This window comes from Paralichthys olivaceus, chromosome 12, assembly GCF_024713975.1.
Source record: "Paralichthys olivaceus isolate ysfri-2021 chromosome 12, ASM2471397v2, whole genome shotgun sequence".
Taxonomy (NCBI): Eukaryota; Metazoa; Chordata; class Actinopteri; order Pleuronectiformes; family Paralichthyidae; genus Paralichthys; species Paralichthys olivaceus.
The window spans coordinates 1,998,730-2,070,818 of NC_091104.1; the positions used below are offsets into that span (position 1 = coordinate 1,998,730).

At 42.3% G+C, this 72,089-nt stretch overlaps 5 protein-coding genes and 1 pseudogene across 5 annotated transcripts in view; all 6 read left to right on the plus strand.

Moving 5' to 3' along the window:
• Positions 1-16,787: 16,787 nt before the first annotated feature.
• LOC138412387 (retrovirus-related Pol polyprotein from transposon 297) lies at positions 16,788-22,611 on the plus strand. Its single transcript, XM_069536139.1, has one exon. It carries the CDS (start codon positions 16,788-16,790, stop codon positions 19,491-19,493), a length of 2,706 nt encoding a protein of 901 aa, XP_069392240.1. The 3' UTR covers positions 19,494-22,611.
• Positions 19,875-35,587, plus strand: LOC138412250 (uncharacterized; annotated as a pseudogene).
• Positions 35,588-45,221: 9,634 nt separating this feature from the next.
• On the plus strand, positions 45,222-46,779 carry LOC138412242 (golgin subfamily A member 6-like protein 25). Its single transcript, XM_069535679.1, has 2 exons — positions 45,222-45,830; positions 45,948-46,779. Exons 1-2 carry the CDS (start codon positions 45,225-45,227, stop codon positions 46,227-46,229), a joined length of 888 nt encoding a protein of 295 aa, XP_069391780.1. The 5' UTR covers positions 45,222-45,224; the 3' UTR covers positions 46,230-46,779.
• A 4,849-nt stretch (positions 46,780-51,628) lies between these two features.
• On the plus strand, positions 51,629-53,145 carry LOC138412287 (golgin subfamily A member 6-like protein 25). The gene is made up of 2 exons (XM_069535826.1): positions 51,629-52,237; positions 52,343-53,145. The coding sequence occupies exons 1-2, from the start codon at positions 51,632-51,634 to the stop codon at positions 52,622-52,624; spliced, it is 888 nt and encodes a 295-aa protein (XP_069391927.1). The 5' UTR covers positions 51,629-51,631; the 3' UTR covers positions 52,625-53,145.
• Positions 53,146-58,003: 4,858 nt separating this feature from the next.
• Positions 58,004-59,532, plus strand: LOC138412286 (golgin subfamily A member 6-like protein 25). The gene is made up of 2 exons (XM_069535824.1): positions 58,004-58,612; positions 58,730-59,532. Exons 1-2 carry the CDS (start codon positions 58,007-58,009, stop codon positions 59,009-59,011), a joined length of 888 nt encoding a protein of 295 aa, XP_069391925.1. The 5' UTR covers positions 58,004-58,006; the 3' UTR covers positions 59,012-59,532.
• An 11,136-nt stretch (positions 59,533-70,668) lies between these two features.
• The window catches only part of LOC138412288 (golgin subfamily A member 6-like protein 25), a 1,466-nt gene continuing 45 nt past the window's right edge, over positions 70,669-72,089 (plus strand). The window contains exons 1-2 of the mRNA XM_069535827.1: positions 70,669-70,817; positions 70,896-72,089. The exon at positions 70,896-72,089 is cut by the window's right edge and continues 45 nt beyond it. Coding sequence (XP_069391928.1) covers positions 70,993-71,940 — 948 coding nt within the window. The 5' untranslated portion in view covers positions 70,669-70,817; positions 70,896-70,992 and the 3' untranslated portion in view covers positions 71,941-72,089. The remainder of the gene's footprint in view (positions 70,818-70,895) is intronic.

A 72,089-nucleotide genomic window follows, 5' to 3' on the forward strand; every position in this document is an offset into this window, starting at 1 on the left:
CCAGTGTGCGTGACAATTTCATTATTGAATTCAGATTATAAATTGATTTCCAAAGCCCTGGCAAACAGGCTCGGCCAACATTTGCCAAAATTAATAAACCCAGACCAGAGTGGCTTTATTCTAAAACGCTCATCAGCCAATAATCTGTGCAGACTCTTTAATATTATCCATCTAACGAAATCTAAACCTGAACCTAGTGTAGCTGTAGCATTAGATGCTGAAAAGGCCTTTGATAGGCTTGAGTGGCCGTATTTATTCAAAGTTTTGGACAAGTTTGGATTTGGCCATTTGTTTATCAATTGGGTGAAAACACTTTACCATAAACCCAGAGCCAAAATTACCACAAATGGACAGACTTCGACAGCATTTCCCTTGAGTAGATCGAGTCGACAGGGCTGCCCTCTGTCTCCAGGACTCTTTGTCCTGGCTATTGAACCACTTGCTGAAGCAATTAGACGAGATCCAGAAATAAAGGGGTTCAGAGTGGACCAAATAAATCATAAAATCAATCTCCTGGCAGATGATGTAATTCTGTATCTAACAGACCCGGTTAACTCTCTCACGAAATTACAGACGCTGCTAAACACATATGGTGCTATTTCAGGATACAAGGTCAATTTGGAAAAGAGTGAAATTATTCCGCTCACGAACTTTGATCTCATCGAATACCAACAAACAACCCCATTTAAGTGGCTCCAGAATATTAAATATTTAGGAATAATTATAGACAATGATCTTAAAAATTTGTACAAACTTAATTACCTCCCATTGCTGAGTAAAATCGAGGAGGACCTCAACAGATGGAGGAACCTACCCATAACTCTTATTGGTCGAATAAACTGTGTGAAAATGAATATTCTCCCGAGGTTGCAGTATCTTTTCCAGTCCTTACCCGTTCCATTACCTGAAACCTTTTTTAAAACACTCAACAATCACGTTAGACAGTTTTTGTGGAACGGTAAAATCTCAAGGGTGTCAATGGAAAAACTAACATGGGATTATAGCCTGGGAGGTTTCCGATTGCCCAATTTTAAAAAATATTATTTAGCGGCCCAGATGCGATATATTTCGTCACTTTTCGACGGCGATGTTGCCCCCTCTTGGATACAAATTGGACTTCATCCTCTGAAAGAAGGAGCTTCCAGTGATTTCATTTATAAATGGAACTCCAAAACCATATCCAAAAGGACAGATAACCCTATTCTGAAACATTTTATTAAAATATGGTATGAAGTTCAAAAAAATCTTGGGCTGGATTTGAGACTGTCCCCAAAAACACCTCTAAGACAAAATGAACTTGTACCCATGACTCTAAATAATAAAATTCTGGAGACTTGGCATGATAGGGGAATCCAGCATCTGGAAGATTGCTTTGATAAAGGACGTCTCATGTCTTTTGAAGAACTGAAGAGGAAGTATGACTTGTCCAGTAGAACTTTCTTTTGTTACCTCCAGTTAAGAGCTTTTTTGAGAACTAACCTGGGCCCTGAAATGATTCTACCTGTGTTAACTAATCTGGAAAGAATGCTTCATGAGGGACATGTATGCAAATTTATTTCTAAAATGTACTCCATGTTTGTGAATGAGTGCCCAAAACCAGGATTACACAGATCCAGGATGAGATGGGAATCAGACTTGAATATAGCAATTGATGAACAACTCTGGTCAGATTTGTGCCAGAACAGTCTGTCAGCAACGGTTAATGCCCGGTACAGACTTGTGCATTATAATTTTCTTCATCAACTGTACCTCACCCCACAGAAGCTACATAAATCCAAACCTGAATTGTCAGAAATGTGTTTCAGATGTGGTATAGAGGTTGGCTCCTTCCTACACTGTACCTGGCTTTGCACAAAGGTGAGGTCCTTTTGGTATGACTTTTGTAATGTCTTAACTGAGATCACGGGAGTTACCTTTCCATTGGATCCTGAGCTATGTTTACTGGGAAACTTCACAACTTTCAACGGGTCTTTGACGAAGCTCCAAATTAAATTTGCAGAAATTGCATTATGTGTGGCCAGGAAATGTATAGCAATGACTTGGAAGTCTGATTCCCCGACTCTCATAGACAGATGGTCTGTGGAAATGAACAGTTGTATTACTCTTGAAAAAATTACATATAGTCTCAGAAAGAAATATAAGTTATTTTTGAAAATCTGGCAGCCTTATTTGGAGTACATGGATACACCACCAACGGTACCGTAGGACTAAATATTTGGAGCTCTGAACTACTGAATTACATTATGTACTGTGTCATTGCTGTATTTCTCTGTGATGTGTCATCCTATGCACCAACTCTTTTTTACTTTTAATTTCTCTTTGGGTGGGGGGGATTATTTATTTATTTACCTTACTTGTTTAATTTGTTTTATTTCATCTGTGTGAATTTTTTTAATTTTGTTATGTAATTTTCTGTAATGTTTAATGTAGTATGTTCTGCAAGTTTTCATGCATCGTGAAAATATTTGAAAAATAAAATATTCCAAAAAAAAAAGAAATATTTTCGTACGTTGGAGTGAAAGATTCTTCCTACTGGATTAAGTGCCTGTTATGCCTACAGAGAGTGACTGAAATATTGGCATTCAAAAACTCCCTGTCCAACCTAAAGAAGCACATCGAGATAGGTTAAATACATTTTCATTCAATGAAGCCATAATGTCATGTTGGGACCTGGTATCTGTGAACCATAGTTGGGCCTACATGTGTAGTCAAAAGCCTGACCGCATGTCTCCTTTGCTCTGGAGACAAAGGAGAGCTTCCAGAACTCAGTCTCCCAGGGTGCTTCCTCTTCACATATAGGTGGTAAAACTGCTCCAGAAGACAACTCTCAACCACTATTGGTCACTGTGTCCCCCATGACCCATGAGGTCACAAGGCCAATATAAGCCGAGTTTCCCAGCTCTCTTCTCTCTTCTGCCTCTTCCCCTGCTGACCGCTCCTGGTGGAGTAGGTTCTGGCCCTGCTCTCCCAGCCAGGGAGACTTCCTCCCTACACAAGCTCCTCAACTTCCAGCAGGCCTGCCTGGAGCAGACTGCTAAAACCTTCCAAAGGCAGCGACGCGAGAGCCTGCCTAAGAACTTCAGCACAATTGGCCATGACACAAGGTCTGACCAGCAGATGCACAACAGGAGCCACAAACCAACAAGACCACTTCACTCGACTTCAAACAGCACATCCAAAAAGGACCTTTCCCTCTTTTTCGTGGACGGGTAACACAACTGGGCTCTATTATTACGCTAGGCTAAGCAAAGGACTGTTTAGTCCTATTTCTATTTCATGTGATGTTTATAAGATTGAATTGTGTTGTTCTGATATTTGGTAATATGTTATTTGAAAGTTAATGTTAGTTCTGTTATACTGATCAGTTTCTTTGCATGCATCTAACTACTTTCTTTAACCTGGCACCAACACCTCACAAACTCATTTCCACAAACTTAACACATACATGTGATCTCAGCCACATGGTCTCAAAACTCCATCTTCATTAATGTTGCATAAGTGTGAATTTTGCCAACCTCTACACTGTCAAGAATTCCATATCCTTCAACTTTGCTAGCTATTGATGTGGTAATTTTGGTTATAGTTATTTATTTAATTATTAATCAGAGCTCCAAATTTGTAGTCAGTAAGACTTATTTCTTAAATTGGCTATCTTTTCCCTTCCTTTGAAGGGTGGTGCCCCGATTTATCCTTTATCAGTTTAATATTAATATTTTTAATATTAATATTTAATATTTCTCTGATAGCCACATTTATTGAATGCCCAAAAGCACACCATTTAATGGTGCCCTGCATGAAGGAAAGTACATAATCATACCCTGCGCAAGGGAAAGTACATAATTACAACATTTTTGGTGCTCTGTATGAGGCAAAGTCATTAATACTAACATTATTTTGACTCCACGTGGAGCAGAGCACAACAGTCAACGTTATTTAAGTGATCGCTGCTGATGAGGGGCTCTCCATCTCCTCTTTAGTCGCATCCATTTTCTTCGCCTAAATATGGATTTATCCTCACCCAAAAGGCAGAGCATATTCTCCAGTCCCTGCAAAGGCTTTGTTCTCACATGTGAACTGGTCCACGCACCCCTCCAGCCAGCCACGTCAAATGAAGATTCAGAGAGACTGCATGGAGAAGACACTGTGATGGGAGAATCTCCAAGAGTAGTCACACCACTGGGGCTGTGAGATGGCCACCTTTTGTGTTTGCCTCCTGTGGATGACTGCTCTTCAGGGTAGGACAGTGTCTCTTCCAGGAGTCTTTGGAGCTATTATATATGGATTGTTGGACAGAGCTGGAATTAGTGATACTGTGGCTTAATTGTTCATTTCTTCTTTGTTCCACAGGCACAGCAGCAGTGCAGCATGGCTAATCTCCAATTGGGACATGATGTTACAACTTATCACCTAACTAATACTATTTCCAATAATGTGACTATGCCACGGAAATAATTCAGAAAAGAAAGGAGTACGCAGGAATTAAAAAAGTTTTAAAAGAGAGAGGAATCCATTTCCAGACACCCATGGCCAGAATGAGGATAGACTGGGACACCGGCCCGTGGCCATGGCAACAGGTAGGAAACAAAGAGGACACCGCAACACAAGCAAAACATAAACTACAGAAATACCGAGGAATGGACAAATAAAGTATGTAAGTGCATCTAAATGAATAAGTAAGTGAAAAATAACACATGTTAGACACTGAAGACAAATAGTCTAAGAGATTGTATATAGGTCTTCAGTCTTCACTGTTAGGACTGATCGGACGCTGTATGTGTGAGCTATAATGATCACTTTGTTCCCAAAACACAGGCTCTCTAGTGGTTCCAAAAGTCTGTAAGAGTAGAGCAGGAGGTAGAACTTTTAGCTATCAGGCTCCTCTCTGATGGAACCAGCTCCCACTCAGGGTTCGGGAGGCAGACACTGTCCCAGCATTTAAAGTAAAACTAAAAACCTTCCTCTTTGACAAAGCCTATAGTTAGGGCTGGATCAGGTGAGTCCTGAACCATCCCTTAGTTGTGCTGCTATAGGTTTAAACTGCTGGGGGAACTCCCATTATGCACTGAGCACTTCGTCACTTCCCTCTGTCTCTCTGTCTCTCTGCCCCCCCACACCTGTTTATTTATTTATTTATTAGTTTTAACATGTCATCATGTCAAAGTGTCACTTTGTCCTCCCATAGTCCCTCTGGCTCTTCTCTCTCTCTCGTTTCAGATAACTCTGGCTCCGGGACTGCAGGACAACAACGACTACCATCACCATTGTTATCATTAATTACAATAACTCAGTAATTCATTAATATATATAATCCTGTTGTAGATCACTACATTGTTATTGTTATAGTCAGCCCTGATACTGATGGTGCCCATTTGTTCCCGGTCTCTCTCTCTCCACCTCATCTCTCTCTTCTCTCCCCCACTTTCCACCCATCTCTCCTTTCCTCCCCCCTTACTTTTCTTTCCTCACCCCAACTGGTCGAGGCAGATGACCGCCCACATTAAGCCTGGTTCTGCCAGAGGTTTCTCCCTGTTAATGAGGGAGTTTTTCCTCCCCACAGTGCTTGCTCATTGTGGGAACTGTTGGGTTTCTCTACGTTAATATTGTTTTAAGGTCTTGACTTTTAAATGTAAAGTGCCTTGAGATAATGTAAATTATGAATTGGCACTATATAAAAAAAATTGAATTGAATTGAATTAATGAGACAGATGCTCAAGAGAATCTGGATAACAAGAATGGACCTCACTAAGGATGGGCCCCCATATTTCATCTGAATTTCCCCTCAACCCACGGGGGAAACGTGGGGGGCAAGTGCCTACTGTTGTATTCTTAGTTCGATTTTTTTTTTATTGCTGAGTTGCTCAATGTTCTTTGGGCTATTGTTTGTTCTCATGGTATATAATATATATATATATATATATATATATCATGGAGTATAATGCCATTTTCCAAAGCTATAAATGAACAGCATATCGTTAGTGTCGTTAAATGTTAATGGGTTAAATAATCCAATTAAAAGGACTAAGATAATTTTGAAAATGAGAAAACTTAAGGCTCAAGTTATCTTCATGCAGGAAACACACCTTTCCCAGGAAGAGCATGAAAAGCTGAAGAAATTTCGTTTTAGAAACACCTATTACAGTACTTGTAAACAAAGCAACAAAAGAGGTGTGGCAATACTTATACAAAACTCAACTAAATGTGAATGTCTAAAAGAAATCAAGGATACAGAAGGACAATATATTATAGTGAAGGGGAAACTAGAGGAAGAGATGGTTACGTTAATTAATGTATATGCCCCTCCAGAGAGTACTAAACAATTCTTTAAATCATTATTCCCAGTCATGGCCTTAAAATCTGAAGGTATAGTGATATGTGCTGGTGATTTTAATATGATAATGGATCATAGGGTAGACACAACAAGTATAAAAAGAAATAAGACACATATATCTAAATTTGTAAACATGTCGTTGAAGGAACATGGACTGGTTGATGTATGGCATGAACTGCATCCGAAGGAAAAAGACTATACACATTACTCTACTTAATATAACACCCCTCGCCCGGGGAGTAACTCAATGTAGAACCGCCACTGCCCTTAAGGAAGGTAGATTGCCACCCTCATGTAATGAAGCAATCATATCTGGAGGGTAAAGATGCAGAATATTGTCACAATTACAGACCCATTTCTATGCTCAATGTAGATTACAACATATACACATCCATTATAGCAAGGAGAGATCAGAATTTCATGACAGAATTAATTGACGAGGACCAAACTGGATTTACTACAGGACGACAAACATTAGATAACATAAGAAGGACCCTGCAAATAGTAAACTCGATACAAATGAAGGAAACTAAGGCTATATTGCTGAGTCTTGATGGCGAAAAGGCTTTTGATGGCGTAAATTGGATATTGGTATATTTAACATTAGAATGTTTTGGATTTAACAAAGAAGCCATTAAATGCATCAATGCAATATACCAGAATGCTATAGCTAGAATAAAAATGAATGGTAGTCTAACAAAAAGCATAAAGCTACAGAGGGGAACACGCCAAGGATGTTGCCTGTCCCCTCTCCTCTTTGACTTATACATTGAACCTCTGGCGCAGGCTATAAGACAGTGTGAGGAAATAAAGGGAATACATATTAAAAAACAAAAACATGTAATAAGTCTGTTTGCAGATGATGTAATAATATATTTAGAAAGACCTGATACAAGCCTAACACATTTAAGTATATAAGGATATACAGAGACCACTCATTATATAAAACAAATGTGAATAAAACACAGATTCTGGCTTTTAATTATACCCCTTCCCAAGAAATTACAAATGCTTATAAATGGAAATGGAAGTCAGAAAGCATAAAATATCTTGGGGTAACCCTAACAAAACAGATAAGCCATCTTCAGAAGATAATTCCAGCCATGTTTTCATTGTGATCAGATTCATATACAAATTAAGAGGATATTGAGAAATGGTCGACCATATCACTGGAGTTCAGTTCAAAGATTGACATTATTAAAATGAACATTTTCCTGAGGCTGTTGTATTTCTTCCAATCCCTTACTGTCAAGATACAGTTAGAAAGATTTAAAACCTGGGACAAATTGATATCGAGGTTCATTTGGAGTGGTAAAAAAACAAGAATAAAATATAGCATGCTCCAACTGGCTAAGAATCGGGGGGGTATGGCACTCCCAAATTTAAAGGATTATTATGAGGCAGCACAACTTGGTCAAGTGGTGTGACAAGCATTATAACTCCAAATGGAAAGAGATTGAGATGAGGGTGGCTAACAAACCAGTGCAATCCCTTTTGGGCAACATTACATTGATAAAAACTACTCAAAGGTTCAATAGATCCAATAACCTCCCACACACTGACTATCTGGGCTGATTTCAATAAAAGGCATAGATTGGAAAAGAAAGTGAGATTGTTGAGCTGGATTGCATATGATGAAAGATTCAAGCCAGACTTGAGTGACCTGACATACAGGAACTGGGAGAGGAAGGGAATCACTGCCATGTGTACAATACTAAAGAATGGAAACAACATGTCTTTTCAGGACCTTAGAGAAATGTATGGATTAAAAAATTAGGATATTTTTTTAGATAACTACAGCTAAGGGATTATATCATAAGGGAAATAGGGAGTGCAAAAATATTAAACGGAGTGATAGATGTACTAATGAGAGTATATAATGGGTCAAAAATCAAGGTGGTATCTGTGTTATATGAAAACCTCAGAGACTGTACGAGTGCTTCAACTGATTACATTAGGGCTAGATGGGAGACGGAGCTGGTCCTGCAGTCAGGCCCCGTGTTCAGCCAGGCAGGGCCTCACAACCAGACACAGGTTAGGTACTAACTATAGGTTAGAGAGCGATTCAGAGGAACTTTATCAATACCTGTATCAAGAAAGATACTTATTAATGGAGGAGGTCGTAATTCATGATTACTCAGAGTAGTGAACCTGACTGAGTATAGAGACGTTTACATTGGTAGAAACCTCCCGTTTGGCACGAAGAAATTCTTCTTTCATTAAATTGTAAAAACTGTGCATGATTGATTTCTTCTGTGGTTGTTTAAAGAATCAGTGGTGTCAGTGATAGTGCTGTGCTTTAGAGTTCTGGGAAACACCACAGAGCAACTACAGGTTACAGATATTATTCATCTTTGGTTCATCATGTTCAGGAGGACAATATTAAGATCAGGACAGAGATTATACAAGGCTGGGTTAGGTATAAATGTGTGTGGTAAAGTATATGAGTTGCTTATGGACGAGGCAGTTATGTGATCCTGTAAGATAACTATAGAATAGATTTTTTTATTTGTATCTGAAAGAACATAGTTCCAAAGAAATCAGGTGTAATCATGACAGTGGATGTATAGTATATAGTATATAGAAGCATAGGAAGTGTCCATATCTCCATTTAGCTCAAAATCACAGTGAAAAAATATCACAACAAAACAGCTTCTAAATAAAAGTATTAGATTCTTGTGTAACCCAGGTTAAAAATCTGTATTAAAAACAATAAATTAGTTGATTGAATGAAGACAAGTGAAATTCATGGTGGAAAAATCGATTCATTAATACTACGTTTTGGTTAATAATAAAAAACTGATGTTTATCTAAAAGGAGAGATAGAACCATAATAAAATAATTTATAGAGAGTTTTAGTTTGAAGGAGACGGGTTGGAGACGGTCTGTCACCCAATCAGAAAAGAAGCCCCGCCCATTGAGCTGATCGGAGCAGGTTCACTTCCTCTGAAGTTGCCAGGAAGAGAGAGAGGAAGGCGCATTAAACAGACACTCACCATAGGAAGATAAAACAAGAGAAGTGGATCAGACTCGGAAAAGCTGCCGAAGAAATCTCCCGGGACGACCAGGACCTGTGTGAGCACCGTCGGAGGAACCTCTCGGGAAGAGAAACGCATCGGTGAGCGGCCGTCTTGATGTGCTAGGCTAATAGCTAATGCAACGAGTTAAACCGTTAGCATAGGAGCTAACATCAGAGCACTAGCTCCGGTGCTGATTGGCGCGAGAGAGACACACTACGACACACCACACATTAATGCTGAAGCCCTGATCCGACATTTTAAAGGTGCATTGTGAGACATTTGTTTGCTCCTTTGTTGCACATAGAGCTGTATTATGTGTGTGTTTAGCACCTTATTTGTGCATTCTAAGCTCATCCAGCCATATTTTATTAGCTGTGCACATTACATATTTTTCTTTCTAGATGATTGATATTGTTTTATGTGCTAATTACGATGTAAAGAGCACAGGATATTTTGATACTGTTGATTTGGAGTGAGGAAGATTATTTCAATAACATAATCTGATATTTTGAGTGTTGCTTATTTTATTACTGAACATTGTGATAGCATGTTGCAACAGTAATTGAGTAAAATTGTTATTCTCTAGTAGGCCTGGGACGATAACAAATTTTGCTGGACGATATATTGTCCCACGAATTATTGCCGATAAACGATATTATTGTCAACATGATAATATATCATAATAATGCACACCCTTTCAAATACAATAAACTTTTATTTTTCAGTAATTTTTTACCATCGTAATTGTAATTTCAGGAACGTTGAAATATCCTTAATAAATAAAACAAACAAAAAATAAAATGGACTCTCAGTCTCTGTTAGCAAAAACAGCACTCAAATATAAAACCACACACAACCAAGACAATAAATAAAATGGCTTATCAAGTCTTGATTAACAAAATTGCACTTCAATAAATATTGAACATTTAGGCCGTTTGTGACATGTATTTTCTCGCAGGCAATTCGTTCTGTCTGTCAAACGTTTGCAGCATCTCTCTCAATGCTGGCTTTTCAACTGTACTAAAGGGCAGCATTTCTTTTGCGATGCAGCGAACTACACTTTCTGTGACCGCACACCATTTATGCTCCATTTATATTTACTTTGTCGACCAAACACCTCAGTGAGTGTTGACTTTCGGGACGAAGGCTCTGCATCTTGAGGTGCACTTTTTTTTCCCCAGCTGGGAACACTGGGTTGGGTGGTTGTGCTTTAGGTGGGCATGCAAGTTTGTTGTGTTGCTTTTTTTTGTTGCCACCACTTTTGAACTGGCTCGTCCGTGTTGATGGGCTCACCTTGCTCATTCAGTTTGAAGCCGAAATATTCCCACACCGGGCTGTGGCATAAGGCTTTGCAATCATCTTTTTTCCTCGCATTGCTCCGCACAACGCTCACTTGCTGCACTCTGTGTGTGAAGTTTATCAAATCAGAAAGTAAAAGATGAACATTGTTGTGATAACAGTGTTCATTTTACCAACCATAATGGATATAGAAATTGACTCAATATTATCATGTTGACAAGCCTGAAGCTGCCGATCTCCACCTTGTTGCTGCTGCCACAGTGGATTCAGAGGACATCAGGTGTTGCAGTGCTTCATGTAATGAAATGAAAAAAGTCACGTTAAAGGATGTTTTATGCTGAAATCATTGTCATATCTGTAGATATTAAGGAACAGAGGAGAAACACAATTATTTACAGATACTGTACAATACAATAGCCTACAATAATTTTTACACATGTAATATCAGCTGTGTTAAGCAGCCAAGACTGGTACTTATAGTTTATTCTGTGTTCAGCAGGTGGAAGCTCCACAGATTTCAGCCAAACTGATGTACTAAAAAAAATAAACATTGTACAAAAAAAGTGTTTCGACCACATCTGTAATATTCAAGGTGATAATCTCTCACAGTGCTGTTGATAACAGTCCACATCAAGTCCGTCAACTTCTCTCAGTGTGAAAACAGATACATATATAATAAATATGGTGTGTGGAGATTATAATCACATCTAAACTGTTATATAATTACACATCTGCACTGGGTCTAATTCACTGTAAACAGGTTTAATTCCGCTCTAAAGTCTGGCGTGTTAACATGGGAGTCAATGGGAACTGACTCCCTCTTGGAGCCAGCCTCAAGTGGCCACCCAGTGAACTGCAGTTTTTTGCACTTCCGCAGTGGCCTCAGCACTCAGCCCGGGATGTTGCCGCTTGGTGTGGAGCCAATGCTAGCGGCCCTGCCTCCCCCCACAGAGACAAAGAGACTGGATGACTGACAAGAGGGTTCACTCCGTTCATTCCGCTATGGAACAAACGCCCCCAGGTGCTGAGACCGAGCACAGAGTGAACCCTCTTGTCATCCAGCCTGCTTGGAGGCGAGAGAAGAGGAAAACAAACGCGCATGCACATGGCAATATATCGAGGCCGGAAAAATTATCGAGTTCATTTTAATTTATCGTGCGATTAATTGATTTACTGATTATCGGCCCAGGCCTATTCTCTATTGATAAAGAGTTTATGTAGATTTAACATGATTAATGTTCTATAATTCATTTTTTGAGATTTGAGAAAATTAAGATGAATGCTCTGATCCAACTTATCGTAGGTCAGGTTTTTTGATGGACCCATTGAGAGTTTGACCTACCTGGATGTTGGAGCCAGTCAAAGTTTGATGGCGAGCCAGACCCCGGAGGATACTTAGAGATACTACGCCGTGGAACCTGAATCCTTTTACACTTCACATACACACACACACCATCCACGCAACAGTGCGGTGGGACTGATTTTCCACCTTCACGGTGTTGACTGAACAGTGACTGAAAACAGGTGAACTGAACTTTAGAAAAAACGCAGCTGTAAAACTTTATTTTATTTTTTATTTTCTATACTTACCTGGGTAAGAGTTATGATAATTTGTCTGATTGATGTTTTTATTCATCCTTCCCATCCTGTAATAAATAGGGAAGCGTTATTGTTTCTTAAGGAGTATACTGAGTTTGTCTCATTCCTGCGTCATCGTTTGATCAATCCTGGGCTCCATAGTTGATCTTAGAACTTCTGATTTCACTGGTTATTGAACCTAGTTACTATTTTTCAGTACTATTCTCTTTTCCTCTCAGAAGGGTTACACTTGTGTAGTTTTATTTCATAATACATTGGTTCATTCATTTGTATTTATCAGCATGTAAGCTTGTTGCAGTGTCTCAAACCCAGTTTCTCATCAATGTCACAGAAGAACAACAATGAAATGGACGGCTACACACCAGAATTTTAGGGACCTGAGGGCAGAAAGTGACCTTACTTTGGAGGAGATGGACGACAAGGAGGTTGTTGGACATGATCTGGGCAGTGGTCAACAAACTGTCAGAGGACACAAATAACCATCCACTTCCTCAAGATGTCCCTGCTCAGGAATGGCATGACTTGTTCAACTGGACTGGTTCTGATGAGGACCCCCCCCCAATAGCATCACCTCTCAGCTTGGAGCAGCATCCTCCTGAAACCCAATGGTGAACTGTCTGCTGCCATAAACCACCAGCAGCTCAGTGTCCTGCAGTCAGGCCCCGTGTTCAGCCAGGCAGGGCCTCACATCCAGACACAGGTAAGGTACTAACTATAGGTTAGAGAGCGATTCAGAGGAACTTTATCAATACCTGTATCAAGAAATATACTTATTAATGGAGGAGGGGGTAATTCATGAGTACTCAGAGTAGTGAACCTGACTGAGTATAGAGACGTTTACATTGGTAGAAACCTCCCGTTAGGCACGAAGAAATTCTTCTTTCATTAAATTGTAAAAACTGTGCATGATTGATTTCTTCTGTGGTTGTTTAAAGAATCAGTGGTGTCAGTGATAGTGCTGTGCTTTAGAGTTCTGGGAAACACCACAGAGCAACTACAGGTTACAGATATTATTCATCTTTGGTTCATCATGTTCAGGAGGACAATATTAAGATCAGGACAGAGATTATACAAGGCTGGGTTAGGTATAAATGTGTGTGGTGGTGGTTTTAACTCTGACACCAAGGGGACAGATGACACAGAGGATGCAGGTTGTCTTATCTCTTATTTTGTGTCTGTTCTTGTCTCCAGTTCAACAATGTGCCATCATGGAAGCTGACCAAACACCTGGAGGTGAGGCTGGCTCCTGTTGGATTATTGTAAGTATCACACACATTAATGCAAACACACACAAACACACCTCTGAGCTTCTGTTTCTATTTGTCTTCTTATGTGTCTGATTGTGTTTATGTAGCAAAGGAAAGGGGGTTTACGGGGCTCCAGGAGACAGACTTCCTTTTCCCGTGAACAACCGCCACTCACAGTAAGTCTGCCTGACTAGTTCACAGTCACCTTGTCTGTCATGAATTTATATTTCTTTGATTGAGATGCTTTCATGTTCTTTTCTTTCCTCACAGTTTTAAACATTGGTAATTCATGCTTTCTGTGTTTTTTCTGTTTTTCCACAGAAAGAGAAAATGTGAGAGCTAGCAGGATGATGACATGCCGTATGTCAAGCTTTCGAAGACGGAACAGACACTAAACACTGTTGCTGAGCTCGAAACTCCTGACTGTGCAGTCGTTGACCCCAACGTTGAAAAGAGAGTATGTGTCTTTGCTTTGTAGGTTTGAGACTCTGTGTCACACAAACCTCATCCAGCTGTGTCTATGACCACACTTCTAAAACTGTTCTCTAACTATAATTCTTGACATCATGACACATCTATATATCCAGATTTAACTTGTGCAAAACAAGAAAGACACCAGTTCATTGTTGATAAATGCATTATGATACATACCAAATAGATAATAGAAATATAATAAAACAAATGATTTACCAAAATAAAATTAAAATCGCATTTATAAAAATACTATATATATATATATGTAACGGAGTTAAAGTGTAGTATGATTCCACTTGCCATACAAACTCATCTCACAACACTGACACTTAAATATCCTGGGGTTCTTAAATGCAGCACCCCTGTAGATTAGGGTCGTGCACCCCTGTAGATTAGGGTCGTGCCCCCCCCCCCCGTAGATTAGGGTGTGCCCCCCTGGAGATAGCAGCAGTTGGACCTTGCTGTTTATCTGGTAGGTGCACGAATATGAGCTCCGCTAATGTTTTATATTAATAACTGTAACTTAATACTAAAACATGGTTTAAGTTGCACTGCATTAACATACACTTCCTAAACAGTTGAGCCGATCCTTGTTTTGTTTTTCTTTGTTTATAAAATGGCTAGTGTGGCATGTGTTAGCTAACCCGCACTTCCTTTCCATTTTACATTTTTCAGATGATCAAATGTATGTGTGTGTGTGTGAGGAAACCCGGACTAACTGTGCGATCCTTCTGCCAGGTACATTACGCTGTGTTAGCTCAGTTATGTTCATTTTAATATTAGAGCAGTTGGACCTTGCTGTTTATCTGATGATCAAATGTATGTGTGTGTGTGTGTGAGGAAACCCGGACTAACTGTGCGATCCTTCTGCCAGATGTTAAGAATAAAAGACATGTTTGCCAAAGTTGACGGTCGTCTTCTGTGAAATACACAACGCAACGGAGGAGTACAAAGCCGCTACAATGGTGCCGTGACCCTTTCTCAACTACGAGGGTTCGTGGCCGTGGTGACCTCTCAAGCTCTACTCTTCACCTGACTGCTTCACCGGTGCTTTATTCACTCCCTTGGTATCGTGAGTCTGGTTTTAGCACCCGGTTTGGACTGTTTTCTGTGTTATAGAGTGGCCTGTCTGTGTCACAGTAAAAAGAAAAAAAAAAAGAAAAGAAAAAAAAATATATACATACTTTTTTTGTGTGGATAGTAATATATAATGTGATGTGTTTTAATGTGTGAATCCGACAAGTTTAAAAAGAAAGAAAAAAAAATTATATTCTCTCTCCGTTTGGAATAACTGAAAACATTTTTTTTTAAAGCTGCATAGGGTAACAGACTCTGTATATTTGTATATTTTCAGTTTTGTTTTTGTTTTTTTGTTTTTTTGTTTTTTTTTATGAAAATGGATGAACATAATGTCTCAAGTGTTGGTAGGGGTTCTAAGCTGTGGTTTAATCAGTTTCCTACTCTGGGTGGGCTTAGTGAAGACAGGCATGTTACATCTACTCCTCACAGTCGTCCTGGGAGGGATAGTGCCACTGCAGGTGCTGGGGTGGATGGTGAGTCTGCACTTTCGGGTCGAGATGTCCATGTTCTCAGTGAACTTGTGAAACAGATAGGGACCAGTATAGGTGAGAACATTGTTTCATGTCTTAAGTCCATTCCAGCTGATGATGCTAACATGACCCAGTCAACCACAGCTGACTTTTCTAAGGTTAACTTGACAATCAACCATGATAGTTATGAGCCACATCCTTTCAGGGGAGATGACACTGATAGGATTCCAGTTTCTGAGTGGGAGGAAGCTATGAGGCTTTACCTGTGTAAGAGGGGCATTGAGCTTTGTAACCAGGTGGATGAAGTTTTGGGCAAGCTTAGGGGGAGGGCACGTGATGTGGTGACCATTGGGCTTCGCAGTCGACCCTCCTTAGACTTAAAGTCAGGCCCTCAACCTGTGTTTGACATACTTAAGCAGCACTTCAGTGACTCTGTGACCTCTTTTATGCCTCTTGCTGACTTTTATGACACAAAGCCTCAACCTACTGAGACTGCTGTTGACTATTGGATTCGACTTAACAAATCCATTGACACTGCTGTAGACGGATTAAAGAGACAGGGAAAGACCCTCGACAATCCTTCTCGTGAAGTGACAGTCATGTTTCTCACTCACTGTCCGGACACAGAGCTGTCTCTAATCTTTGGCTGCAAGCCGCTGGAGGAGTGGACTGCCACTGATGTTCAGGTGAGGTTGGATGAACACCACCGGAAGAAGCGCCTCCAGCAGCGTCAATCTTCCCACCCAGCTGGAAGCCTGCAAACCAGCCAGGCTGTGAACGTTTTGCAGTGCCATGCCCAGTCTGCAGGAGAGGCCCCGGCCCCTCAACCGGTTGCAGCCGGCAGGATGTCGCAGTCTGAGGGGCAGTCGCTTGACCATGTTATCACTCTTCTTGAGCGGCTGCTGCAACGAGAGGCCTCCTGGCACTCCAGGATGCCGAGGTCGGGTGCTGGCGGCCGTGGCAGGTCTCGGGGTCCGTGTTCTGTTTGTGGGGGTGACGACCATGACACCATGTCTCACTGCAGGAGAGAACGGCTTTGTTTTCGCTGCTATGCTACTGGACATCAGGCTGTGACCTGTCATAGTGCTCCTCCTTCTGGCTTGCCTGCCGTTCAGCCTGGAGGTTCCAACCAGCAGGGAAACTAGTTGGCCCACATGAGCAGGGGAGTAGTGTAGGGCCAGATGACAATTCCCCACAAGGTACAGATAATGTTGATCTTGAGTCAGTATACTCACAGTTCTGCTCCGTAGCAGGTGATAACTCGACTGTAATGATTCAAAATACACAAAGACTGTCTGCAACTGATGACCTTTTTCACACTGATGTGCTGATCCAAGATACTGTCAAACTTCGAGCTATGCTTGACAGCGGCTCTATGGCCTGTTCCTTGAGCTCTCGTGTTCTCCCTCTACTGAAGCAGAACAATGTTGTTTCGCCTGACTCTATTTCCCCCACTTCAGTTGTCCTTGTTGGGTGTGGAGGTTCAAGAACAAATCCTGTTGGTGTGTGTGAGTTGCAGATGAGGGTGTTTGGCTGTGGGTTCTCCGTTCCAACGCTCATTGTGGAGGGACAAAGTGATGACCTCATACTTGGCAGCAATGTCATGAAACACCTTATTCGGGTGCTGATGCACTCTAGAGGCTTCGGGGAGAAAGTGTCTCCTTCCAATCAGGTTCCGGGGGAGGAGGGGAGCCTGCTGCAGCTGTTGACCACAGTGGAGACATGGAGAGGGGATGTGTGTCCCGATAAGGTGGGGACTGTTAAAATCAAACATGCAGTGACCCTGGAGCCTTTGACAGAACATTTGGTTTGGGGTCGCCTACCTGCTCATCTATGTCTTTCAGCCGGCAGCACGGTGGTTGTGGAGCCAAGTGAGTCAAGAACAGTGCCGCGTTCAGTGATGGTGGGCCGTGTTGTGACACCGCTGTGGGGCGATGGATGGGTTCCAGTGAGGGTCATTAACCCCTCCCCTAGACCAGTGACTTTGAGACGCAACTGCAAGATTGCTGACGTGTCAACATGTGTAGCACTGGAAGACTTTGACACTGACTACTTTTATGTGACTGACTCACCTGATGAAGTGAAATGTTCTGTGACAAAGATAGCTGACAAATCTGACACAGCCAGTGAAAAGAGCTTGACTGTTGACTCGGACTGTACTGCTCAACCGACTCTGAGTCCCACTCTCTCTGACCTGGGACTGCAAGACATTGACATTGACACGACTCACCTGTCCCCCTTCTGGAAGGCAAAGTTGGTTGACCTGTTGGCTAAATATGAGTCCATCTTCTCTCGCCACAGACTGGACTGTGGTAAAGCCAAAGACTTTGTCCACCGCATCCGACTAAGTGACAGCAAGCCCTTCAGACTTCCCTATCGCCGACTGTCCCCATCTCACTATGAGAAACTGAGGGTGGCTTTAAATGAGATGGAGGAGCGTGACATCATTAGGAAATCTACAAGCGAATACGCGTCACCTCTTGTTCTTGTCTGGAAGAAGAATGGCGACCTGCGGCTCTGCACGGATTTTCGGTGGCTGAACGCGCGCACTTTCCGTGACGCACACCCCTTGCCTCATCAGGCTGACGCCCTAGCCGCCCTAGGGGGGAATGCATTCTTCTCGACCATGGATCTGACCTCTGGGTACTATAACATGGAGGTCCATGAGGAGGACAAAAAGTTCACCGCATTCACCTCCCCATTTGGGCTATATGAGTACAACAGACTCCCGCAAGGACTTTGCAACAGTCCGGCCACGTTCATGAGAATGATGATGGCTATCTTTGGTGATCAAAACTTTCTGAGCCTCTTGTGTTATCTTGATGATATCCTTGTGTTTGCTCCTGATGAACAGCTAGCGTTGCAGAGATTGGAGATGGTGTTCGAGAGGTTAAAGGTGCACAACCTAAAGCTGGCTCCCAAAAAGTGTCATTTCATGAAGCCTTCAGTAAAGTTTTTGGGGCATATTGTAACTATGGGCGGGATTTCAACTGACCCGGAGAAAGTTAGAGCAGTTGTTGCACTGCAGGAGAAGGATTTAATGGTAGAGGGCACTAACATCCCAGCTCCCACCAAAATCAGATCCTTCCTTGGGATGGTTGGATATTATCAGCAGTTTTTCGAGGGGTACTCTAGTATTAGCAAGCCTTTGTTCGCACTGACTTCAGGTGGGAAAAGACCGCGACGTACTAAGGGTAAAAAGATCCAGCCTATGTCTCGGGACCTCTCTTCTATTGATTGGACTCCTGCATGCAGCGAGGCTTTCAGGAAGCTGAAACAGGCTTTGCTAAACAATGTCACTCTTGCTCACCCCGATTTCAGTAGGCCTTTTCTCCTGTCGGTTGATGCCTCCTCCAATGGCCTCGGGGCTGTGCTTTCTCAGCTGGCTGATGGTGATAATGTTGCTCGGCCCATAGCATTTGCCAGCAAGTCGTTGAATTATGCCCAGTCTCGCTACCCGGCGCATAGGCTGGAATTCCTAGCACTTAAGTGGGCTGTGTGCGACAAGTTCAGCCACTGGCTAAGAGGCCAGCGATTCACTGTCTGGACCGATAATAACCCGCTCACCTATGTTCTTAGTAAACCAAAGTTAGACACCTGTGAGCAGAGGTGGGTATCGAAACTGGCCCCGTATGACTTTGACATCAAGTACATTCCTGGTCCTAAAAATGTGGTGGCAGATGCCCTCAGCCGTGAACCCTTTGTGCGCCCTAGTATTCTCCATCGACTCACAACAGTTCCCTATGGTGCCCTTCTGGAGGAAGCGAATGCCCTAGAGCCTGTCTGTGTGCAGGATGCTTTTCGGTTGTCCTGTGATCCTCTAAACCGCCTGCAGTACCGCCCTTTGTCTGTGGCCTTCAACAGTGCAGCGGCAGTGCCTCAGCATCCACCTATCTCTTCGAAGGCAGTATCTGCTGTTCTGGAACATTCCCTAGAAGAAGACTGCTTGCCCTCACATGCGTTCTGCTTGCCGTAGCTCACTCAATCTCTTCTACCTTCGGAGCTGTCTGATTTCCGCCCTTTGCCCAAGGACAAACTGACATCATTGCAACGTGCTGATCCATGCTTGGGTCGGGTGCTTTACTTTGTGGAACGTCAGAGACGGCCGTCGAGACGAGAACGCCAACATGAGCCAGCTGGAGCCTTGCGGCTGCTCCGACATTGGGAACAACTTACCATCAAAGCATGTGTTCTGTATCGCACTTCGAAGGATGCTGTGACAAAGAAAAGGACTTACCGGTATGTCGTGCCCTCTCACCTGAAAGATAAGGTCCTGAGAGGGATCCATGATGAGGCAGGTCACCAAGGGCAGAGGAGGACGCTCTACTTGGCTAGACAGCGGTTCTACTGGATCGGGATGGAGAGGGATGTCAAGGAATATGTGCAGCGTTGTCGCCGTTGTCTGGTCAGTAAGTCTCCTGAACCTGAGGCCAGGGCACCACTTGAGAGTATTAAGACCTCTAGACCTCTTGAGTTGGTTTGCATTGATTTTTTGTCTGCTGAAGACTCATCCAACAAGTCTCTAGATGTACTCGTTGTGACTGATCATTTCACTAAGCTAGCTCAGGCATATCTCTGTCCCAACCAGTCGGCTAAAGCTGTTGCTCATCAACTCTGGAACAACTTCTTCTGTGTGTATGGCTTCCCAGAGCGAGTGCACTCAGACCAAGGTGCAAACTTCGAAAGCAGCCTGATTGCAGAGATGCTCCAAGTCGCTGGTGTTGAGAAATCTCACACGACACCTTACCATCCCATGGGCAATGGATCAGTTGAGCAGTTCAATCGCACCCTTGGGAACATGATCAGAGCTCTTCCACCCAGAGCCAAACAGAAATGGCCCCAATTCCTGCGTTCACTCACTTTCTCGTACAATGCAACGGTCCATGAAACCACGGGTTTTGCACCCTTTCTACTGATGTTCGGCAGGATTCCCAGGTTGCCTGTGGACATGTTGTTTCAGTCTGTGCTCATGGATGAGCAAGTGGTGGATTATGATGTTTATGTGGAGTGTCTCCGACGGGACTTGGCGGAGGCTATCAGGATTGCTCAGGTTTCAACCGCAAAACAACAGGAGAGGCAGACTGAGCTTTACAACCGCAAGGTGAGGGGTGCGTCTGTGGATGTTGGCGACAGAGTCTTGTTGGCCAACAAAGGACGAGGTCGGAGGAAGCTGGCTGATCGCTGGGAGGGTCACATATACACTGTTGTGGAGAAACAGGATAACACTCACACCTTCAGACTCAGGAACTGTTCGACGAATCAGGAGAAAGTGGTCCACAGGAACCTCATTATGCCTGTGAACTTCCTACCTGTCCCTGCTGATCTGGAGGATGACGGATCCTTTGACGGTTCCCTGACTGATGAGGCTGTGGATGAGTCGTTGGGGCATGCTGAACAGGATGATTCAACTGTTCTTCCTGGCAGTGGACCTGAGGATAGGACTGTTTTTTGGATCTCTCAGCTTCCAGTCTCCACGGGAGATCATTCATCTACTGTGGGTGATGTGGATGGACATGTCCGAATAGGATCTGACTCGCCTGACCAGATTGATCCTGACATTCACGGTGACGGTGGACTTGACGGTTCTGACGAGACCAGATCTGACAAACTGGACCAGTCTGACCCTTGTAGTCCTGCTGTTGATGCTGACTGTTCTGTTGACTTACCTGACTCTCGACCTGCTGACTCTGCTCTTTCTGTTGGCATGTTGCCTTTTGATGCTGGTTCTGTTTTAGCGTCAGAGGCAGGGTTGAACTTTTCCAGTGGCAGTTTGCAGAGGATACGGACGAGGTATGGTAGGGTTGTTAGACCGGTCCTCAGACTTATTCAGAACATGCATCTGAAAGTTCTTGCAGGTCGCTAGTATTATTTCATGTATTGGCCTTACATATGTGTGTGTGGTTATTGGTTCATATATAGCCCATAGTTCCTTCAGTTTTTAAGGGGGGGGGGTTGTTGTTGTTTTTTTTTTGTGTGTGTGTTGTTTTTCTTTGTTTTTGTTTTGATTGTTTTTTTGTTTGTTTGTTTCTTTTCTTTTCTGTGATGGTTTGACACCTGTGTGTGGCCACTGGATGGGTGTGTCCAGGTTGTGGATTTGCGTGCTGTTGTACTAACATGATTTCCGAGTAGTTTAACATGTATGTGGGCATGTTTCTCCTGTGAGTGCTGGAAGGCTTTGCAACCCTTTTTCATTCTGATTCTTAAGGAATGGTCTTTTGACTGGAGTATTTGGTATCTGTGATATTAGCAGCACTGTTCACTTTGGAATTCTTTGTGTATTTATTTATATATATATTTTTTTTATTTATTTATTTTTTTTTACTACCCATGTCCTCCTCTTGATATGATCTTGTTGGTGCCTGGTAGGTTTGTGGGTCAAGTAATGTACAGTCCGGTCTCATTATTTATTTGTTTTTGCTTTTTATTTTTTTATTTTGGTCTGGGGCGTATGGGCAAGTGGAGATCAGTAGGGGGGAGTGTAACGGAGTTAAAGTGTAGTATGATTCCACTTGCCATACAAACTCATCTCACAACACTGACACTTAAATATCCTGGGGTTCTTAAATGCAGCACCCCTGTAGATTAGGGTCGTGCCCCCCCCCCCCGTAGATTAGGATGTGCCCCCCTGGAGATAGCAGCAGTTGGACCTTGCTGTTTATCTGGTAGGTGCACGAATATGAGCTCCGCTAATGTTTTATATTAATAACTGTAACTTAATACTAAAACATGGTTTAAGTTGCACTGCATTAACATACACTTCCTAAACAGTTGAGCCGATCCTTGTTTTGTTTTTCTTTGTTTATAAAATGGCTAGTGTGGCATGTGTTAGCTAACCCGCACTTCCTTTCCATTTTACATTTTTCAGATGATCAAATGTATGTGTGTGTGTGTGAGGAAACCCGGACTAACTGTGCGATCCTTCTGCCAGGTACATTACGCTGTGTTAGCTCAGTTATGTTCATTTTAATATTAGAGCAGTTGGACCTTGCTGTTTATCTGATGATCAAATGTATGTGTGTGTGTGTGTGAGGAAACCCGGACTAACTGTGCGATCCTTCTGCCAGATGTTAAGAATAAAAGACATGTTTGCCAAAGTTGACGGTCGTCTTCTGTGAAATACACAACGCAACGGAGGAGTACAAAGCCGCTACATATACATATAAATATATATATATATATATACATATATTATTTTTCTTATAGTAGAGTAGGTTTTAATAATGTGACTTTACTTTTACTTTTGTTAATATAATGTATTCTGTTACATTTCATTACTGGATGAATAAGAAGTATTTAAGTGGGCAGAGAAGAGACGGGGACTTTGATACTGATTATAAAGGCTCAGTATAGTGTATGTCTTGCTTATGGATGAGGCACTGATACAATCCTGGATGAAAACTATTATAACTAACAGGTTGTGGTTTTAACTCTCTGACACCAAGGGGACAGATGACACAGAGGATGCAGGTTGTCTTATCTCTTATTTTGTGTCTGTTCTTGTCTCCAGTTCAACAATGTGCCAGCAGTGAAGCTGACCAAACACCTGGAGGTGAGGCTGGCTCCTGTTGGATTATTGTAAGTATCACACACATTAATGCAAACGCACACACACACACACCTCTGAGCCTCCGTTTGTATCTGTCTTCTAATGTGTCTGATTGTGTTCATGTAGCAAAGGAAAGGTGATTTACGGGGCTCCAGGTGACAGAGTTCCTTCTCCCTGTCCAGACACAGGAGGCTCTGGAAGAGATGGCAGCTGACACTGTCGCTGTTGTCCAGACACAGGAGGCTCTGGAAGAGATGGCAGCTGACACTGTCGCTGCTGTCCAGACACAGGAGGCTCTGGAAGAGATGGCAGCTGCCGTTGCTGTCGAGGCACAGGGGGCTCAGGAGAAGATGGCAATGGAATTGAATGCTGCAAGAAAAAGCTCTCTGTCAGCTCTCCTGTTTTCTACTATGGATTATCCAATGCATCTAGTTGAGGACAATCTTCTTCTCCAAAATTCAGTTAAAATTAAAAAAAAAAGATTACAATGGTACTTCAAGCTCCTGAAGTTTGTTACATTCTCCTATTTGTTTTAACCTGTAATGGAAATTACATTTAATTGCATGAGCGGACAATGGTTGACGAAATTGTTAATCTAAAAAGGGTAACCTTAAGGTTTATGATGGTGGCTTAAGAGACACAGAAATTGCCACCACAATATCCAACCAGATATTTTGTCATTTACCTGACCAACTCTCGTTTATCCAACCGGACATTGTTGCTCCGACCAGGTTTCTCATTTATCCAATCACATGTTGTATATCCAACCAGATATTTTGTAATTTATCCAACCACCTTTCGTTTAAAAAAATGAGAAACCTTGGTGAGACAAACAAGGGGTGTTTGGATAAATTTATGAAGTGGGATGATTCAGATCTGTACTCACATTTTAAGGTCCTCATCAGTGCATAAAAGCAGAAGAGATCATTCTGTGCTTGGTTTCTCCTCAGAAACAGATCTCTGTCTGCTCGACAAGCTTTAAAATGATGGAGTACATGACAGTGGTTGTCCGATGGTGCCGTGTGCCACAGCCTCACATCAATTAACCCACATCAGGTCTTGGTGGTACATGAGCAGGTGGAACTGTACAGAAAATGAGACCCAGCATTTGAGAGTTATTTGCGCTCACCTATCCAGCGCTGGTGTTTGGAGCTATATAGCCAAACTGTTCTCTACAATGAAGAAGCTATGGTCAGACCCGACGTTTAATCTATTGGGCTCTGGAGCTTTTGAGTCATTGTTGACAGATAAACAACCATTGACTGAAATTGTCAACCAATCTAGTGTCACATACACTGAGATTCAGCCAGGAGTTAGCTTCTACGAAAATGTCATGAAGACAGTAGCATTGGTGAAAGCGTGCAGTCGGACCCTAAGAAAAGAGCTGACCGTTGCAGACCATAGGATGATGTTTAAGCTATCCTGCAGACATGTAAGTACTGAGCACATCCTCTCTTAAACTTTTTTTTTCTCAAAAAAACCCCGAAAAGTTGATATACTCCTTTTCCACAAATCGTTTGTTTTTTTGTTTCATGTCACCCTGACAGGAACCCCACAGCCTGGTAGTGTTGCCACCTGGGTCTGCCACCAACATGATCACAGTGCGATGCACTAAGCCCCAGACGATATATGACCTTATGCCGAAGCATGGCTTACATTGCTCCTGTAATGGAAATTTTTACATTTGTGTATGTTTAATTGCATGATGTATGTATGTGAATGACTGACCAAAGAGTTGACCAAATTGTTAATCTAAAAGGGTAACCTTAAGGCTTATGATGGTGGCTTAAGAGACTTGAGCTTTATGGCCTCGAGAAACCACAACTTTATGGTATCTCTGATTGGGATCTCACACTGAACACTGATTCTCCTATGTTCTTTGCTCATTTGTGCATGTCATTCAGGTGATGTGTACTGATGAGTCCATCTGCAGATGCTGAATTAAACTTTCAGAAAGAAGTGTTTGACTTTGTGCTTGTTTCACAGAAATTGCCACCACAATTTTGGTGTTGTCGGCAGGATCACTCTTGTAAGAAGACACTCTGGATCTCAGGGCTGAAAGGTAAAACTGCGCAGGGAGTCTGGGACTCTGACCTCAACCTCCCTGAGAAAAGAAGGTAGAGACGTGAGGGCCTGATGCCTGAAAACCAAAGAGTGCTCTCACTGCTGTGATCCAGCGGACCACTTAGCACAAAGACACTGTCTTTCTGGGAAGACAAATTCAGAAGGGAAACGGTTCTCTCACAGGGTGAGAGACAGACGTGTTGGCATGGCAAGGTTTGGAACCGATGTAGAATCAAGGAAGCTTCAGGTGATCTTGGAGACCACAGAGTTAATATAGAATAAGCCTGTTGGTGATCTTAGAGAAGGTCACATAGTTAATTGGGAACTAATGAGTATGGTATTGGAATAAGCAGGTTGGTGATCCGAGAGGAGGTCACAGAGTTAAGGAGTATTGATATATACAAGATATAATAATAGGAATATACGGAGTGTTTGTTGATTTTAATACACTTGTTATATTGGGTTCTGACGTCGAGTTCATGATTTAACAAACTATGATATAATATAGTAAATAGAGTTTTGCACTGGAGATGGGACTGAGACCTGAGCCAGGATCATCTCGACACTGCGATGAATCTGCTTTAAGAGAAGTTCTCAACCCCCAAAGGTAAGTACATTTAAGTAAACTTAAGTATATTATGGGTCTAATTGGCTTTTTGAGGTTATTAAGAAAGACTTAAATCCTAAAATTAAAATCCTAACAACAAATTTTTAACAAAAGTAAATTAAAAAGAACGGATTAAAATAAATTAGGGAATTTCTAAATGTCTTTTCCCATATCAGCATAACTTTGGTCCTCCAAATTTTGTATTTTGTTGAAAAATGGGGAGTTTAAATTGATAAATAAGAGTTATGTTAAAACTGCTGAGACAACCTATTAAAGAAATGGGTTTAAACATTGGTAAAGGAAAGAAAGATGAGGATAATGCTAATCCACTTTCTTTTCTTAATGTTCAGTATATGTTAATAAGTGATGGTAAGCGTAGAGTTAGAGAGGAACGAGTTAGTGAGGACAAATTAGAAGGGAAAAAGAAATGTAGGGATATTTGTACTGGAGCGTGTGAATTTTGGTTAACTGAAGTGAATATCAGGGACAGTTTACAGAAGGTAGGGATTGAACTAATCTCCAAGTCTCAGTGTGTCCGACTTGACCCTGATCTGGACTCAGCTCCACCGAGAGGACAACTACAGCCAGCAGCGGTGCAGTGTCCCTAACCTCCATCCAGACCTCGACCTTGTTGCAGCAGAGGAGGTGGATAGGCCTCCATCATGCACCACTCACATACTCCACGGCGAACCGGGAAGGAAGCAATTTATGATTTGAATGCAACCCTGCAAGCACCGATGGTGGAGGTGGCTGCAGGAGATGGAAACACTCAGCTGATCTCCAGACCATGGACATTCACCAATATGAAAGAACCTACCATTTCATCTCTCCCACAAGTGTTAAGTGGGGGAGCGGTATGCAGTGCAACTGGAACCAGCACTGAACAGCAGAGACTGCTGATGACTGAGATGGGGACTCAGTATTCGAAAGTGGCAAGATCCGTCTCTGCACAGGAGCGGTGAATGGTGAATCTAGCATGGGGTCATGCTGATCATGCAGAAAAACTCTTGAACAGCAAGACAAAGAAAAAGGACAGCTGGCAGCATATCAAAACCAAGTCTGCGTGCACAAGAAAGGTCATGGACGGAGAGGAAGGGGACGTGGAAGAACTGACGCTTGTTTAAAATGTGGCAAAATTGGACTTTAGATCAGGGATTGTCCTGAGAACCAATACACAGAGTAGCGGTGGAGCTGGGGACAGTGAAGGATTCATCTGGTGCAGACACGGAGACAGAGAGAAAGTTTCAGCCTACTCACCAAATTCGTAAGAGCACTGTAACACGCAAACCATGTGAATTACTGTTAGAACTGATGCACATATGCAAAAACACACGATCACAGTAAACGGTAAAGACATCACATTTTTGGTAGATCCAGGTGAAACAGAATCAGTCATTTAATGTGAAGAGTTTAATATAACTCCAAAAATGAATGTTAGAGATGTTTTAAAACAATTGAAGCAACAGGTACGACAGTGATAGAGAGATACACTGTACCATTGTTTTGTTAAAATGAGGTTAAGGAAATTTTAAACACTAATTTTTGTTGTCACCACGCTGGCTGATAGATTTTATAGGTAGAGATTTGGTGTGTTCATTGAGTAATATGCTAATTTTAACATCACAAGGCGTAGATGTAACTAGAGGATTTGATATATGCATATCAATGGAAGATTCTTAACTCTTCCCTCACCTCTGTAAGTAACACTTTCTTGTGTGTTCAATCACTGTGTTGTCTCAGTATCTTAGATTGACTCACTGGAAAGGTATCAAATTCTCATCTCCATGTTCTATTAGGCAAAGGAGAACAAAAACAATTAGTATTGAAAGTTTTGGAACTTTGGACCAAAAGGGGTTATGGGAAGGGAAAAAACATCTGATCCCAATAATAATAATAATTTGATCAGTGGTTTAGAGGTAAATCACAAAAGATTTCTGCAGTGATAAATGCAATTATCTTAAAACAGTTCTTAAAACAGATCAGATCATTATAGCAGGTGATTTCAATATTCATTTAGATGTTGCCAATGACAGCCTTAGTTCAGCATTTAAATCAATAATAGACTCGATTGGTTTCACTCAACATGTGAATCAACCGACCCAGTGCCTGAATCACACTCTTGATCTTGTCCTGACATATTGCATTGACATAGAAAATATAACTATTCCAACAGAACGCTCTTCTGTCTGACCATTTTTTACTTACATTTGAATTCAGAATTGTTAATTACGTCAATTCTGGACGGAAATTCTATTATAGTCAATGTCTATCCGACAAAACTGTTCACAAATTTAAAGAACTGCTCCCCTCTTCCCTTCCCTCTCAGCCATGTGTCAGTACAATACAAGAAGATTATCAAAACCTTACTCCCACACTAGTTGATAACTTTGTAAATAGTACTGCAGCCTCACTAAAAACAGCACTTGAAGCTGTCGCCCCATTAAAAAAGAGGAAACTAAGTCAGAGGAGATTAGCTCCATTGTATAATTCCCAAACGTGCGTTCTAAAACAGACATCGCTGAAGCTAGAAAGTAAGTGGCGTTCCACCAATCGCCAAGACTTCCACCTAGCCTGGAAGAATAGCCTTATAAATTACAAAAAAGCACTTAGAAATGCCCGAACCTCTTAATATTCATTACTAATAGAAGAAAATAGGAACAACCCCAGGTTCCTCTTCAGCACTTAACTTTGTTAACGTTAACAATGACTCCTCCATGCACATCCATACAAGGTTCTGTCCTTGGACCAATACTCTTCACCTTATATATGCTCCCCTTAGGCAACATTATTAGACAGCACCACAGCAGACAGCTGGGGGAACTCCCATCATGCACTGAGCACTTCATCACTTCCCTCTGTCTCTCTGCCCCCCCACACCTGTTTATTTATTTATTTTAACATGTCATCATGTCAAAGTGTCACTTTGTCCTCCCATAGTCCCTCTGGCTCTTCTCTCTCTCTCGTTTCAGATAACTCTGGCTGCAGGACAAAAACGAATACCATCACCATTGTTATCATTAATTACAATAACTCAGTAATTCATTAATATATATAATCCTGTTGTAGATCACTACATTGTTATTGTTATAGTCAGCCTTGATACTGATGGTGCCCAATTGTTCCCAGTCTCTCTCTCTCCACCTCATTTCTCTCTTGGCTCCCCCGCTTTCCACCCATCTCTCCTTTCCTCCCCCTTCCTTTTCTTTCCTCACCCCAACCGGTCGAGGCAGATGACCGCCCACATTGAGCCTGGTTCTGCCAGAGGTTTCTCCCTGTTAATGAGGGAGTTTTTCCACTCCACAGTCGCCTGTGCTTGCTCATTGTGGGAACTGTTGGGTTTCTCTACGTTAATATTGTTTTAAGGCCTTGACCTTTAAATGTAAAGTGCCTTGAGATAATGTAAATTATGAATTGGCGCTATATAAATAAAATTGAATTGAATTGAATTGAATTCATGTCCCACGGAAATAACATTAACTTTATAACCTTACAGTAAAGTTTTTTCGCGGTGTTGCTAAGTTAAGCTCACTCTACTTTATACTGTATATGCAGTAGGAACAGAAAAGCACAGATATCAATGTTATTCTATATAAAATGCAAAGACATTCCCTAAGACAACGTGACATACATATCTGTCAATTATGTTACTATGCTTCCCTGCAGACTCTTCACTTCCTGGCCCTTACCGAGACCTGGATCACTCCAGAAAACACTGCCACTCCAGCTTCCCTCTAATCTGCCTACTCCTTTTCACACTCCCCGAGACAAACAGGTCGAGAAGGAGGAACTGGTCTTCTCCTCTCCCCCATGTGGTCCTGCCAGGTCCTTCCCCTGGACCACCTTCCCAGATCTGCTTTTGAATTCCAGGCTGTCTCTGTCACACTTCCTTTCAAACTCAACATTGTGGTGATCTATCGCCCTCCTGGTCCTTTCCGTGACTTCTTTGATGAGATGGATGCCCTCCTGAGCTGCTCCCCTGACGATGGCACACCGCTCGTTGTCCTGCGCTCCTCTGAATTCATTGACTTCTTCTCCACATTTGACCTCACCCTCTTCCCCTCTCCACCGACCCACCGGGCTGGGAACCAACTCGATCTTGTCTTCACAAGATCCTGTAGTACCTCGGCACCACTCACTGTGTCTGACCAAAACGCTGTCACTTTCTCTCTCCCCTTAAAATTCACCACCTCCCTCGCCCCCAGGCCTCACACGGTCACCACCCGCTGCAATCTGAAATCCCTCTCTCCCTCTGCTCTCTCCTCTACTGTTCTTTCCTCACTACCATCTACAGACAAATTTTCACTAATGTCTACTGAGGAAGCCTCCTCCACTCTGCTATCCTTCTCTTGTCCTCTTTAGATGCTCTATATCCTCTCACCTACCTACCGGCACGATCACCCCCCCCCCCCCCTTCCCTGGCTGTCTATATCTCTGCAAACCAATAGATCGGTGCTACGAGCAGCAGAGAGAAAATGGAGAAAATCACATCATCCTGATGACCTTGCCCATTAGCACCACATCCTCTCTGACTTCACCTCAACAGTATCAGCAGCTAAATCTGCCTTCTACCTGTCAAAGATCAACTCCTCTGCCTCCAACCCCAGGAAACTATTCTCCTTATTCTCTTCTCTCCTCACCCCTCCTACTCCTCCCCCTCCTTCCTCCCTCACTGCTGATGACTTTCCAACTTACTTTACCAAGAAAGTAAAAGACATCAGCTCCTCATTTACTCCTATGCCCATCCAGAAAGCACCTCCCCCAAACCTCACCTCTGATGGCCTTACCTGCTTCAGCCCTCTCTCCTCTGAAGATGTTCTCACGCTAGTGACGTCTAACCGTGCCACCACCTGTTCCCTTGACCCGATTCCCTCCTCCCTTATCCAAGACATCTCTCATGACATCCTGCCATTCCTCACCACTCCGATCAACTCCTCCCTCACTTCAGGCATTATTCCAGCTCCTTTCAAGACAGCCATGGTAAAGCCACTCCTAAAGAAACCCACCCTAGACTCAGCTGACATCTGAAACTACAGACCTGTATCTCTTCTTTCATTCCTCTCTAAAACACTGGAACGTGCAGTCTAAGACCAACTGTCCTCCTATCTTTCAGAAAATGACTTCCTTTACCCTAATCAGTCAGGCTTCAGGACTGGTCACTCCACTAAGACGGCCCGCCTCACAGTGACTGAGTTTCTCGGTGCCGCCAGAGCCTCGTCCGACTCGTCAGTCCTCATTCTCCTTGACTTATCCTTTGTGTTTGACTCAGTCAACTACCAAATCCTCCTCTCCACTCTGGCTGAACTTGGCATTGCTGACTCTGCTCTGACCTGGTTCACATCATACCTGACAAATCGCACCTTTCAGGTCACATGGAATGGCTCCTTGTCCAATCCCTGCCTTCTGGAAACTGGTGTCCCTCAAAGCTCAGTATTAGGACCACTTCTGTTTTCACTATACACTAGATTGCTAGGCTCTGCAATCACATCGCATGGATTCTCTTACCACTGTTATGCTGACGACACCCAACTGTTCCTCTCTCTTCCCACATCCTCCTCCAGCACCCACGTTGTGACGTGCATCTTGGAATGTCTGGCAGACATCTCCGCTTGGACAGCTACGCATCACCTCAAACTCAACCTTAGAAAACTGAACTGCTCTTCATCGCGGGGAAATACTGCCCTCATATGGACCTGTAAGTCACTGTCGAGGATGTCACGGTACCATCTTCGTCGACGGCAAGGAACCTGGGCGTAATCCTAGACGATGGACTGTCCTGCGCCCCCCAACATCACTGCTGTGGCCCGATCCTGCAGGTCTGCCCTCTACAATATCCGCAGGATCCGGTCTTTCTTCACAAAAGACGCAACGCAACTCCTGGTCCAAGCGCTGGTCATCTCCCGTCTGGACTACTGCAACTCCCTCTTGGCTGGACTCCCAGCCTCTGCAGCTAAACCGTTGCAGCGTATCCAGAACGCTGCAGCGCGCCTCGTTTACAATCTTCCCAAATTGTCCCATGTGACCCCCCTCCTCCGTGACCTCCACTGGCTTCCTGTTGGGGCCAGCATCCGATTCAAGATGATGGTGCTGGCCTTCAAGGCCGTCAATGGAACTGCACCTGTCTACCTCCAAACACTAGTCAGACCACATGCCCCAGCGAGAGCACTTTGCTCATCTACATCAGCTGGCTGACTAGTACCCCCATCACTGAGAGCAAGCAAAGCCCGCTCAGCGAAGTCAGAATCAGAATCAGAATTCTTTTATTTGCCAAGTATGTTTGCACATACAGGAAATTGCCTTGGTGTCGTTGGTGCACTACTTATGTACATAAAACAACAATATAAAAAACAACAATATGTAAGAAATTGAATAAAATAAAATAGAATAAAATAAAATAAAATAAAATAAAGAATATACATATATACATTAACAGATTAACAGGGTTATGGGCACGTGCTGTGCGAAGGTGCAGAGATTGGTGATAGTGCCAGTAGTAATAAGTAATAAATTATAAATTATGTGCAGGGGGGTGGGGTGTGGTGGGGTAGAGTCAGTGCGGTGCAGAGTCAGTGTGATGCAGGGGGCTTGTTTGTGAGCCCCACTGCCACGGGGAAAAAACTGTTCAGATGGCGAGAGGTTTTAGTCCTGATGGCCCGGAACCTTTTTCCGGAGGGAAGTCTCTGGAACAGGTGGTGACCGGGATGTGAAGGATCAGCAATGATCTTGCCTACTCTCCTACTGGTCCTGGAGTGGAACAGGTCTAGGAGGGCCGGCAGGTCACAGCCGATGACCTTCTCAGCTGACCTTATGATCCGCTGCAGTCTGCCCTTGTCCTTGGCAGTGGAGGCAGCGAACCAGACGGTGATTGATGAGGTGAGGATGGACTCAATGATGGCTGTGTAGAATTCAACCATCACTTTCTGGGGCATGTTGAATTTCCTCAGTTGCCGCAGGAAGAACATCCTCTGCTGGGCCTTCTTGGTGATGGAGGTGATGTTCTCCGCCCACCTCAAGTCCTGTGCAATGATGGTCCCCAGGAATCTGAAGGACTCCACTGTTTTAACTGGGGAGTTGCACAGGCTGAGGGGGGCAGTTTGGGCTGGGCTCCTCCTGAAGTCTGCCACCATCTCTACAGTTTTCAAAGCGTTCAGCTCCAGGTGGTTCTGGCTGCACCAGGAAGCCAGGCTGTTAACTTCCTCTCTGTAGGCGGCTTCGTCCCCGTTGGTGATTAATCCGATGAGGGTCGTGTCGTCTGCAAACTTCAGGAGTTTGACAGAGGGATGGCTGGAGGTGCAGTTGTTGGTGTAGAGGGAGAACAGTAGAGGGGAGAGCACACAACCTTGTGGGGCTCCAGTGCTGATGGTCCGGGACTCAGAGACAAGCTTGCCCAGCCTCACGCGCTGCTTCCTGTCAGTCAGGAAGTTAGAGATCCACCTACAGGTGGGCTCAGGCACGCTCAGCTGTGTCAGCTTGTCACGGAGAAGAGCTGGGGCGATGGTGTTGAATGTGGAGCTGAAGTCCACAAACAGGATCCTGGCGTAGGTGCTGGGGGAGTCGAGGTGCTGGAGGATGAAGTGGAGTCCCATGTTGACTGCGTCGTCTACGGACCTGTTGGCTCTGTAGGCAAACTGCAGTGGGTCGAGGAGGTGGTTGGTTATTGTCTTGAGGTGGGTCAGCACGAGGCGCTCAAAGGTCTTCATTACTACAGAGGTCAGGGCGACAGGTCTGTAGTCATTAAGGCCTGTGATCCTCTGCTTCTTGGGAACGGGGATGATGGTGGATGTTTTGAGACAGGCGGGTACAACACATTCAGCCAGTGAGGTGTTAAAAATGTTCGTGAACACTGGAGAAAGCTGGTCTGCACAGTGCCTCAGTGTGGAGGGGGAGACAGCGTCGGGTCCAGGTGCCTTGCGGGGGTTCAACTTCTTCAGAAGCTTGTTTACATCCCTCTCCTGAATAGAGAGAGGTGTGATGGGGGGGAGGGGGGTTGAGTCTTTGTCCAGGCTGGGGTGAAGAGGTGTAATAGCTATGTGGGGGGGCTGGGAGTCTGGGTTAGAACTGGTCCATTGTCTTTCAAATCTACAGTAAAAGTCATTCAGTTCGTTTGCAAGTTTCATGTCTTCCACAGAGTGGGGGGATTTGGTTTTGCAGCCGGTGATCACTCGCAGCCCCTTCCAGACTGACGAGGAGTCGTTGGCTGCAAACTGTTGTTCCAGCTTCTTTGAGTACTGTCGTTTGGCCTCCTTAATCTCCTTGCCAAACAAGTATTTTGCCAGTCTGAAACTATCCATGTCCCCACTCTTGAAGGCCGCCTCCTTCTCCAAACGAAGCTGTTTGAGCTTTGCAGTGAACCAGGGCTTGTCGTTGTTATAGCTCACCCTGGTGCGTGTTGGGATACATCTGTCTTCACAGAAGCTGATGTATGACGTCACTGCATCTGTGTATTCATCGAGGCTGTTGGAAGCAGTTCTAAAAATGTCCCAGTCAGTGTTATCCAGACAGTCACGCAGCTCCTCCACAGCTTCTCTGTTGCTCCAGTTCTTGGATCTCAGCACAGCAGGTTTAGAAAGTTTGAGTTTCTGCCTGTAAGCTGGGATCAGGTGAATAAGAGCGTGGTCGGACAGGCCCAGAGCAGCGCGGGTAACTGCATGATACGCCTTGGTGATGGTGCTGTAGCAGTGATCAAGAGTGTTCTCCCCCCTGGTCGGGCATTTGATCAACTGTTTATATTTCGGGAGTTCCTGAGATAAGTTCCCCTTATTAAAGTCCCCGAGGACAATAACAGGGGAATAAGTGTTCTCTCTCCTCCTCTCCACCCCCAGTACCTGCTCGGCGAGTTGTCGTTGTGCTTCGCGCACGTCAGCTTGCGGGGGGATGTACACGCCGGCCAGGGTGAAAGAGGTGAACTCACGGGGAGAGTAGAACAGTCGGCAGGTAATGAAAAAAGTTTCCAGGTCCGGAGAACAGGACTGTAAAATGACTTTCACATCGCTGCAGCAGCCCTGGTTTATATAAAAACAAACCCTCCGCCTTTTGCCTTGTGTGAGAGGATCGGGTCACGGTCCGCGCGTAACAGCTGGAAGCCGGTCATCTGTGCGGCGGAGTCCGGTGTGGCTTCAGTCAGCCACGATTCCGTGAAACACAAGACAGAAGTAAGGGAAAAGTCTCTATTTGTCCGGATGAGGAGGCGCAGTTCGTCCATCTTATTGCACAGCGAGCGGACATTGGAGAGGAGGATGCTCGGGAGAGGTGAGCGTAATCCCCGCTCCCTGAAGCGCACCAGGGCCCCAGCGCGCTTCCCTCGTCGTCTCCGCCGGAGTCTCACTGCGTGTCCGAGGACCACCGCACCTTTGATGAGTAAGTCCACTAAATCCACGGAAGAGGCGATAAAGTTGGGACATAAATCGGATGGTGTTGTGTCCCTGATGGAAAGAAGCTCGTCCATCGTGAAAGTAATCCGAGTAGGGTCGCAGTAAACAGAATTAAATACTAAAAACAAACACAAAAGTGCGCACCAACACACCGAGGCGACCGTTCGTGGCGCCATCTTGGTGTGTTTAGTCTTAAGTTGTGACTCTTCTCTGTTTTAGCACATCAGTGGTGGAACATCAGTGGTGGAACAAACTCCCGACCAATGTCAGGACAGCGGAATCGCACTCCATCTTCCGCAAAAGACTCAAGACTCATTTGTTCAGACTTCACCTCGACCCTGCATAGCATGACTCCCGAGAACCGGAGATGAAGCTGAAACGGCGCCAAAATTTTCAGTGGCCGGGAGGGGCATTACGTCTATAGTAGTTTAGCACTACCATAGACAATGAATGGGAATGTGTTTAGGGCCGTTTAGCTAAACAATCCACGGCTGCTGCGTGGGAGACCGGGGTCGATTCCCAGATGGAGAGGAACATATTTTTTACATAAAATGTCGAGAATTTCCTGTGAAAGTGAAAAAAATAAAAAAAACTGAATCCACACCTGCATCCACATTAAATGGGTTCCTCCCCTTCCATTCATCAAGTTTGGTAGAAAAAGGTTAATTAATGTGGAGGTGAAGGGGCGGAGAGAGCACCTTCACCTGCACCACTGAGGATCAATCAGCACAGGTGAGAGCTGTTAGCTGATTGATCCTCAGATTTTAAAAGGAGGCAGCAGAGCTGCCTCGGGAGGACGCACAAGACACTCGAGAGACACTCGGGAGACACACTGGAGAAGAACACTCCAAGAAGCCAGAGGTCCAGCAGATAGGGCTGGACCCATTTAAGTTCCGTATTGTACGTTTCAGTTGGACCTTAATAAAAAGATGTTTCTGAACCCACAATGGTTGGACTGGTCTGTCTCTGGCTGTCGTGAGGGGAACCCCGTGGCGTGGTCAAACGCCACACTGGCGCCTGAACTGGGACCTCGCACAGCCAGAGACAGGGACTGGGTACAATCGTTGGGGAAGGAGACGGAGGAGATCCTGAGGCAGACGCAGAGGCAGACGGAGGAGCTCCTGAGGCAGACGGAGAGGATGAGGCTCGAGCGTCTCACCTGCGGCACCGAGCTGGAGAGGGCGGGGAGCGCTGGTCCCCGATCGGCGGTGAAGCCGATGGGTCCGGCTCCAGGGTCAGCGGGGAAGCTGACGCCTCCGGTTCCAGCGCTGAGGTCGGCAGGGAAGCCGAGACCTCCGGTTCCGGTGCCTCGGTTGGCGGTGAAGCCGACACCTCCCAGGCCGACTCCTCTTCCTGTTCCCGTGTCAGCGGAGAAGCTGACGCCTCCGGTCCCGGTGCCGAGGTCGGCGGGGAAGCCGACACCTCCAAGTCCTGCTCCTCTTCCTGCGCCGAGGTCAGCGGAGAAGCGGACGCCTCCGGTCCCGGTGCCGAGGTCGGCGGGGTCTCCCGGACGGCGGCGCGCCACTGTTCCGGGTTCCAAGGTGTCCGTGCGGCGGCGCCCACCTGCTCCGGGGTCCAAGGTGTCCGTGCGGCGGCGCCCACCTGCTCCGGGGTCCAAGGTGCCCGTGCGGCGGCGCCCACCTGCTCCGGGGTCCAAGGTGCCCGTGCGGCGGCGCCCACCCTCCAGGCCGCCTGAGAGACGCCGCGTCCCGCGACGCCCACCTGCTCGACCCCCGGAGCGCCTCAGTCGATGGGCTGGGTTCCTCCCCTGGCCGGGTGGAAGGAAGGGGGGGGGGGGAGTAGTTCAGGCCGGATAGCTCCCGGGCCTGAAATTGACGGTGGGGGTATGTGGAGGTGAAGGGGCGGAGAGAGCACCTTCACCTGCACCACTGAGGATCAATCAGCACAGGTGAGAGCTGTTAGCTGATTGATCCTCAGACTTTAAAAGGAGGCAGCAGAGCTGCCTCGGGAGGACGCACAAGACACTCGAGAGACACTCGGGAGACACACTGGAGAAGAACACTCCAAGAAGCCAGAGGTCCAGCAGATAGGGCTGGACCCATTTAAGTTCCGTATTGTACGTTTCAGTGGGACCTTAATAAAAAGATGTTTCTGAACCCACAATGGTTGGACTGGTCTGTCTCTGGCTGTCGTGAGGGGAACCCCGTGGCGTGGTCAAACGCCACAATTAATTTTTTTAGTAATCTGGCAAACAAATAAACCAATAAACAAACAGAGGTAATAAATGGATCTTTCCAGTTATCTTCATCTGGTGAAACACCTTTTGTCACCACCAGTTCAACCAGCGAAACAGTTTAAGACTGGTCGATGTTTTCAGCAGAGGATCTAGAAAAGAGGGATTGTAGAGGAGGAAAAGATGTTCTCCATCTCATACATTATTATCTATTTGCTCAGGGTACTTTGTAAAAGACGAATAGAAGAAATATCATCTGAAAGAGGACAACAGTTTTGCTCTACTTCCACTGAATGTTGCTTGGACAGAACCACTTCTTCCAACTGTCTGATCAAAGTTTTCATGACTTGTTCAGCATATTTTATATAAATAATATATTGATATAGATATATAAATTGTATAGATAATATCAATATACCTCTAGTAGCTGGGTTGAAGAAGATTGTGACTGTGTTGCTCCTCTTCATTGGAGGGATGAACACAAGAACAGCGAGATACTGTAGTGTGTTGGAAATGTTTACAATAAAACTCGAGGAACCTGTTGTTCACAATAAATTAAACAAATTAATAATTTCTTTTAAAGTCACACTGTCCCGTTGACCAAATAATTGACACACTTTTCAGTGGAACTACTTTCTACCAAGAAATGTTCTCTTTCCAGCATCACAGGGGTCAGACACTCACTGATGAGAGGCGTCCCCCTGGTGATGGGCAGCAGGTTGTTCATGATGAGCAGGATGAGGGTCAGCTTGAAGGAGGAGCGGTTTGGGGCCCAATAATACTCAAGATTAGCCGTATGATACATCTTACTGTGTGGTTGTTCAGGTATATGAGGGGCAGAGGAGATCTCAGCATGTAGATTCCTGAAAAGATCAATGGTTCAGTTACAACCAGTATAGTACTGTTTACTTCCTCTATTTACTTTGTATTCCATTTACATGCTGAAAAACACATATGGGTCACAGTGTAGAAATTGTTAAATAAAACTTTTGGGGGCTGAGGCCTTAAGACAACAAGACAACAAAATACTTTATTTGTACACATTCACATTGATAGATATAATCTTTTTTTTTTTTTTTTAGAGTTTATTAGTGTAAGCCAAGAAATATATCCTATATATCATCAAAAATCATGTACAAATACAGTAACAGAAAATCACAGAGATGGATGTAATTTAATATAAAAAACAAAGAGACACTGTGACACATACATCTGCCCGTCATTTATCTGGTCTTTAGTCAAACAGTCTCTTACCTTTGCTGTATAAAACACCTCACATGTGTAAAGTAGTTGTAGAGCAACATCTGCTGTAGTTTGTTGTTCTTCAGTCACTGAAGTTAAAGGAAAAGTCAAGTAAGAAAGACAGAGATGAAGCTGAAACAGCGCCATAATGTTCAGTCGCCGGGACGGGCATTACCTCCATAGTGATTTAACACTACCATAGAGAATGAATGGGAACGTGTTAGGGACGTTTAGCGCAGAAGGCCTGTGTTCGATTCCCGGCAATAGACTATTTTTGGCCAATTTTTTGGCAATTTTTTCGAAAATTTCGAAAGTTGAGCAGATGAAATGTCAACATGTACTTCTGGAATTGGTTTATTTGTGTAACAGACAATGAAAACCATTTGAAACTTTTTTCTTGAAATATCACTTTTGTAATAATAAGACAGTTAAGTGGGCCTTTTCATGTTTTGAAAAATTTGTGGCAATGACATTGACTTGAAATTGAGAGCAGGCATTGCAAGTCAGAACTGTTCATCAATAGGAAACACAAGCAAAGCATTCTATTTACACGGTATATTTTAGAAGCTCATAGAATCAAGACTGTTCCCTTCAAGTCTAAATCACTTTTGTATTGGGTCTGTTGTTTGCATTAGGGGGCAGCTGGGCTTTTAGCACCACTCTGCCCGAAGTGTGAGTTGTTGGGCCATGAAGAGGTATATTGGTATCGTGGTAAAATGCTCAAAGTTAACTAGAAAGTGATTCTGAGATTTACACACTTCCAGCACTACCAGTAAATCTTTCAAAATGACTTTACAAGCGTGGGTACGTCATGAGCCATAGTCATCCATAGTTATGCTGCTATAGGCCTAGACGGCGGGGGGATCACCCATCAGGCACCAGAAACCAGCACCTTCTCTCTTCTCTCTCTGCCTTGTTTATTTTATTGTATCTTATTACATGTCTCTAATTCCTTGGGTCTTCTCCTCCCCTCCTTGGTCCATGCTGTGCGGCTCTCCGGAACCCATCCTGGCCCGGGTCCTGATGAGGGATGGACCTAGTGAGGTCACCGGTTTGTCGCAGGGCTAACGTGGAGGGTCATGCAACCACCAGCACTCTCACCTGAGGACCTCTCACCTTTGGAGCCATGTTCACTACTACTACTGCACATGTTGGACCATGAGGGAGGTAGGAGTGCCCGGAGGGACCAACGCGCCCTTGGAAGACCATGCCAACATCCAGGTGGTGATTCCCGGGCTGGATTCAAGCCCATGACCAGAGACTGTGACTCCACCCCCCCTTTATTTCCTTTTTTCCCCTATATATATTTTTTTTCTCCACTCACCCCAACCAGTCCTGGCAGAGGCCGTTGATAGATACATGTAGGGAAAGTAGATTTAGTTCTCATGGCCAATGTGTTTGATGTGCAAGTGCTGCCAAATATATACAGAATATATCCTTGCTGGCCCATCCACTGCAGACAGAGAGGGGAAAGCTGACAGGAGCTCCGGGATCCCCTCCGTCTCCTGTTTATAATGCATGAAAATCCAACTTAACTGATTAAAGCTTTTGACAAGACCAGTTGATGCAGTCGTATTTTTTATTATATATAAAAATATATTTTTATTTCTCGCCGGAGTAGTCCTGGTTTGGGGAGATTATTACAGCTGGAGGTGCAGCGTGCAGGGAGAAGAGGCATGATAACCTGTGTTATGTTATTGCTCATAGTTGTTTTAGCTTTATGGTGTATTTAGTGTTAGTCGTTCAGTTTTGATTGCTTTTTTGTCATAGGGTTAAATATTAAAAACCTATGTTGGAGCTAGTGAAATAGGAAGTATATTCTGGGGATGTATAGTACGAGACCTGAAGAGGTCTTTCTGAGCTTGCTCCACAGAGCGCTGTGTGAGCTTGGGGTTCAGGGTTTTTTTTTTTTTTTTTTTTGTTTTCCCCCTGCGGAGCTACTCACTCTATTCTTTCTGCAAGTGTTCTAAATGAAAGGTAATTGTAACTTCATTAGCTGGAATGTTAAGGGGTTAAATCACCCAGTCTTCTCACACCTAAAGAAGCTCAGGGCTGGGGTAGCCTTTCTTCAGGAAACCCACTTGCATGATTCTGACCAATGGCGATTATGTAAATGCTGGGCAGGACAGTTTTTCCATTCTAACTTTAAAGGAAAGCCAGGGGTGTGGCCATCCTTGCTGATAGAAACATTCCTTTTGAGCCCTGCAACATTACAGCAGATAAATTTGGACATATTACCCATGTTTCAGGCAAGCTTTACAATAAGCCAGTGGTCTTGGCCAATGTGCATGCGCCTAATGTTGATGACGTACAGTTTTTCAATAGATTTTTCTCTGAACTCCCTGATCTAAATTCTAAATTTTTAATTCTCGGGGGAGATTTCAATTGTTATTTGGATGCAGTATTAGACCGCTCCTCACCTAAACCTACCACTCTCAGCAAATCCGCCAGTTACATTAAAGCATTTCTTGATGATTTTAGCCTTTCTGATCCCTGGCGGTTCTTGTATCCTACAGGAAGAGAATATTCCTTCTTTTCCCATGTCCACCACACTTACACTCGAATTGATTATTTTTTTATAGATAATAAATTCATCTCAAACCTTAAGTCATGTAAATACGAAAGTATTGTTATTTCTGATCACGCTCCCCTGGTTCTGGTACTAGCTTTTCCAGATGCTGACTATACAAGGAGACACTGGAGACTAAATCCATTGTTACTCTCCGACGAGAGCTTTCTCTCACACATCTCTACACATATTAAAACTTTTTTAAGCATCAATAGAACACCTGATGTGTCTAATAAAACAATTTGGGAAGCTATGAAAGCGTACTTAAGAGGAGAAATTATATCATTCTCAGCATATAAAAACAAGCAGACTGACATTGCTAATCAGATTTTAAACATAGATAAACAACATGTAAATTCACCTTCACCTGATCTATTATGAGCACGGTGGAAAAACTGGCAAACTCCTGGCTACTCAGCTGCGTGGGTTGAGAATGAACCAATTTATTGCTGGAGTACGGACTGATAATGGATGTATAACATCTGACCAGAAAGAGATTAATGACAAGTTTAGAACTTTCTACTCAAATTTATACTCTTCAGATTGTACAGCAGACTTTAATATTATGGAAAACTTCTTTAATAACCTTGACTCACCGTCTAAAGGTATCATGTCCAATCTATATAACCTTATTTCCAAACTGCACTGCTCTTCAGTGGCAACTATAAGAACTGCTTGGGAGCAAGACCTAAATTACACCTTTACAGAGGACACATGGGACTCGGTGCTTGATCGGATACACTCCTCTTCTATGTGTTCTTGACATGCACTTTTACAATTTAAAGTAGTGCATCGAATCCACATATCAAAAACCAAATTAGCGCGAATGTATCCTGATGTCGACCCTACATGTGATAAATGTAAAGGCGTACCTGCCTCACTCTACCACATGTATTGGACATGTCCCTCTTTAGGTAACTTTTGGACATTGGTTTTCCATGCGTTATCAGATATCCTCCATCATCGAATTGAGCCAAATCCCTTGACTGGTATTTTTGGCATTGCTCCAGATTTGAACTTACATAAAGCTATGCTCAACTTTCTTGCTTTTGCCTCTTTACTAGCCCGACGAGCTATTTCACTTAAGTGGAAGGACCCAGCTCCTCCTTGCTGTTCACATTGGCTCAGAGACATGATATCCTGCATTAATCTAGAGAAGATTAGATACACTATTCGGGGATCAGAAAACAAATTCTACAGAATATGGCGCCCCTTCTTGGTATTTTATGAAAAACCTTCAACTATAATTTTTGAGTGACCCCCACCCCCCTTTTATTTTTTTTATTTTTTAATTTTTTAAATTTTTATTATCTATTTTATTTATGTATCTATTTTTCATGTATTTCACCTTTTTTTGGTGGTGTCTGTGCTGTGCTTTTTTCAGTTATTAAATCTTATTAATCTTTTATCTTTCCAAGCGTGGTTGTAATTTTTTTATTTTTTATTATTATTATTATTATTCTGTCTATTTACATTTTTTTGTCAGTAGATGTTTAAGTATGTCCATGTCCGGATGTCTTGACAAGGGATTGTTTTGTGTTATGGATGTTGTACGAAAAATCTAAAAAACTTTTTTCCTGTGCATTGATTGTCTTATATGTATTTTATCATTAATAAAAAGACCATTGAAAGAAAAGTAGTTTGTAAAGAATTGTTTTGCTGTATTGAGAGACCTGCCTGAGATTAACAGATAATTTACTCAAGCTGAAAAGTGCACCACCAGTGATGATGATTCTCAGACTGAGTGAGGTTGTGACGATATGTAATTACTTGCCAAAAAGTCCTTTTTTATGAAGTTACAACTAATTAAACACATTCCTGCACATGCCTAAACATGTTTAAACACATTAGCAGCAGTGTTCAAACATTGTAAGTGAAAGAAGTTTGACTTCTGACCCAGCTCCGAAAGCTGCCTGAAATGGACCACACTAAATGTCTGATTACTAGCAGCCAGTTTGTGCTAGGGTGGAAAGCTGATATTGTTGGGAAGAGGAGAGTCTAATCTTTAATTTGGTGTATAAAGGCAAAATTAAGCAAAATTTTTCTACTTGTCAGCGCCAGTGTACCAGGCGATGTACGAGTTCTTACCCCTTTTGCAAAATAACTTCCGCAAAATCCCACCCCCCCAACCAAACTCCACTCCCCGCCCGCTCTCCGCTTCCCCAACGGGCGCTGACCTTCGGGGACGTGTGCATTTATCAGACCCGTGGTGCCCCGGCTGCTTTGGTGACACTAGATGACCTCGAACTGATCGCTGGCCCTCGTGGTGGCGACGTCTCATTCGAATGTCTGCCCTATCAACTTTCAATGGTACTTTTTGTGCCTACAATGACCACAGGTAACGGGGATTCAGGGTTCGATTCCAGAGAGGGAGCCTGAGATCAATTATTATTAAATTATTGATGACCATATACGACAAAGAATGACATAATGTGCCACACTCACGGCTGATGAAGGGCTGGATGCTGAGGGTCAGTGAATTGTGTGAGATGTGTCAAATCTGTTGGTTATTATTTTTGTTCATTATCATATGTAAACAAATGGAGGCAAGATTTTTAAAATATATTTTGCATTGAAGAAATAATTGTCTGCATTCAGATTAAGCTCTATATCATCAAATCAGTAATGATTGGATGACTAATGTGGATAACAAAGACATAAATATTACATAAACCAATCCTTTTAGCCCATTATTAAGTGGAACATAGTAAATTAAATTAAATGGAAACAGTCAAACACATCTGCAGAAGCATTGACAATTGTATTGATTTAATATACACACATACAAATATTAATAATATGCATTTTCATTAATATCTTATGCCACTGACAGTATTCGACCAACACTCACAAAGCACTGCTCAATAGCCATGAATCTATGAATGAAATTAAAATATGAAACCTTTATTTGCAGTGTAAAATCACATTGAACACATGAACAACACACAACAATACAATACTTAATCACAGAATGTCAGTGCCTGTGTTGTGCATCAATAGCTCTCACACACTAAAATCACATAGATCAACATGTAAATATACATCCTCTCAATTATTTCGCATCAGTTTTAGAAACCAGCCAGCATCAAGGTCCACACTTTCCTGACACACACACACACACATTTTTTACAAACACGAATCCAAACATGCTGCAGAAATGCACAATTCCCCATGCTCTCAGTGACACACAATGCAACAATTAGTTTGCAAAAATGTACCCACTTCCCGGTGATGGTAAAGTAGTTGACTACAGCTGCTCTACAGTGTTTTCCATTTTCATTATTTTATTTTCATCCTACTACATTTATTTTATAATGCTTGTGCTGTTAAGATTTCACACTATGTACTTACTGACACATAGACTTATATTTTGTTGATGCTTATGTGCATATCTACATACTTAATTTAACACTTCATAGCATATTTAATTAATTCCCTCAAGCATATCACACATTATCTAATGGATCTGAAATCCTTGATTGATTTTCTTCATTTGGTCAAGAGACTAACCTCAGTCTCAGACAGGGATCACTTAGCTATCAGTGCAACATGTGTATAGTAGCCGCCTAGCTCAGGATTTGTGTATGCTCCGCAGTGATGTGCATCATATAGAAGTCAACCTGATAAACCCCCAGGGGCCGCCATGTTGTGCAGTTATGAAAACTGCCATGGAAACGGTTGCTACTTAAAAATCTTCTTTGATGATTGATGTGGCGGCAACCATCAAAGGGATTGCTGGCCTGCAAGTCCTTATCAAATCCAATCAAAGAACCAAAAACTCTAGACATTAAAGGATATTTCTTTGGTCCTCTGAACTACCAAACATAAATAACAAGTTCCCTTGCTTCAAGTTATTAGCTTGTGAAAATAATAGACCGTCAACTGAGAAGACCACAGTCCTCATTAGTGAAGACAACAATCCTGCCTACGGAGACAACCGCTGATTTGTTCATTAAATATTCATCAAGAAGACACTGCTCTCATAACTACAAATCCCCCTTTACCAAAATGGACATCCTGGTAAGAATTATTTTTTTTTAGAAATGTATGTTCAGGTTGTGTTGAGTGGACTTTTAATAATGAATTCCATGTTTCTATTTTTCAGGCATGTGGAACAATGCAGTCTGAGATTAAGGCTCTGAAAGAGAAGCTCAAACTGAATGATGAGCTTCTGATAAGGGAGCAGGAGAAAATGACAGCTCGCTCTAAAGCCCACATTGGTGTCCTGGCTGAACTAGCTGTACAGAGCAACAAGGTGAAGGCTCTGGAAGAGAAGCTCAAACAGAACGATGAGCTTCTGATGAGGGAGAAGGAGAAAATGACAGCTCACTCTAAAGCCCACAATGGCAAACTGGCTGAACTGGCTGTACAGAGCAACAAGGTGAAGGCTCTGGAAGAGAAGCTCAAACAGAACGGTGAGCTTCTGATGAGGGAGAAGGAGAAAATGACAGCTCACTCTAAAGCCCACAATGGCAAACTGGCAGTACAAAGCAACAAGGTGAAGGCTCTGGAAGAGGACAATGTGGCTCTGAAGGAGAAGGTGGCCCTTTTGAAAAGGGATTTGAGCAGGCTTGAGCTTGTGGTGACAGAGATGGAGGAAAGGCAAGCTCACAGCCAAAAGATTGACTCCATGGACAAGGAGACTCAAACCAGCGATCTGCTTCAGGATGAGAATAATGCTCTTCAAGAAGAGCTGATGAAGCTCAGAGCTTCTTATCATGAGGTCTGTCTGAATCAGACTACCAACCAGGAGAAGTTCGACACTGAGCTCCAGGAGGAGAAGCAGGAAAAGAACGTTCTCCAAGAAGAGCTGATGAAGCTCAGAGATTCTTATCATGAGGTCTGTCAAAATCAGACTACCAACCAGGAGAAGTTCAACACTGAGCTCCAGGAGAAGAAGGTTCTCCAAGAAGAGCTGATGAAGCTCAAAGCTTCTTACAATGTGGTCTGCCACTGTCATGAAGCTGATGTTTCCAGTCGGGAGCTCAATGGAGAGAGTAAGGATGATGTCACTGAGGAGAAGTCTCTCTCCAGTGTTCTCCCTGAGAAACCAAAGAAGACTTCACTCTGGAAGAGAATCCGCCACGCTCTGGGGTTGAGAAAACCACAGTGTTGGAAGTAGTCAGCAGCGCCCATCCAACAGCACCTGAGCTGACCTTACCCAGTGTTGTAATGTAACGAACTTCTTTAATAACCTTGACTCACCGTCCCTTTCTCAAGACCTGAGAAATAACCTGGATGCGCCCATCACCCAGGAGGAAATTTCAGCAGCTATATCTTCTATGCAATCAGGTTAATCCCCTGGCCCAGATGGGCTTCCATCAAATTTCTTTTAAAAAAATTCTGCTGATCTAGCCCCCGTCCTGTGCTCAGTGTTCTCTGATTCCTTAAACTCAGGTGCACTCCCTCCCTCGTTCAATCAGGCCTGTATCTCCTTGTTGCTGAAAAAAGGCAAAGACCCACTAGATTGTGCTTCATACAGACAGATTTCATTGCTAAACACGGATGTAAAGATCCTCGCCAAAGTTTTGGCCCACAGACTGGAGGATATCCTTCCTTCTGTAATATCGCCAGATCAAACTGGTTTTATTAAAGGACGCCATTCGTTTTACAATATTCGTCGGCTATTTAATATTCTGTACTCCCCCAAACATGTGGATTCAGAGTGCCTTGCCTCTATGGATGCTGAGAAGGCATTTGATATAGTAGAGTGGAACTATCTTTTTTTTTACACTTGGAAAATTTGGTTTCGGTTCTGTCTTTTTGTCCTGGATCAAAACATTGTATAAATGTCCTTCAGCCACTGTTTTGACCAATAGTCATTACTCTGAATACTTTGATTTACACCGTGGGACCCGGCAGGGTCGCCCACTAAGCCCACTCCTTTTCGCAATTGCCATTGAGCCTCTTGCAATTGCCTTACGTAGCAATGGGCGGGTACAGGGAATATGGAGGGGAGGAGTCGAACATAAAGTCTTGCTGTATGCAGGCGACCTACTTCTGTTTGTTTCAAAACCAACCACTTCTCTACCAGAAGCCCTCACGATCTTAGATAATTTCAGTCAATTTAAATAAAAGCGAACTGTTCCCAATTAATAAAGAAGCTCTTAAACTTAACTATACCCAACTCCCATTAAGGTGTTGAAAGATCAATTTAATTACCTCGGAATTTGTGTCACCAGAGAATTCAAAAACTTGTTGAAATCAAATTTTCTCACTTTATTTGATCAGGCAAAACAGATTTTGTCTCTGTCCCTTATTGGAAGAATAAACTCGATTAAAATGACATTGCTTCCAAAGTTCCTCTACTTGTTTCAATGTCTTCCCGTTCTCATCCCCAAATAATTTTTTAGAGCCCTTGACTCATTATTGATATTTTACATTTGGAATGGTAAACACCCTCGGCTGCGGAAAGCATTTCTCCAAAGATCCAAGCAGGCAGGGGGAATGGCTCTGCCTAATTTCCAGTACTACTACTGGGCAGTGAATATTGGGTGTTTGTTATTTTGGAGACATTTCCATCTCGAACCCACTTCCCCGGCCTGGGTTACAATGGAGGTCTGTGCCAGTAACCCTGTTTCCTTACCTGCCCTCTTAGGTGCCGCACTTCCACTTGCTTCGGATATTCCCAAGAGCAACCCAGTAGTTAAACACTCCCTGTTAATCTGGGGCCAATTTAGGAAAAGTTTTGGACTACAGCTTTTTTCACTTAAAAGCCCAATTGCTGCTAACCATCTATTTGCTCCTTCAATGGCTGATGGCGCATTCAATATTTGGCACAGAAAAGGTTTGAGATGCTTTGAAGATCTATACATTGAGAATTGTTTTGTGAGCTTTTCTCAACTAACAGAAACTTTTTGGCATTGCCAAAACCCACTTTTTTAGATTTTTACAAATTAGGACTTTTATACAGCGCTTAACGACCCAATTTCCTTATAAACCCCCAGTTACCCCTGTTGATATATTTCTTTCTGTTAACCCCACCTCTAAAGGTATCTTGTCCAATCTATATAACCTTATTTCCAAACTGCACTGCTCTTCAGTGGCAACTATAAGAACTGCTTGGGAGCAAGACCTAAATTACACCTTTACAGAGGACACATGGGACTCGGTGCTTGATCGGATACACTCCTCTTCTATGTGTTCTTGACATGCACTTTTACAATTTAAAGTAGTGCATCGAATCCACATATCAAAAACCAAATTAGCGCGAATGTATCCTGATGTCGACCCTACATGTGATAAATGTAAAGGCGCACCTGCCTCACTCTACCACATGTATTGGACATGTCCCTCTTTAGGTAACTTTTGGACATTGGTTTTCCATGCGTTATCAGATATCCTCCATCATCGAATTGAGCCCAATCCCTTGACTGGTATTTTTGGCATTGCTCCAGATTTGAACTTACATAAAGCTACGCTCAACTTTCTTGCTTTTGCCTCTTTACTAGCCCGACGAGCTATTTCACTTAAGTGGAAGGACCCAGCTCCTCCTTGCTGTTCACACTGGCTCAGAGACATGATATCCTGCATGAATCTAGAGAAGATTAGATACACTATTCGGGGATCAGAAAACAAATTCTACAGAATATGGCGCCCCTTCTTGGTATTTTATGAAAAACCTTCAACAATAAAGTTTTAATTAGCCCCCCCCCCCCCCCCCCCCCCCCCCCCCTTTTATTTTTTTTATTTTTAAATTTTTAAAATTTTTATTATCTATTTTATTTATGTATCTATTTTTCATGTATTTCACCTTTTTTTGGTGGTGTCTGTGCTGTGCTTTTTTCAGTTATTAAATCTTATTAATCTTTTATCTTTCCAAGCGTGGTTGTAATTTTTTTAATTTTTTATTATTATTATTATTATTCTGTCTATTTACATTTTTTGTCAGTAGATGTTTAAGTATGTCCATGTCCGGATGTCTTGACAAGGGATTGTTTTGTGTTATGGATGTTGTACGAAAAATCTAAAAAACTTTTTTCCTGTGCATTGATTGTCTTATATGTATTTTATCATTAATAAAAAGACCATTGAAAGAAAAGTAGTTTGTAAAGAATTGTTTTGCTGTATTGAGAGACCTGCCTGAGATTAACAGATAATTTACTCAAGCTGAAAAGTGCACCACCAGTGATGATGATTCTCAGACTGAGTGAGGTTGTGACGATATGTAATTACTTGCCAAAAAGTCCTTTTTTATGAAGTTACAACTAATTAAACACATTCCTGCACATGCCTAAACATGTTTAAACACATTAGCAGCAGTGTTCAAACATTGTAAGTGAAAGAAGTTTGACTTCTGACCCAGCTCCGAAAGCTGCCTGAAATGGACCACACTAAATGTCTGATTACTAGCAGCCAGTTTGTGCTAGGGTGGAAAGCTGATATTGTTGGGAAGAGGAGAGTCTAATCTTTAATTTGGTGTATAAAGGCAAAATTAAGCAAAATTTTTCTACTTGTCAGCGCCAGTGTACCAGGCGATGTACGAGTTCTTACCCCTTTTGCAAAATAACTTCCGCAAAATCCCACCCCCCCAACCAAACTCCACTCCCCGCCCGCTCTCCGCTTCCCCAACGGGCGCTGACCTTCGGGGACGTGTGCATTTATCAGACCCGTGGTGCCCCGGCTGCTTTGGTGACACTAGATGACCTCGAACTGATCGCTGGCCCTCGTGGTGGCGACGTCTCATTCGAATGTCTGCCCTATCAACTTTCAATGGTACTTTTTGTGCCTACAATGACCACAGGTAACGGGGATTCAGGGTTCGATTCCAGAGAGGGAGCCTGAGATCAATTATTATTAAATTATTGATGACCATATACGACAAAGAATGACATAATGTGCCACACTCACGGCTGATGAAGGGCTGGATGCTGAGGGTCAATGAATTGTGTGAGATGTGTCAAATCTGTTGGTTATTATTTTTGTTCATTATCATATGTAAACAAATGGAGGCAAGATTTTTAAAATATATTTTGCATTGAAGAAATAATTGTCTGCATTCAGATTAAGCTCTATATCATCAAATCAGTAATGATTGGATGACTAATGTGCATAACAAAGACATAAATATTACATAAACCAATCCTTTTAGCCCATTATTAAGTGGAACATAGTAAATTAAATTAAATGGAAACAGTCAAACACATCTGCAGAAGCATTGACAATTGTATTGATTTAATATACACACATACAAATATTAATAATATGCATTTTCATTAATATCTTATGCCACTGACAGTATTCGACCAACACTCACAAAGCACTGCTCAATAGCCATGAATCTATGAATGAAATTAAAATATGAAACCTTTATTTGCAGTGTAAAATCACATTGAACACATGAACAACACACAACAATACAATACTTAATCACAGAATGTCAGTGCCTGTGTTGTGCATCAATAGCTCTCACACACTAAAATCACATAGATCAACATGTAAATATACATCCTCTCAATTATTTCGCATCAGTTTTAGAAACCAGCCAGCATCAAGGTCCACACTTTCCTGACACACACACACACACACATTTTTTACAAACACGAATCCAAACATGCTGCAGAAATGCACAATTCCCCATGCTCTCAGTGACACACAATGCAACAATTAGTTTGCAAAAATGTACCCACTTCCCGGTGATGGTAAAGTAGTTGACTACAGCTGCTCTACAGTGTTTTCCATTTTCATTATTTTATTTTCATCCTACTACATTTATTTTATAATGCTTGTGCTGTTAAGATTTCACACTATGTACTTACTGACACATAGACTTATATTTTGTTGATGCTTATGTGCATATCTACATACTTAATTTAACACTTCATAGCATATTTAATTAATTCCCTCAAGCATATCACACATTATCTAATGGATCTGAAATCCTTGATTGATTTTCTTCATTTGGTCAAGAGACTAACCTCAGTCTCAGACAGGGATCACTTAGCTATCAGTGCAACATGTGTATAGTAGCCGCCTAGCTCAGGATTTGTGTATGCTCCGCAGTGATGTGCATCATATAGAAGTCAACCTGATAAACCCCCAGGGGCCGCCATGTTGTGCAGTTATGAAAACTGCCATGGAAACGGTTGCTTCTTAAAAATCTTCTTTGATGATTGATGTGGCGGCAACCATCAAAGGGATTGCTGGCCTGCAAGTCCTTATCAAATCCAATCAAAGAACCAAAAACTCTAGACATTAAAGGATATTTCTTTGGTCCTCTGAACTACCAAACATAAATAACAAGTTCCCTTGCTTCAAGTTATTAGCTTGTGAAAATAATAGACCGTCAACTGAGAAGACCACAGTCCTCATTAGTGAAGACAACAATCCTGCCTACGGAGACAACCGCTGATTTGTTCATTAAATATTCATCAAGAAGACACTGCTCTCATAACTACAAATCCCCCTTTACCAAAATGGACATCCTGGTAAGAATTATTTTTTTTTAGAAATGTATGTTCAGGTTGTGTTGAGTGGACTTTTAATAATGAATTCCATGTTTCTATTTTTCAGGCATGTGGAACAATGCAGTCTGAGATTAAGGCTCTGAAAGAGAAGCTCAAACTGAATGATGAGCTTCTGATAAGGGAGCAGGAGAAAATGACAGCTCGCTCTAAAGCCCACATTGGTGTCCTGGCTGAACTAGCTGTACAGAGCAACAAGGTGAAGGCTCTGGAAGAGAAGCTCAAACAGAACGATGAGCTTCTGATGAGGGAGAAGGAGAAAATGACAGCTCACTCTAAAGCCCACAATGGCAAACTGGCTGAACTGGCTGTACAGAGCAACAAGGTGAAGGCTCTGGAAGAGAAGCTCAAACAGAACGATGAGCTTCTGATGAGGGAGAAGGAGAAAATGACAGCTCACTCTAAAGCCCACAATGGCAAACTGGCAGTACAAAGCAACAAGGTGAAGGCTCTGGAAGAGGACAATGTGGCTCTGAAGGAGAAGGTGGCCCTTTTGAAAAGGGATTTGAGCAGGCTTGAGCTTGTGGTGACAGAGATGGAGGAAAGGCAAGCTCACAGCCAAAAGATTGACTCCATGGACAAGGAGACTCAAACCAGCGATCTGCTTCAGGATGAGAATAATGCTCTTCAAGAAGAGCTGATGAAGCTCAGAGCTTCTTATCATGAGGTCTGTCTGAATCAGACTACCAACCAGGAGAAGTTCGACACTGAGCTCCAGGAGAAGAAGGTTCTCCAAGAAGAGCTGATGAAGCTCAGAGATTCTTATCATGAGGTCTGTCAAAATCAGACTACCAACCAGGAGAAGTTCAACACTGAGCTCCAGGAGAAGAAGGTTCTCCAAGAAGAGCTGATGAAGCTCAAAGCTTCTTACAATGTGGTCTGCCACTGTCATGAAGCTGATGTTTCCAGTCGGGAGCTCAATGGAGAGAGTAAGGATGATGTCACTGAGGAGAAGTCTCTCTCCAGTGTTCTCCCTGAGAAACCAAAGAAGACTTCACTCTGGAAGAGAATCCGCCACGCTCTGGGGTTGAGAAAACCACAGTGTTGGAAGTAGTCAGCAGCGCCCATCCAACAGCACCTGAGCTGACCTTACCCAGTGTTGTAATGTAACGAACTTCTTTAATAACCTTGACTCACCGTCCCTTTCTCAAGACCTGAGAAATAACCTGGATGCGCCCATCACCCAGGAGGAAATTTCAGCAGCTATATCTTCTATGCAATCAGGTTAATCCCCTGGCCCAGATGGGCTTCCATCAAATTTCTTTTAAAAAAATTCTGCTGATCTAGCCCCCGTCCTGTGCTCAGTGTTCTCTGATTCCTTAAACTCAGGTGCACTCCCTCCCTCGTTCAATCAGGCCTGTATCTCCTTGTTGCTGAAAAAAGGCAAAGACCCACTAGATTGTGCTTCATACAGACAGATTTCATTGCTAAACACGGATGTAAAGATCCTCGCCAAAGTTTTGGCCCACAGACTGGAGGATATCCTTCCTTCTGTAATATCGCCAGATCAAACTGGTTTTATTAAAGGACGCCATTCGTTTTACAATATTCGTCGGCTATTTAATATTCTGTACTCCCCCAAACATGTGGATTCAGAGTGCCTTGCCTCTATGGATGCTGAGAAGGCATTTGATATAGTAGAGTGGAACTATCTTTTTTTTTACACTTGGAAAATTTGGTTTCGGTTCTGTCTTTTTGTCCTGGATCAAAACATTGTATAAATGTCCTTCAGCCACTGTTTTGACCAATAGTCATTACTCTGAATACTTTGATTTACACCGTGGGACCCGGCAGGGTCGCCCACTAAGCCCACTCCTTTTCGCAATTGCCATTGAGCCTCTTGCAATTGCCTTACGTAGCAATGGGCGGGTACAGGGAATATGGAGGGGAGGAGTCGAACATAAAGTCTTGCTGTATGCAGGCGACCTACTTCTGTTTGTTTCAAAACCAACCACTTCTCTACCAGAAGCCCTCACGATCTTAGATAATTTCAGTCAATTTAAATAAAAGCGAACTGTTCCCAATTAATAAAGAAGCTCTTAAACTTAACTATACCCAACTCCCATTAAGGTGTTGAAAGATCAATTTAATTACCTCGGAATTTGTGTCACCAGAGAATTCAAAAACTTGTTGAAATCAAATTTTCTCACTTTATTTGATCAGGCAAAACAGATTTTGTCTCTGTCCCTTATTGGAAGAATAAACTCGATTAAAATGACATTGCTTCCAAAGTTCCTCTACTTGTTTCAATGTCTTCCCGTTCTCATCCCCAAATAATTTTTTAGAGCCCTTGACTCATTATTGATATTTTACATTTGGAATGGTAAACACCCTCGGCTGCGGAAAGCATTTCTCCAAAGATCCAAGCAGGCAGGGGGAATGGCTCTGCCTAATTTCCAGTACTACTACTGGGCAGTGAATATTGGGTGTTTGTTATTTTGGAGACATTTCCATCTCGAACCCACTTCCCCGGCCTGGGTTACAATGGAGGTCTGTGCCAGTAACCCTGTTTCCTTACCTGCCCTCTTAGGTGCCGCACTTCCACTTGCTTCGGATATTCCCAAGAGCAACCCAGTAGTTAAACACTCCCTGTTAATCTGGGGCCAATTTAGGAAAAGTTTTGGACTACAGCTTTTTTCACTTAAAAGCCCAATTGCTGCTAACCATCTATTTGCTCCTTCAATGGCTGATGGCGCATTCAATATTTGGCACAGAAAAGGTTTGAGATGCTTTGAAGATCTATACATTGAGAATTGTTTTGTGAGCTTTTCTCAACTAACAGAAACTTTTTGGCATTGCCAAAACCCACTTTTTTAGATTTTTACAAATTAGGACTTTTATACAGCGCTTAACGACCCAATTTCCTTATAAACCCCCAGTTACCCCTGTTGATATATTTCTTTCTATTAACCCCACCTCTAAAGGTATCTTGTCCAATCTATATAACCTTATTTCCAAACTGCACTGCTCTTCAGTGGCAACTATAAGAACTGCTTGGGAGCAAGACCTAAATTACACCTTTACAGAGGACACATGGGACTCGGTGCTTGATCGGATACACTCCTCTTCTATGTGTTCTTGACATGCACTTTTACAATTTAAAGTAGTGCATCGAATCCACATATCAAAAACCAAATTAGCGCGAATGTATCCTGATGTCGACCCTACATGTGATAAATGTAAAGGCGCACCTGCCTCACTCTACCACATGTATTGGACATGTCCCTCTTTAGGTAACTTTTGGACATTGGTTTTCCATGCGTTATCAGATATCCTCCATCATCGAATTGAGCCCAATCCCTTGACTGGTATTTTTGGCATTGCTCCAGATTTGAACTTACATAAAGCTACGCTCAACTTTCTTGCTTTTGCCTCTTTACTAGCCCGACGAGCTATTTCACTTAAGTGGAAGGACCCAGCTCCTCCTTGCTGTTCACATTGGCTCAGAGACATGATATCCTGCATGAATCTAGAGAAGATTAGATACACTATTCGGGGATCAGAAAACAAATTCTACAGAATATGGTGCCCCTTCTTGGTATTTTATGAAAAACCTTCAACAATAAAGTTTTAATTAGCCCCCCCCCCCTTTTATTTTTTTTATTTTTAAATTTTTAAAATTTTTATTATCTATTTTATTTATGTATCTATTTTTCATGTATTTCACCTTTTTTTGGTGGTGTCTGTGCTGTGCTTTTTTCAGTTATTAAATCTTATTAATCTTTTATCTTTCCAAGCGTGGTTGTAATTTTTTAAATTTTTTATTATTATTATTATTATTCTGTCTATTTACATTTTTTGTCAGTAGATGTTTAAGTATGTCCATGTCCGGATGTCTTGACAAGGGATTGTTTTGTGTTGTGGATGTTGTACGAAAAATCTAAAAAACTTTTTTCCTGTGCATTGATTGTCTTATATGTATTTTATCATTAATAAAAAGACCATTGAAAGAAAAGTAGTTTGTAAAGAATTGTTTTGCTGTATTGAGAGACCTGCCTGAGATTAACAGATAATTTACTCAAGCTGAAAAGTGCACCACCAGTGATGATGATTCTCAGACTGAGTGAGGTTGTGACGAAATGTAATTACTTGCCAAAAAGTCCTTTTTTATGAAGTTACAACTAATTAAACACATTCCTGCACATGCCTAAACATGTTTAAACACATTAGCAGCAGTGTTCAAACATTGTAAGTGAAAGAAGTTTGACTTCTGACCCAGCTCCGAAAGCTGCCTGAAATGGACCACACTAAATGTCTGATTACTAGCAGCCAGTTTGTGCTAGGGTGGAAAGCTGATATTGTTGGGAAGAGGAGAGTCTAATCTTTAATTTGGTGTATAAAGGCAAAATTAAGCAAAATTTTTCTACTTGTCAGCGCCAGTGTACCAGGCGATGTACGAGTTCTTACCCCTTTTGCAAAATAACTTCCGCAAAATCCCACCCCCCCAACCAAACTCCACTCCCCGCCCGCTCTCCGCTTCCCCAACGGGCGCTGACCTTCGGGGACGTGTGCATTTATCAGACCCGTGGTGCCCCGGCTGCTTTGGTGACACTAGATGACCTCGAACTGATCGCTGGCCCTCGTGGTGGCGACGTCTCATTCGAATGTCTGCCCTATCAACTTTCAATGGTACTTTTTGTGCCTACAATGACCACAGGTAACGGGGATTCAGGGTTCGATTCCAGAGAGGGAGCCTGAGATCAATTATTATTAAATTATTGATGACCATATACGACAAAGAATGACATAATGTGCCACACTCACGGCTGATGAAGGGCTGGATGCTGAGGGTCAATGAATTGTGTGAGATGTGTCAAATCTGTTGGTTATTATTTTTGTTCATTATCATATGTAAACAAATGGAGGCAAGATTTTTAAAATATATTTTGCATTGAAGAAATAATTGTCTGCATTCAGATTAAGCTCTATATCATCAAATCAGTAATGATTGGATGACTAATGTGCATAACAAAGACATAAATATTACATAAACCAATCCTTTTAGCCCATTATTAAGTGGAACATAGTAAATTAAATTAAATGGAAACAGTCAAACACATCTGCAGAAGCATTGACAATTGTATTGATTTAATATACACACATACAAATATTAATAATATGCATTTTCATTAATATCTTATGCCACTGACAGTATTCGACCAACACTCACAAAGCACTGCTCAATAGCCATGAATCTATGAATGAAATTAAAATATGAAACCTTTATTTGCAGTGTAAAATCACATTGAACACATGAACAACACACAACAATACAATACTTAATCACAGAATGTCAGTGCCTGTGTTGTGCATCAATAGCTCTCACACACTAAAATCACATAGATCAACATGTAAATATACATCCTCTCAATTATTTCGCATCAGTTTTAGAAACCAGCCAGCATCAAGGTCCACACTTTCCTGACACACACACACACACATTTTTTACAAACACGAATCCAAACATGCTGCAGAAATGCACAATTCCCCATGCTCTCAGTGACACACAATGCAACAATTAGTTTGCAAAAATGTACCCACTTCCCGGTGATGGTAAAGTAGTTGACTACAGCTGCTCTACAGTGTTTTCCATTTTCATTATTTTATTTTCATCCTACTACATTTATTTTATAATGCTTGTGCTGTTAAGATTTCACACTATGTACTTACTGACACATAGACTTATATTTTGTTGATGCTTATGTGCATATCTACATACTTAATTTAACACTTCATAGCATATTTCATTAATTCCCTCAAGCATATCACACATTATCTAATGGATCTGAAATCCTTGATTGATTTTCTTCATTTGGTCAAGAGACTAACCTCAGTCTCAGACAGGGATCACTTAGCTATCAGTGCAACATGTGTATAGTAGCCGCCTAGCTCAGGATTTGTGTATGCTCCGCAGTGATGTGCATCATATAGAAGTCAACCTGATAAACCCCCAGGGGCCGCCATGTTGTGCAGTTATGAAAACTGCCATGGAAACGGTTGCTTCTTAAAAATCTTCTTTGATGATTGATGTGGCGGCAACCATCAAAGGGATTGCTGGCCTGCAAGTCCTTATCAAATCCAATCAAAGAACCAAAAACTCTAGACATTAAAGGATATTTCTTTGGTCCTCTGAACTACCAAACATAAATAACAAGTTCCCTTGCTTCAAGTTATTAGCTTGTGAAAATAATAGACCGTCAACTGAGAAGACCACAGTCCTCATTAGTGAAGACAACAATCCTGCCTACGGAGACAACCGCTGATTTGTTCATTAAATATTCATCAAGAAGACACTGCTCTCATAACTACAAATCCCCCTTTACCAAAATGGACATCCTGGTAAGAATTATTTTTTTTTAGAAATGTATGTTCAGGTTGTGTTGAGTGGACTTTTAATAATGAATTCCATGTTTCTATTTTTCAGGCATGTGGAACAATGCAGTCTGAGATTAAGGCTCTGAAAGAGAAGCTCAAACTGAATGATGAGCTTCTGATAAGGGAGCAGGAGAAAATGACAGCTCGCTCTAAAGCCCACATTGGTGTCCTGGCTGAACTAGCTGTACAGAGCAACAAGGTGAAGGCTCTGGAAGAGAAGCTCAAACAGAACGATGAGCTTCTGATGAGGGAGAAGGAGAAAATGACAGCTCACTCTAAAGCCCACAATGGCAAACTGGCTGAACTGGCTGTACAGAGCAACAAGGTGAAGGCTCTGGAAGAGAAGCTCAAACAGAACGATGAGCTTCTGATGAGGGAGAAGGAGAAAATGACAGCTCACTCTAAAGCCCACAATGGCAAACTGGCAGTACAAAGCAACAAGGTGAAGGCTCTGGAAGAGGACAATGTGGCTCTGAAGGAGAAGGTGGCCCTTCTGAAAAGGGATTTGAGCAGGCTTGAGCTTGTGGTGACAGAGATGGAGGAAAGGCAAGCTCACAGCCAAAAGATTGACTCCATGGACAAGGAGACTCAAACCAGCGATCTGCTTCAGGATGAGAATAATGCTCTTCAAGAAGAGCTGATGAAGCTCAGAGCTTCTTATCATGAGGTCTGTCTGAATCAGACTACCAACCAGGAGAAGTTCGACACTGAGCTCCAGGAGGAGAAGCAGGAAAAGAACGTTCTCCAAGAAGAGCTGATGAAGCTCAGAGATTCTTATCATGAGGTCTGTCAAAATCAGACTACCAACCAGGAGAAGTTCAACACTGAGCTCCAGGAGAAGAAGGTTCTCCAAGAAGAGCTGATGAAGCTCAAAGCTTCTTACAATGTGGTCTGCCACTGTCATGAAGCTGATGTTTCCAGTCGGGAGCTCAATGGAGAGAGTAAGGATGATGTCACTGAGGAGAAGTCTCTCTCCAGTGTTCTCCCTGAGAAACCAAAGAAGACTTCACTCTGGAAGAGAATCCGCCACGCTCTGGGGTTGAGAAAACCACAGTGTTGGAAGTAGTCAGCAGCGCCCATCCAACAGCACCTGAGCTGACCTTACCCAGTGTTGTAATGTAACGAACTTCTTTAATAACCTTGACTCACCGTCCCTTTCTCAAGACCTGAGAAATAACCTGGATGCGCCCATCACCCAGGAGGAAATTTCAGCAGCTATATCTTCTATGCAATCAGGTTAATCCCCTGGCCCAGATGGGCTTCCATCAAATTTCTTTTAAAAAAATTCTGCTGATCTAGCCCCCGTCCTGTGCTCAGTGTTCTCTGATTCCTTAAACTCAGGTGCACTCCCTCCCTCGTTCAATCAGGCCTGTATCTCCTTGTTGCTGAAAAAAGGCAAAGACCCACTAGATTGTGCTTCATACAGACAGATTTCATTGCTAAACACGGATGTAAAGATCCTCGCCAAAGTTTTGGCCCACAGACTGGAGGATATCCTTCCTTCTGTAATATCGCCAGATCAAACTGGTTTTATTAAAGGACGCCATTCGTTTTACAATATTCGTCGGCTATTTAATATTCTGTACTCCCCCAAACATGTGGATTCAGAGTGCCTTGCCTCTATGGATGCTGAGAAGGCATTTGATATAGTAGAGTGGAACTATCTTTTTTTTTACACTTGGAAAATTTGGTTTCGGTTCTGTCTTTTTGTCCTGGATCAAAACATTGTATAAATGTCCTTCAGCCACTGTTTTGACCAATAGTCATTACTCTGAATACTTTGATTTACACCGTGGGACCCGGCAGGGTCGCCCACTAAGCCCACTCCTTTTCGCAATTGCCATTGAGCCTCTTGCAATTGCCTTACGTAGCAATGGGCGGGTACAGGGAATATGGAGGGGAGGAGTCGAACATAAAGTCTTGCTGTATGCAGGCGACCTACTTCTGTTTGTTTCAAAACCAACCACTTCTCTACCAGAAGCCCTCACGATCTTAGATAATTTCAGTCAATTTAAATAAAAGCGAACTGTTCCCAATTAATAAAGAAGCTCTTAAACTTAACTATACCCAACTCCCATTAAGGTGTTGAAAGATCAATTTAATTACCTCGGAATTTGTGTCACCAGAGAATTCAAAAACTTGTTGAAATCAAATTTTCTCACTTTATTTGATCAGGCAAAACAGATTTTGTCTCTGTCCCTTATTGGAAGAATAAACTCGATTAAAATGACATTGCTTCCAAAGTTCCTCTACTTGTTTCAATGTCTTCCCGTTCTCATCCCCAAATAATTTTTTAGAGCCCTTGACTCATTATTGATATTTTACATTTGGAATGGTAAACACCCTCGGCTGCGGAAAGCATTTCTCCAAAGATCCAAGCAGGCAGGGGGAATGGCTCTGCCTAATTTCCAGTACTACTACTGGGCAGTGAATATTGGGTGTTTGTTATTTTGGAGACATTTCCATCTCGAACCCACTTCCCCGGCCTGGGTTACAATGGAGGTCTGTGCCAGTAACCCTGTTTCCTTACCTGCCCTCTTAGGTGCCGCACTTCCACTTGCTTCGGATATTCCCAAGAGCAACCCAGTAGTTAAACACTCCCTGTTAATCTGGGGCCAATTTAGGAAAAGTTTTGGACTACAGCTTTTTTCACTTAAAAGCCCAATTGCTGCTAACCATCTATTTGCTCCTTCAATGGCTGATGGCGCATTCAATATTTGGCACAGAAAAGGTTTGAGATGCTTTGAAGATCTATACATTGAGAATTGTTTTGTGAGCTTTTCTCAACTAACAGAAACTTTTTGGCATTGCCAAAACCCACTTTTTTAGATTTTTACAAATTAGGACTTTTATACAGCGCTTAACGACCCAATTTCCTTATAAACCCCCAGTTACCCCTGTTGATATATTTCTTTCTGTTAACCCCACCTCTAAAGGTATCTTGTCCAATCTATATAACCTTATTTCCAAACTGCACTGCTCTTCAGTGGCAACTATAAGAACTGCTTGGGAGCAAGACCTAAATTACACCTTTACAGAGGACACATGGGACTCGGTGCTTGATCGGATACACTCCTCTTCTATGTGTTCTTGACATGCACTTTTACAATTTAAAGTAGTGCATCGAATCCACATATCAAAAACCAAATTAGCGCGAATGTATCCTGATGTCGACCCTACATGTGATAAATGTAAAGGCGCACCTGCCTCACTCTACCACATGTATTGGACATGTCCCTCTTTAGGTAACTTTTGGACATTGGTTTTCCATGCGTTATCAGATATCCTCCATCATCGAATTGAGCCCAATCCCTTGACTGGTATTTTTGGCATTGCTCCAGATTTGAACTTACATAAAGCTACGCTCAACTTTCTTGCTTTTGCCTCTTTACTAGCCCGACGAGCTATTTCACTTAAGTGGAAGGACCCAGCTCCTCCTTGCTGTTCACATTGGCTCAGAGACATGATATCCTGCATGAATCTAGAGAAGATTAGATACACTATTCGGGGATCAGAAAACAAATTCTACAGAATATGGCGCCCCTTCTTGGTATTTTATGAAAAACCTTCAACAATAAAGTTTTAATTAGCCCCCCCCCCCCCCTTTTATTTTTTTTATTTTTAAATTTTTAAAATTTTTATTATCTATTTTTTTATGTATCTATTTTTCATGTATTTCACCTTTTTTTGGTGGTGTCTGTGCTGTGCTTTTTTCAGTTATTAAATCTTATTAATCTTTTATCTTTCCAAGCGTGGTTGTAATTTTTTTAATTTTTTATTATTATTATTATTATTCTGTCTATTTACATTTTTTGTCAGTAGATGTTTAAGTATGTCCATGTCCGGATGTCTTGACAAGGGATTGTTTTGTGTTATGGATGTTGTACGAAAAATCTAAAAAACTTTTTTCCTGTGCATTGATTGTCTTATATGTATTTTATCATTAATAAAAAGACCATTGAAAGAAAAGTAGTTTGTAAAGAATTGTTTTGCTGTATTGAGAGACCTGCCTGAGATTAACAGATAATTTACTCAAGCTGAAAAGTGCACCACCAGTGATGATGATTCTCAGACTGAGTGAGGTTGTGACGATATGTAATTACTTGCCAAAAAGTCCTTTTTTATGAAGTTACAACTAATTAAACACATTCCTGCACATGCCTAAACATGTTTAAACACATTAGCAGCAGTGTTCAAACATTGTAAGTGAAAGAAGTTTGACTTCTGACCCAGCTCCGAAGGCTGCCTGAAATGGACCACACTAAATGTCTGATTACTAGCAGCCAGTTTGTGCTAGGGTGGAAAGCTGATATTGTTGGGAAGAGGAGAGTCTAATCTTTAATTTGGTGTATAAAGGCAAAATTAAGCAAAATTTTTCTACTTGTCAGCGCCAGTGTACCAGGCGATGTACGAGTTCTTACCCCTTTTGCAAAATAACTTCCGCAAAATCCCACCCCCCCAACCAAACTCCACTCCCCGCCCGCTCTCCGCTTCCCCAACGGGCGCTGACCTTCGGGGACGTGTGCATTTATCAGACCCGTGGTGCCCCGGCTGCTTTGGTGACACTAGATGACCTCGAACTGATCGCTGGCCCTCGTGGTGGCGACGTCTCATTCGAATGTCTGCCCTATCAACTTTCAATGGTACTTTTTGTGCCTACAATGACCACAGGTAACGGGGATTCAGGGTTCGATTCCAGAGAGGGAGCCTGAGATCAATTATTATTAAATTATTGATGACCATATACGACAAAGAATGACATAATGTGCCACACTCACGGCTGATGAAGGGCTGGATGCTGAGGGTCAATGAATTGTGTGAGATGTGTCAAATCTGTTGGTTATTATTTTTGTTCATTATCATATGTAAACAAATGGAGGCAAGATTTTTAAAATATATTTTGCATTGAAGAAATAATTGTCTGCATTCAGATTAAGCTCTATATCATCAAATCAGTAATGATTGGATGACTAATGTGCATAACAAAGACATAAATATTACATAAACCAATCCTTTTAGCCCATTATTAAGTGGAACATAGTAAATTAAATTAAATGGAAACAGTCAAACACATCTGCAGAAGCATTGACAATTGTATTGATTTAATATACACACATACAAATATTAATAATATGCATTTTCATTAATATTTTATGCCAGTGACAGTATTCGACCAACACTCACAAAGCACTGCTCAATAGCCATGAATCTATGAATGAAATTAAAATATGAAACCTTTATTTGCAGTGTAAAATCACATTGAACACATGAACAACACACAACAATACAATACTTAATCACAGAATGTCAGTGCCTGTGTTGTGCATCAATAGCTCTCACACACTAAAATCACATAGATCAACATGTAAATATACATCCTCTCAATTATTTCGCATCAGTTTTAGAAACCAGCCAGCATCAAGGTCCACACTTTCCTGACACACACACACACACACATTTTTTACAAACACGAATCCAAACATGCTGCAGAAATGCACAATTCCCCATGCTCTCAGTGACACACAATGCAACAATTAGTTTGCAAAAATGTACCCACTTCCCGGTGATGGTAAAGTAGTTGACTACAGCTGCTCTACACTGTTTTCCATTTTCATTATTTTATTTTCATCCTACTACATTTATTTTATAATGCTTGTGCTGTTAAGATTTCACACTATGTACTTACTGACACATAGACTTATATTTTGTTGATGCTTATGTACATATCTACATACTTAATTTAACACTTCATAGCATATTTAATTAATTCCCTCAAGCATATCACACATTATCTAATGGATCTGAAATCCTTGATTGATTTTCTTCATTTGGTCAAGAGACTAACCTCAGTCTCAGACAGGGATCACTTAGCTATCAGTGCAACATGTGTATAGTAGCCGCCTAGCTCAGGATTTGTGTATGCTCCGCAGTGATGTGCATCATATAGAAGTCAACCTGATAAACCCCCAGGGGCCGCCATGTTGTGCAGTTATGAAAACTGCCATGGAAACGGTTGCTTCTTAAAAATCTTCTTTGATGATTGATGTGGCGGCAACCATCAAAGGGATTGCTGGCCTGCAAGTCCTTATCAAATCCAATCAAAGAACCAAAAACTCTAGACATTAAAGGATATTTCTTTGGTCCTCTGAACTACCAAACATAAATAACAAGTTCCCTTGCTTCAAGTTATTAGCTTGTGAAAATAATAGACCGTCAACTGAGAAGACCACAGTCCTCATTAGTGAAGACAACAATCCTGCCTACGGAGACAACCGCTGATTTGTTCATTAAATATTCATCAAGAAGACACTGCTCTCATAACTACAAATCCCCCTTTACCAAAATGGACATCCTGGTAAGAATTATTTTTTTTTAGAAATGTATGTTCAGGTTGTGTTGAGTGGACTTTTAATAATGAATTCCATGTTTCTATTTTTCAGGCATGTGGAACAATGCAGTCTGAGATTAAGGCTCTGAAAGAGAAGCTCAAACTGAATGATGAGCTTCTGATAAGGGAGCAGGAGAAAATGACAGCTCGCTCTAAAGCCCACATTGGTGTCCTGGCTGAACTAGCTGTACAGAGCAACAAGGTGAAGGCTCTGGAAGAGAAGCTCAAACAGAACGATGAGCTTCTGATGAGGGAGAAGGAGAAAATGACAGCTCACTCTAAAGCCCACAATGGCAAACTGGCTGAACTGGCTGTACAGAGCAACAAGGTGAAGGCTCTGGAAGAGAAGCTCAAACAGAACGATGAGCTTCTGATGAGGGAGAAGGAGAAAATGACAGCTCACTCTAAAGCCCACAATGGCAAACTGGCTGAACTGGCTGTACAGAGCAACAAGGTGAAGGCTCTGGAAGAGAAGCTCAAACAGAACGATGAGATTCTGATGAGGGAGAAGGAGAAAATGACAGCTCACTCTAAAGCCCACAATGGCAAACTGGCAGTACAAAGCAACAAGGTGAAGGCTCTGGAAGAGGACAATGTGGCTCTGAAGGAGAAGGTGGCCCTTTTGAAAAGGGATTTGAGCAGGCTTGAGCTTGTGGTGACAGAGATGGAGAAAAGGCAAGCTCACAGCCAAAAGATTGACTCCATGGACAAGGAGACTCAAACCAGCGATCTGCTTCAGGATGAGAATAATGCTCTTCAAGAAGAGCTGATGAAACTCAGAGCTTCTTATCATGAGGTCTGTCTGAATCAGACTACCAACCAGGAGAAGTTCGACACTGAGCTCCAGGAGGAGAAGCAGGAAAAGAACGTTCTCCAAGAAGAGCTGATGAAGCTCAGGGATTCTTATCATGAGGTCTGTCAAAATCAGACTACCAACCAGGAGAAGTTCAACACTGAGCTCCAGGAGAAGAAGGTTCTCCAAGAAGAGCTGATGAAGCTCAAAGCTTCTTACAATGTGGTCTGCCACTGTCATGAAGCTGATGTTTCCAGTCGGGAGCTCAATGGAGAGAGTAAGGATGATGTCACTGAGGAGAAGTCTCTCTCCAGTGTTCTCCCTGAGAAACCAAAGAAGACTTCACTCTGGAAGAGAATCCGCCACGCTCTGGGGTTGAGAAAACCACAGTGTTGGAAGTAGTCAGCAGCGCCCATCCAACAGCACCTGAGCTGACCTTACCCAGTGTTGTAATGTAACGAACTTCTTTAATAACCTTGACTCACCGTCCCTTTCTCAAGACCTGAGAAATAACCTGGATGCGCCCATCACCCAGGAGGAAATTTCAGCAGCTATATCTTCTATGCAATCAGGTTAATCCCCTGGCCCAGATGGGCTTCCATCAAATTTCTTTTAAAAAAATTCTGCTGATCTAGCCCCCATCCTGTGCTCAGTGTTCTCTGATTCCTTAAACTCAGGTGCACTCCCTCCCTCGTTCAATCAGGCCTGTATCTCCTTGTTGCTGAAAAAAGGCAAAGACCCACTAGATTGTGCTTCATACAGACAGATTTCATTGCTAAACACGGATGTAAAGATCCTCGCCAAAGTTTTGGCCCACAGACTGGAGGATATCCTTCCTTCTGTAATATCGCCAGATCAAACTGGTTTTATTAAAGGACGCCATTCGTTTTACAATATTCGTCGGCTATTTAATATTCTGTACTCCCCCAAACATGTGGATTCAGAGTGCCTTGCCTCTATGGATGCTGAGAAGGCATTTGATATAGTAGAGTGGAACTATCTTTTTTTTTACACTTGGAAAATTTGGTTTCGGTTCTGTCTTTTTGTCCTGGATCAAAACATTGTATAAATGTCCTTCAGCCACTGTTTTGACCAATAGTCATTACTCTGAATACTTTGATTTACACCGTGGGACCCGGCAGGGTCGCCCACTAAGCCCACTCCTTTTCGCAATTGCCATTGAGCCTCTTGCAATTGCCTTACGTAGCAATGGGCGGGTACAGGGAATATGGAGGGGAGGAGTCGAACATAAAGTCTTGCTGTATGCAGGCGACCTACTTCTGTTTGTTTCAAAACCAACCACTTCTCTACCAGAAGCCCTCACGATCTTAGATAATTTCAGTCAATTTAAATAAAAGCGAACTATTCCCAATTAATAAAGAAGCTCTTAAACTTAACTATACCCAACTCCCATTAAGGTGGTGAAAGATCAATTTAATTACCTCGGAATTTGTGTCACCAGAGAATTCAAAAACTTGTTGAAATCAAATTTTCTCACTTTATTTGATCAGGCAAAACACATTTTGTCTCTGTCCCTTATTGGAAGAATAAACTCGATTAAAATGACATTGCTTCCAAAGTTCCTCTACTTGTTTCAATGTCTTCCCGTTCTCATCCCCAAATAATTTTTTAGAGCCCTTGACTCATTATTGATATTTTACATTTGGAATGGTAAACACCCTCGGCTGCGGAAAGCATTTCTCCAAAGATCCAAGCAGGCAGGGGGAATGGCTCTGCCTAATTTCCAGTACTACTACTGGGCAGTGAATATTGGGTGTTTGTTATTTTGGAGACATTTCCATCTCGAACCCACTTCCCCGGCCTGGGTTACAATGGAGGTCTGTGCCAGTAACCCTGTTTCCTTACCTGCCCTCTTAGGTGCCGCACTTCCACTTGCTTCGGATATTCCCAAGAGCAACCCAGTAGTTAAACACTCCCTGTTAATCTGGGGCCAATTTAGGAAAAGTTTTGGACTACAGCTTTTTTCACTTAAAAGCCCAATTGCTGCTAACCATCTATTTGCTCCTTCAATGGCTGATGGCGCATTCAATATTTGGCACAGAAAAGGTTTGAGATGCTTTGAAGATCTATACATTGAGAATTGTTTTGTGAGCTTTTCTCAACTAACAGAAACTTTTTGGCATTGCCAAAACCCACTTTTTTAGATTTTTACAAATTAGGACTTTTATACAGCGCTTAACGACCCAATTTCCTTATAAACCCCCAGTTACCCCTGTTGATATATTTCTTTCTGTTAACCCCACCTCTAAAGGTATCTTGTCCAATCTATATAACCTTATTTCCAAACTGCACTGCTCTTCAGTGGCAACTATAAGAACTGCTTGGGAGCAAGACCTAAATTACACCTTTACAGAGGACACATGGGACTCGGTGCTTGATCGGATACACTCCTCTTCTATGTGTTCTTGACATGCACTTTTACAATTTAAAGTAGTGCATCGAATCCACATATCAAAAACCAAATTAGCGCGAATGTATCCTGATGTCGACCCTACATGTGATAAATGTAAAGGCGCACCTGCCTCACTCTACCACATGTATTGGACATGTCCCTCTTTAGGTAACTTTTGGACATTGGTTTTCCATGCGTTATCAGATATCCTCCATCATCGAATTGAGCCCAATCCCTTGACTGGTATTTTTGGCATTGCTCCAGATTTGAACTTACATAAAGCTACGCTCAACTTTCTTGCTTTTGCCTCTTTACTAGCCCGACGAGCTATTTCACTTAAGTGGAAGGACCCAGCTCCTCCTTGCTGTTCACATTGGCTCAGAGACATGATATCCTGCATGAATCTAGAGAAGATTAGATACACTATTCGGGGATCAGAAAACAAATTCTACAGAATATGGCGCCCCTTCTTGGTATTTTATGAAAAACCTTCAACAATAAAGTTTTAATTAGCCCCCCCCCCCCCCTTTTATTTTTTTTATTTTTAAATTTTTAAAATTTTTATTATCTATTTTATTTATGTATCTATTTTTCATGTATTTCACCTTTTTTTGGTGGTGTCTGTGCTGTGCTTTTTTCAGTTATTAAATCTTATTAATCTTTTATCTTTCCAAGCGTGGTTGTAATTTTTTTAATTTTTTATTATTATTATTATTATTCTGTCTATTTACATTTTTTGTCAGTAGATGTTTAAGTATGTCCATGTCCGGATGTCTTGACAAGGGATTGTTTTGTGTTATGGATGTTGTACGAAAAATCTAAAAAACTTTTTTCCTGTGCATTGATTGTCTTATATGTATTTTATCATTAATAAAAAGACCATTGAAAGAAAAGTAGTTTGTAAAGAATTGTTTTGCTGTATTGAGAGACCTGCCTGAGATTAACAGATAATTTACTCAAGCTGAAAAGTGCACCACCAGTGATGATGATTCTCAGACTGAGTGAGGTTGTGACGATATGTAATTACTTGCAATAAAGTCCTTTTTTATGAAGTTACAACTAATTAAACACATTCCTGCACATGCCTAAACATGTTTAAACACATTAGCAGCAGTGTTCAAACATTGTAAGTGAAAGAAGTTTGACTTCTGACCCAGCTCCGAAAGCTGCCTGAAATGGACCACACTAAATGTCTGATTACTAGCAGCCAGTTTGTGCTAGGGTGGAAAGCTGATATTGTTGGGAAGAGGAGAGTCTAATCTTTAATTTGGTGTATAAAGGCAAAATTAAGCAAAATGTTTCTACTTGTCAGCGCCAGTGTACCAGGCGATGTACGAGTTCTTACCCCTTTTGCAAAATAACTTCCGCAAAATCCCACCCCCCCAACCAAACTCCACTCCCCGCCCGCTCTCCGCTTCCCCAACGGGCGCTGACCTTCGGGGACGTGTGCATTTATCAGACCCGTGGTACCCCGGCTGCTTTGGTGACACTAGATGACCTCGAACTGATCGCTGGCCCTCGTGGTGGCGACGTCTCATTCGAATGTCTGCCCTATCAACTTTCAATGGTACTTTTTGTGCCTACAATGACCACAGGTAACGGGGATTCAGGGTTCGATTCCAGAGAGGGAGCCTGAGATCAATTATTATTAAATTATTGATGACCATATACGACAAAGAATGACATAATGTGCCACACTCACGGCTGATGAAGGGCTGGATGCTGAGGGTCAATGAATTGTGTGAGATGTGTCAAATCTGTTGGTTATTATTTTTGTTCATTATCATATGTAAACAAATGTAGGCAAGATTTTTAAAATATATTTTGCATTGAAGAAATAATTGTCTGCATTCAGATTGAGTTCTATATCATCAAATCAGTAATGATTGGATGACTAATGTGCATAACAAAGACATAAATATTACATAAACCAATCCTTTTAGCCCATTATTAAGTGGAACATAGTAAATTAAATTAAATGGAAACAGTCAAACACATCTGCAGAAGCATTGACAATTGTATTGATTTAATATACACACATACAAATATTAATAATATGCATTTTCATTAATATCTTATGCCACTGACAGTATTCGACCAACACTCACAAAGCACTGCTCAATAGCCATGAATCTATGAATGAAATTAAAATATGAAACCTTTATTTGCAGTGTAAAATCACATTGAACACATGAACAACACACAACAATACAATACTTAATCACAGAATGTCAGTGCCTGTGTTGTGCATCAATAGCTCTCACACACTAAAATCACATAGATCAACATGTAAATATACATCCTCTCAATTATTTCGCATCAGTTTTAGAAACCAGCCAGCATCAAGGTCCACACTTTCCTGACACACACACACACACATTTTTTACAAACACGAATCCAAACATGCTGCAGAAATGCACAATTCCCCATGCTCTCAGTGACACACAATGCAACAATTAGTTTGCAAAAATGTACCCACTTCCCGGTGATGGTAAAGTAGTTGACTACAGCTGCTCTACAGTGTTTTCCATTTTCATTATTTTATTTTCATCCTACTACATTTATTTTATAATGCTTGTGCTGTTAAGATTTCACACTATGTACCTACTGACACATAGACTTATATTTTGTTGATGCTTATGTGCATATCTACATACTTAATTTAACACTTCATAGCATATTTCATTAATTCCCTCAAGCATATCACACATTATCTAATGGATCTGAAATCCTTGATTGATTTTCTTCATTTGGTCAAGAGACTAACCTCAGTCTCAGACAGGGATCACTGTAGCTATCAGTGCAACATGTGTATAGTAGCCGCCTAGCTCAGGATTTGTGTATGCTCCGCAGTGATGTGCATCATATAGAAGTCAACCTGATAAACCCCCAGGGGCCGCCATGTTGTGCAGTTATAAAAACTGCCATGGAAACGGTTGCTTCTTAAAAATCTTGTTTGATGATTGATGTGGGGGCAACCATCAAAGGGATTGCTGGCCTGCAAATCCTTATCAAATCCAATCAAAGAACCAAAAACTCTAGACATTAAAGGATATTTCTTTGGTCCTCTGAACTACCAAACATAAATAACAAGTTCCCTTGCTTCAAGTTATTAGCTTGTGAAAATAACAGACCGTCAACTGAGAAGACCACAGTCCTCATTAGTGAAGACAACAATCCTGCCTACGGAGACAACCGCTGATTTGTTCAGTAAAAATTCATCAAGAAGACACTGCTCTCATAACTACAAATCCCCCTTTACCAAAATGGACATCCTGGTAAAAAAAAATTTTTTTTAGAAATGTATGTTCAGGTTCAGGTCTTTTAATAATGAATTCCATGTTTCCATTTTTCAGACATGTGGAACAATGCAGTCTGAGATTAAGGCTAGCTGTACAGAGCAACAAGGTGAAGGCTCTGGAAGAGAAGCTCAAACAGAACGATGAGCTTCTGATGAGGGAGAAGGAGAAAATGATAGCTCACTCTAAAGCCCACAATGGCAAACTGGCTGAACTGGCTGTACAGAGCAACAAGGTGAAGGCTCTGGAAGAGAAGCTCAAACAGAAGGATGAGCTTCTGATTGGGGAGAAGGAGAAAATGACAGCTCACTCTAAAGCCCACAATGGCAAACTGGCTGAACTTGCTGTACAGAGCAACAAGGTGAAGGCTCTGGAAGAGAAGCTCAAACAGAACGATGAGCTTCTGATGAGGGAGAAGGAGAAAATGACAGCTCACTCTAAAGCCCACATTGGCAAACTGGCTGTACAAAGCAACAAGGTGAAGGCTCTGGAAGAGGACAATGTGGCTCTGAAGGAGAAGGTGGCCCTTTTGAAAAGGGATTTGAGCAGGGTTGAGCTTGTGGTGACAGAGATGGAGAAAAGGCAAGCTCACAGCCAAAAGATTGACTCCATGGACAAGGAGACTCAAACCAGCGATCTGCTTCAGGATGAGAATAATGCTCTTCAAGAAGAGCTGATGAAACTCAGAGCTTCTTATCATGAGGTCTGTCTGAATCAGACTACCAACCAGGAGAAGTTCGACACTGAGCTCCAGGAGGAGAAGCAGGAAAAGAACGTTCTCCAAGAAGAGCTGATGAAGCTCAGGGATTCTTATCATGAGGTCTGTCAAAATCAGACTACCAACCAGGAGAAGTTCAACACTGAGCTCCAGGAGAAGAAGGTTCTCCAAGAAGAGCTGATGAAGCTCAAAGCTTCTTACAATGTGGTCTGCCACTGTCATGAAGCTGATGTTTCCAGTCGGGAGCTCAATGGAGAGAGTAAGGATGATGTCACTGAGGAGAAGTCTCTCTCCAGTGTTCTCCCTGAGAAACCAAAGAAGACTTCACTCTGGAAGAGAATCCGCCACGCTCTGGGGTTGAGAAAACCACAGTGTTGGAAGTAGTCAGCAGCGCCCATCCAACAGCACCTGAGCTGACCTTACCCAGTGTTGTAATGTAACGAAGTAAAATACTTCTTTACATTTCTACTTAAGTAGAAATTTCACATATCTGTCCTTTACTTTGTTATTTTTATTTCTGACAACTTTCACTT

What these genes read in the sequence shown, in the direction of transcription:
- LOC138412387 (XM_069536139.1), top strand. Translation starts at nt 16,788, where the DNA reads ATGATTCAAAATACACAAAGACTGTCTGCAACTGATGACCTTTTTCAC.
- LOC138412242 (XM_069535679.1), top strand. Translation starts at nt 45,225, where the DNA reads ATGCAGTCTGAGATTAAGGCTCTGAAAGAGAAGCTCAAACTGAATGAT. An exon ending in TCAGAGCTTCTTATCATGAG is followed by an intron (nt 45,831 to 45,947) that starts GTCTGTCTGAAT and finishes TCTTATCATGAG; the next exon opens with GTCTGTCAAAATCAGACTAC.
- LOC138412287 (XM_069535826.1), top strand. Translation starts at nt 51,632, where the DNA reads ATGCAGTCTGAGATTAAGGCTCTGAAAGAGAAGCTCAAACTGAATGAT. An exon ending in TCAGAGCTTCTTATCATGAG is followed by an intron (nt 52,238 to 52,342) that starts GTCTGTCTGAAT and finishes TCTTATCATGAG; the next exon opens with GTCTGTCAAAATCAGACTAC.
- LOC138412286 (XM_069535824.1), top strand. Translation starts at nt 58,007, where the DNA reads ATGCAGTCTGAGATTAAGGCTCTGAAAGAGAAGCTCAAACTGAATGAT. An exon ending in TCAGAGCTTCTTATCATGAG is followed by an intron (nt 58,613 to 58,729) that starts GTCTGTCTGAAT and finishes TCTTATCATGAG; the next exon opens with GTCTGTCAAAATCAGACTAC.